At 36.9% G+C, this 72,089-nt stretch overlaps 2 protein-coding genes across 3 annotated transcripts in view; one reads left to right on the top strand and one right to left on the bottom strand.

Moving 5' to 3' along the window:
- Nucleotides 1–12,996: 12,996 nt before the first annotated feature.
- LOC107090241 lies at nucleotides 12,997–36,426 on the bottom strand. 2 transcript variants are annotated; one of them, XM_015383513.1, is made up of 7 exons: nucleotides 36,235–36,426; nucleotides 34,773–34,902; nucleotides 34,243–34,343; nucleotides 31,752–31,900; nucleotides 28,647–28,875; nucleotides 28,234–28,454; nucleotides 12,997–14,721 (listed from the first exon to the last, which is right to left on the bottom strand). In XM_015383513.1, the coding sequence occupies exons 2-7, from the start codon at nucleotides 34,889–34,891 to the stop codon at nucleotides 14,554–14,556; spliced, it is 987 nt and encodes a 328-aa protein (XP_015238999.1). In that variant the 5' UTR covers nucleotides 34,892–34,902; nucleotides 36,235–36,426; the 3' UTR covers nucleotides 12,997–14,553. The 2 variants fall into 2 exon arrangements, with proteins under 2 accessions (XP_015238999.1, XP_015239000.1); XM_015383514.1 differs by lacking the exon at nucleotides 34,773–34,902 and having other exon boundaries at nucleotides 36,235–36,393.
- Nucleotides 36,427–63,681: 27,255 nt separating this feature from the next.
- The window catches only part of LOC107090242 (G-protein coupled receptor 26-like), a 15,747-nt gene continuing 7,339 nt past the window's right edge, over nucleotides 63,682–72,089 (top strand). Inside the window, exons 1-2 of the mRNA XM_015383515.1 lie at nucleotides 63,682–64,546; nucleotides 65,706–65,819. Coding sequence (XP_015239001.1) covers nucleotides 63,879–64,546; nucleotides 65,706–65,819 — 782 coding nt within the window. The 5' untranslated portion in view covers nucleotides 63,682–63,878. The remainder of the gene's footprint in view (nucleotides 64,547–65,705; nucleotides 65,820–72,089) is intronic.

Below are 72,089 nucleotides of genomic sequence, written 5' to 3'. Positions count from 1 at the left end.
GCTTCAGACAGTTGAGAAAAAGCTAACAATTTACTGATTCATAGCGGGGGGGGGGGGAGATGAGTAATGTATTTCACACCATAAAATAATAGTTGCATTTTATGGTTTTCTGCAGAAAAAAAATGGAGAGACTCTAACTGTATATAAAACCATTAATTGATGCAATAAAGATTTCTAAATAGATATTATTAGAAATTTTGTAGATGGATAAAAAATGTTTTACAATATCAAACCAGTTTTGATATTAAAGGTATGTTTTCAGATTAAGCTTTCTTGTATGTAGTGAAAATCAGGTTAACCAGCAATTGATGCTTTTCACATATATGAAGGTTTTATTTAGCATGTTTTAAAATCAGCATCAGAATTGGATCAAATTTTTCGACTCTGACCAGATCACTGCAGCATAATTCCGGTGTGTTAATATGTGTCACAAACTGATGAATTTGTGCCACAACTTCCTGGTCCTGAAGCAGAAAATCAGCCTCCAATCATCCCACCCTGTTTGTTATAAGGTTTTTCTTCTGAAATGCTGTTAGTTTTTCCTTTTTTAGATCAAGGGTATGGTGGAGGATTTTCTAGATTTTTCTTTTTTAAAACACCCGCCCTCTTCAGCACTTGCACAACCCTGTACCCGCTCCCTAGAGGGAACGCCTATTAAACCCTTACGAGAGCATGCAGGAGCCCATTTCTCCTCGTGCACGCTCTATCTAAAAGTTGCTGTTTGCATCCCTCATACAAGTTTACTTCCCAAGAGAAGATTGCAATTTTTCCACTCTTTCAGAAATACCAGTACAGTAAGTAAAAATGGAGACAAGCATGTAGGACAGCCTTACTTAATCATATCACCACAAAGATTGATAATTAGGAGGACCACTTATTTAGATGATCCATCTGGAAAAAACATCCTTCACTATACCTTTAAGGCAGGATGTGCTTTTAGATTTTTTTTAACCAACCTCATCTTCTTTTAAGGGGTTTCTGTAACGGGTCTGGCATCAAACAGGCCTCGTGAAATAAACAGTAGAAATTACATTTACAAGTAATTTTGAATTTAACAAATGAAGCTTAAGGGTAAATTCAATCTGGACGACTTATCAGATTCACCTGAACCACCTGCGATGTCCCTTGTTCAGCTCCAGCCAATCAACTTTGGGGGGGTGCATCTTCTCTGAAGCCAATCATCTTGCAAGATCTCCTTCATTTAGCTCCTGGCCTACCTTCTCTATCTCGCATGGAAGTGAATTTTCACCCACCTCCACCCCATCTCCTCCTTCATTCTCAGCCTCACTCATCCTCTGGATTATTCCACCACCAGTGTCCGGGCCTCAGGGAAAGACTAATCCTTTTCTAGGTCTTCCCAGCATCGAATTTTTCTGCCGAGGTCCAAGCGCCAAAGAACTTATTTCATTTATGTCTTCATCTGCTTCTGTCTCGTTAAATCCCAGTCGGCCTCAGCAGATGGCCGCTCTTACTGAGCCTGGTTCTGCTGGAGGTTTCTTCCTGTTATAAGGGAGTTTTCCTCTCCACTGTCGCTACATGCTCAGTGCGAGGGATTGCAGAGGGTCAATGAGTTCTCACAATCAGCTGGTCTTCCTTAGATAGAAATATTTTTAAAAAATATGATTGTGTTGCCTGTATACATGTGTACATTTAATATTTTCTAAATACAACTTTTTTGTGTGAGTCCCTCCAGTTTGAAAGGAGATGATTACATTTTCAGAGCAAAATGGTTCAGATTTTTACCCTAATAAAATAAATTGCCATTTAAAGTATATACAGCCTCGTTTTTTAAATCTAAACTTTTCTAGATGTTCTAAGATATGTCAAAAATAAAATTAGGGGTAATTTTTTTTAAATGGAAAAAGGAAATGACTGGAATTAAATTTATCTAAACCTTTTGTGATTTGTCGCTTGTATTTATAATTGAAGGCAGATTTTGGTATATAAGTTAACTTAAAAATCACTGCATTATGTCACTTTTCCTTTCTCATTCAAAAGATGGGAAATGTGATCTATTCTTAGTTGTCTTTAGCTCCAGGTGTGAAATATCACATTCAAAATTGCCCATTTGCTCCTAAGTTAGCTCTGTTTATTACAGACCTGAGGTTTTAGGCATTGTCAATTTTATTTCCAAGCTTAGATAAGCTGTTTTGTTATTGAAGTAATAACAGAACTAAGCAATGTCCTATATTACTATAATAAACTACTTTGTTGAAATTTGTGTTGCTTTTTTCCTTCCTGACTGTAAGGACCAGAAATGAAAAAATTAACATGTTTCTCTTTGTGTCACAGATTTAATTTGGGTAAAATTGGAAATCTATTTTTTTTTCTTAACCAACAGCTTAGTGTTTCCAGTACATTGAAGCAGAGGACCAGGAAACCTGACCCTTTCATTTGGACATGGCTGTGGTCTGCCACAGGACCTCACTCCAAGCTGTCTCCTGCCCCAGGGAGGCTTTTAAAGAGGCTTGGTGGGCAAGACAACATCTTCTCAAGAGCATTGTAGTTACATTAGAGCCTAATTAGATGATAAAGCTCAAGGCCATGTAACCCACTGCTAGGTGTCACACTAACAGCCATCCATCTCTGTCCTGGCCCGTCAGACGGGCAGCACGGGTTGACTAGTGAAGGGTTTGCTCACCCGGCAGCTGGACTGCAGTAAATCACAAATCTCTCAGGCAAGAAAGTTGGATATATATTTAGTATTTGAGGGTTCATTTTAGCTCGGAGGCGGTTAGAAGGAAAGGAATCAGGTGATAAATGAGATGTATGGAATGAGTAGTTCTCCAAACCTTTGCAGAATTTTAAAACCCAGATTTTAGCTCGTTCTAAGCCGCATGCACTCATTTATTCTATTCAAAAAATGTGTTTTATGCTGAAACAGCACTGCGGGCATTAGTGGCATAGATAAATTATCAAACATATCAGTTCTAGTAAAACAACACACAAAGAAAACTCATTTAGAAAGGAATCTAAATAAGTCAGCATTTCATTGAAAGGTTGATGTATTTCAGTTTAAAGAGTCAGTTTTCATCCAGTTATTTTTGTATTCTTTATTAATGCCACACAGAAGATGAAAACCTAAAATTAACATAGACAAATGAAAGGACTTTTAAAATATAAAATGTTATGATTGTGTCAGCATACATTATACTAGCAAGACCGCTAACTTGGCAGCTTTCCCACATGGAGGGAAAACTACGAAGGCTTAAAAGCGTCAGAAGGACATATTCAATTGTGTGGCGGAAAATTGAGTGGAAGGAAAAAAAATCAGTTTTTTGGAAGATCAACAAAATGTCAGCTGTGGCTGGAATCAATATTTAGATGACAATATTCAAAAATACAGGAAATTGACTCTATCTGTGACATTCCTTGTGTTAAGTGGCTCCTAAACCAGATATAAAGGTCAGAAGTGTCCTTTCTGGACTAAGGAAAAAAAGGGACTAGGCTGCTGTTTAGTAGTTTAAATTGTTCTTCTCGTATAACATATTGAGATTTTTTTTCTGGGTCTCTGTTTTTTCTAGACAAAGTGACTTTGATTTCTAGATTGAATAAAAGCAACTTTAGCTGAATTTCACTTCATGAAAATCTTCTCTAAACCTCTGATTAGGCCAGGGGCGGATCTAGAGGGGGAGGCCGGGTGCCAATCATTGGCCACCCCTACCAGGTGATTTGTTGACCCTCCTTGGACTTTACTTTGACATTTCAATGGTATATTAACCAAAAACTGAAAATACTAAATGCAGCAAAAATTAATTTACAACAATATGCTACAAATAAAAGAGTACTAATACAGAAGCTTTGTTCTTTTATGAATTTGTTTTTAGGTTTTATAGGGGAGAATTTGTTTCTGCAGTCACCTAGGAGTCTTGTCTAAGAACCATTAATTCATTTAAACTGCACTAATGTATAAATATCCACATAGCTTTATCAGCAAGGACCCTAATGAAAATTTGGTCTGTCTTCAGTGAATTATCTGAACAATACAGAGCTCTATTTTGATCAGTATAGATTGTCTTGGGCTGCTCAGTGGCGTAGTGGGTAGCCCTGCTGCCTTGGAACAATAAGGTCCGGGGTCCTTCTGCATGGACTTTGCATGTTCTCTCTGAGCAAGTGTGGGTTCTCTCTGGGTACTCCTGCAGTCCAGAAACATGACTGTTAGGTTAATCCCACATGGGATTTAAGCATGTAAGAAAATGGATGGCTAGATTGTCTTTAAGATGGTTTCAGTTTTCTGCCACCACTCGATGACTCCTGTTGCTTCTCCCTTTTTTCATCCCACTTAACTTTCCATCTCTATTTTAAAATCTTTATGATATTGTTGTTATTTTTTATACAAAGAAAAAAATGCACGTAAAGAGAGACTGAAGCACAGAGGTCATCTTTCGAAATATATGTCTAATAGCATCAAGGACAATTTAATCTGAAGGTGAAAATGTGCAGAAAATATTCTTAGATATCTTAAAGCAAAGAATATTAATGCATATTTATCTTATAAGTAGTTTTTGTTTAATGTGTGGCAAAACAAGTTTACACTTTCCATAACAAGGTGCTAACATTCCTAGGTATTCACCATCGACCTCCCGCCAAATGGCATAGTAAAATATATATTTCTACAGAAACCAATGAACCTTCTACAATTATAAGAGGTACACAGCAAAAAATTGGAACCTTAATTAGTTCTTTTTTTTTTAAGATAACTGCATTTTTTCTTGAATTAAGGAGTTAATTGAGACGCTTTGACAATAGTACAAGACAATTTTGATTTAAAATAAGAAAAACCAATCAGATTTTCTTAATTCAAGTGCATATTATCTAATTATATCACTTTAAGAGTAAAAATACTCATTCTATTGCCAAATCATCATCATTATTTACATACTCAGATTAAGGGGAAAAAATACAATTATTTTAGGAAATTTTAACTTATTTCTAGATTATTTTTGCAGTGTATAGATTTGTTTTTTATTCTCTTGGTTTGTGAAGCTGTTAAAGAATATAGACATCACATCCTGAAAAAAACACCTTTTCTCTCCATTCAAACAGAAATCAGATTGTACCTCTCTTTGTAGACTGTCTGTTTCTATGAAGCTCCCTGTCTTTTAATGGCCTCACCGCCACAGGGCAAGGGTTACAGCTTGTCCTGTCCTGCAATTAGCATTCACGGTTAGCTTAGCAGAACTAATGCACTGCAGTCTTTGAGGCTCAGGTTTCCTCTGCGCCCCTGAGTGACTGCGGGCAAGATTTAACTGACTGCTTGTATCCATTTCAAGCTGCTTTAATAGATCATCCCTGCAAAATCCCCACAAGAATACAATGTCAAGTTGGCTGGAATCAGTGTCATTTTTACTCTTCTGGAAAATATAGGGGATTATGAGTTTTATTTTTTTTGCCAGTGATGCTTATTTAGCTGTTGACACAAGTGTCTCAAAGGATGTCAGACAGAGCTGCATATCCAGATCAATAACACACAATTATCTCTGCATTTATCTCTCATTCATGTCTCATAACATCATTAATTGATTAGTTTTGGGCTTTGTCCACTGACATTTAAGCAATTAGGTCGAACCCAAGTGATAATATGGATGCCAATTTAATAGAATCTCCTTTTTTATTCTATAGGTGACATATCAACTAAAAGTAAGGAAAGAATTGTTTATTTTTTAAGATTTTGTTTCTTATCTTTGATTAATATTAAATTATTGGTGTAAATTGATAAGTTATGTTCCAGATTCTGATTTGAGCCATTTAAGGTTAGACATTTAACAACCTAAAATCTATAAAATCAGTACTATGTGAGGGAAGTTACTGTAATCTGACAGATCTTTTTCTTTGCTTTTGTCAGATTTAAATTGTTAATAATGTCCACAGCTGTTTATTAATTACTTATTGTAATATTGTAAAAGAAAACACTGTAAAGTACAGTACTTTATTTGTATATTTTCTTATCTGTTATTTTTATAAACTTTTTCGTGTGACCGTTTCTGCTATAACATTTTGCTGCTGTAACACCAAAATTTCCCCATTGTGGGACAATAAAGGGATTTTCTATTCTATTCTATGCTAAACTAACTCGAATATCAGACCAAAATTGTCGAGGTGAACCTAATCTGTAAAGCTGGTTTCAAAATTTGTTTTCATTTAAGTAAAAATAATTACAAATTCGACTCCTTTGGAAAATCATAATTGGCCCCATCCACCAATAAACTTCTGGTGCCACCTTTATCACAACCTTTAACTGAATTACTGTCAGATTTCCTTCAGATGTAACAGAATTCACACCAACCAAAAAAGTTCTCCTTTTGTCTCATCAATTCAAAGAGTATCTTTCCAAAAAGTCTTGTGGTCCATCCGGATGCTTTTTTTTATTCAAATGTGTGACACCTCTCCAGAGGATCATTTTCTTAGCCAATTAAATACTTTAGAGATATTGATTTTCTTCTTTTCTACATTTATTGCTATCTTAATTCATATCTTCATTCTTTCATTGGTTCCTGAGACACCTCACTTTCCCCAGCAATGAATAATAGAGTATCTATATTCTATTCTTTTCTATTCTACTCTATTCTATGCTCTACATATGTTTGGTGGCTTCTAAAAGTTAAAAATCAGATTATCTTATAACTAAGATATTAACATATTGCTACAACACAGCAGCAGCATGTTTATAGTTTTCCTTTCCCGGGTTTAGTGTCCTTTATTATAGAAGTGAAAAAATGCGTTTAGACCTCCTAAAATCTATGTTATTGAATATGAAGTACATTTGTCATTTACTAAGTGCATTCTGTCTGAGTGATTAGGGTTTGTCTTGCATTATGGAGACAAATCAATGGCACAAAAGTAGGTGTTTTCATAAATAGCTTTTGATTATTGGACATTATTAACGTTTCTGAATTCGGTAAAGTAAAACAGTGTTATGCCCCATCGACTCAAACGCAGATTAGACCAAGTAATGTGAATACAGGAGATCAATCCACTCATAATGTTTCTGTGCGCTCTGCAGCGGGGCATTGAGAAGTCCGGTCCTAATTCATCATCGTACACACACATTATTTTATTATTGATGGCTGTTGCCTCGGGCAGGTCCATTTGTTTTTTTTGTTTTTTTTTTGTTTTGTGCCAGGCGGCAGAAACGCTGGATGGAGGTTTAGGGCTGCTCCGCCATCAGCATCACACGCAACACTCTCCCATTTAGATATTGATCATCATTTCTCCCGATAATCCAGCACCTGACACATTTTTCAACATTATGTGGAACAGGTCAAAGGACAGTGTTAATGAAATAGCATGATGGATGTTGTTATCCACAACATCAGGAGCTGGATTTATAAGCTGAAACACTGCAGAGCCTGTGAAGACTAAAGCATGGAGGTGGTCCAAAAATCGCACTGAAGGGGAATTCACTTTTCAACCAAACAGTTTCAACCACAAATCTTAATTTATTTTATAGAGTTTCCTTGATAGAAAAACAGAGTGCTTTAAGATCAAATGGAAATACAAAAAATATTGTTAATTTTTAAGCCCTTTTTTTATTTGATTGACTTAAATGAAAAAGCATATACAGTGATAGCCCTAAAATTATTCAATCTTTGCTACACATACTCTATTTATATGTAATTATTATTTAAAAACTGACTGTAACTCTGGCTGTTGAGGGTTGTTTTCCTTTTGTAGAATTAATCTCCACATTCTTAAGTCTTTAAAGTAGCCCACAGTATGATGCTGCCATCACCTCAATGAGGGACAGTTATTTTTATGTTTACCGTGGAGTCTGCAGCGCAGCAGACTGGAAGAAGGTGAGGAGAGTAGTGAGAACTGCAGAGAAGATCATCTGGACTCCTCTCCATAAAAGACATTTCATCCCAGCGTTGATTGACCATATCAAAGCGTTTATTCACACCATGTTTTTTTCTTCCACAATGTTTACATATGATCACTGCTGTGGTAAGAAAATGGAAATATCATGAGAGCTGTATAAAATTAAATTTCGTTATGTATACACTCTGCGTATACAAAATCACAATAAAGTTTGCCTAAGTCTAAGTTTATGGCGTGTAGAGCTTTAGATTCAGGCCAAAATAAATAAATGTTTTGTCTTATCTGATCTGTACATCTTTATGGTTTCTACTTCCCCTAAATGGTAAGTGGCCGGCTGAAAGCAGGGTCTCTTGTGGTTTTATTTCTAACAAGAAAAGGTTAAAGAATGATGCACAATTAATATTTGTCCTGTTGCAGAATTTCTAATGTGAGTTCCAGAGGTATGGAGCGTCTCTAGAGTTCCTGCAGACCTGGCTGTTTCTCTGATTCATTTTCTCATTGCTCAGCCTGTCAGTGCAGGTCAGGCATCTCCATTTCTGGTTCTCTAGACCCTCTGTCCAACAAACTTTAGGCCTTTTTAGTCAGAAAATAGCTTTCAGTTAAAACAGAACATTTTGTTGCGTGTTTTCTCTGAAATTGGTACCATTAAAAATGCAGCCACAGCGAAAGGTTTCAAGACATCCCCTTTCTTTTGCATTACTCCTGGGTTATGTAGATGGAGATCTACATGGAGATTTACATAAACAAAAATTCAATTTTTAATTGACTGCAGACGGCCTTAGATTAAACGGTTGTATTGATTCCAAAACCTGCTATAAAGCTGCAGAAACCAGACGGATCTACCTTAAGAACAACAGCTGTGTTTCCATTACACATGTGCGTAAAACTGTCAATATTATAATTTCTCTAGCATACCTGATTGTTTTACAATTGCCTGATCCTGACCTGTTCTGCCTTTAGACCTCTGAGCCTCCCTGTCCCCCATTCTGATCTGTTTGCCTGACCTGTCTTTGGTCTCCTTCTGGATTCTCTGTGAGCTGACCTGGGAACTGATTCCTGAATCCGTCCTGGATTTCCCATTGGTACCTCTTCGTATATCTGATCTCTTGGCTCTGACTTCTGAGCACGTCCTCAAGACTGGCTTTGGATTCATCATCTGAATTATCCTGCCTTCATTCGTCTGCTTGGTTCGGATTTCCTGCCTATCCTCCAACCTCAGGGTCATCATCGTCTGGACTCTCTGGACAGCTGAATGGTTGGTTCTGAACTTTAAGACCAGGTTAGTGACTCACATTTATTTTCATCCTCTGCCAGATAGAGGTGTTCACTTACATGTGGTCTTCTCCTGCTGAAGATCCTGCCTTAGGCACTGATGCTGTTCTCAGCAGTTCCATCTGAAATAAATATTTTGTGAAATCTGTCTCTCCGCCACGAAAACTGGGACCTGTCGTTTCTGAGCCTGACAATACGTTCACCCTCTTTACACTTTTAGAAGATAGGTTGAACGTTTTTACGCTGGGGTGTTTTTTTTTTTTTTTTTGGTCACATTGAAATTCTTATATTTCACAAGATTGCAATGGAATTTTTTTTTTTTTGCATCACATGGGCCCCATGATCTGCAACTGGTCCTTACTGCTTTGAAAAAAAAACAAAGAAGTCTGGAAGAAGTTGGAGGATGATGAAGCAGCATATTCAGATTCATGAGGAGTATTTTTTACATTTAGATCACAATGATGAGCACTAGAGCTGTGGCTGAAATGGAAGTGTTTACATTCACTGCCATGTTCTTTTCAATATCCTGAGAACAAACATATTCATGTGCAATTTTAGTTGTATTACAATTGCGAAAGGTTGCATTTTAAAAAGGATAATACCCACATAGGGCTGCGCACATTTTAATAGAAAAACAAACTACTGTTGCATAAAAGAAGAGTGCTTAAATCATCTGTAAACTTTGCCCTTTTTTGTTTTTCTTCACTCTCCAATGACCACCTAAAGCCTTTACTTCAACGACTATGTTAAGCTGTTAGATGAGATCCAAAAGGTTATTAGATGCACCTCATTTCATTTAGGCGTACCAGAGTGAAAGAGGGTAATAAAAACTGCAATTTCAGTTGATTTTTATTTTTAAAAATATACATTTTTTATTCAACTTACTTTAGGTCTTTCAAATAAAATTGAATGTTTGACGTTTTAAGATGACTAAATGTGGAAAGGTTCAACAGTTGCTGATATTTTTGCTACCTATTGTAGATTAATTGGAGGCTGCTCAATGGGAAGCTAACAATGAAACAAAGACTTAAGCTTTTTCTTGTGTATTTTCTCTGATTGTAGGGTAACAGCAAGCAACGTGGTAAAAACCAGGCGGTGTGAGAGCACTGGGAGTGAAATCATAAGAGAGGGCTAAAACACCAGGCGTGAAGTGAGCTGTATGACTGCAAACTCTCTGTTTCATTCCCTCTCCAACATACATCTATCCCTCCTGGCTAATGTATCCCCTCTCAATAGCCCAGGGACAGAGGAGAAAAGACATTGGTTTGTGTGAAGCACAGAAAGCCCCATCATTTGCTGCACTAATTGGCAAGAAAGCTTTCCTTCATTCACTCCTGCACATCCTTTGTTGTTCTGTATGGAGCAGTGCTTTTGAGGGGTTGTTTCAAAACCTGGCTAATTTCTGCATACCTCTTACCTGTAGTGTCCTTAATGTGGTCATATTTACTTTTCTAGAAACACAATGGCATAATACTTTTGTTAGTTTTCCGATATAAAATCATGGAATTCAATAGAATTTTTATGATATTTATCGTTAAACATCTGCAAGAATAAAAAAAAAAATTCTGATAGATTCTCCTGCTTTCCAAACTTGGAGAGCTCTGCAGAGACAGAACAGAGGTCGGTGAGCATGAAAAGGGATGGCTTGTCCTTCCTTTCATCATCACGCTCGAGTGGTTGCATAAAAGCCTGCAAAATGTAGCTTGCAGTTGTATTTTTTGCCACAATTACACTTTTATCCTGTTGTAAAATGCATTCAGAGGTTTTTGACTGTGTTTCATTGTACCATTATTCTCGCAGGCTCTCTTAACCCTCTCACACATGAGTTTTATATTAACCCATTAAGAGTTGAGACATCCTCTGAAAATGGAAACAGCTATAGCCATATGTATCAGCGGGTCTTAATGGGTTAAATGCAGCTGCTTAACAGCTATTTTATTTTGCCTGTTCAGCTGCTATATGCTCCATATTGCTTTCAGAGCTGGACCAGGATGGAGCTTCAAGCAGAAATTCATTTGGGGGATTTTAAATATCATTAAGCATATTCAATCATTTGTGCTTTATGGAGTGAAAAGTGATCAAACATCCCATCTCTTTTTCCACAGGTCAAAAAGCTGATATTAAAATGATGTTTAAAATCAACCAGTTGGTGCATAAGTTTGCCCTACAAAGCACTGGCGATACATTAGTAGCATAAGATGGATGGTGCATAAGTTTGAATTTGTCAAGAAGCGCAGTGTTTTGATCTCTATTGGCTTTTTCAGATATGAAAAATGTAAATGCTGAAACTTTAAATAGTAATAACTACTGCATAATGTAGCACTTAATTCTGCATTGTCATATTCGTTTTAAACAACACCTGGATATCTGCATCTTATATCCAAGATGGAGGAAAGTGCTCTTTCTTAGGTGCTGAATGATGCAGTGTACAGTGCAGCAGTCCAGGAATTTACCACCAGGTGTTATTCTGAATCATTTTACTCTACTTGTCCAGGGGGAGGGTCAAACAGAGCACCTGACCTGGAGTACCTCCCAGTACAGAAATAAACACCTGTTCTGCATTTTCAGCTTGATTCAATAAGGTGTAGTTCCCCTTAAGAAGGGTCAGAGGCTCTAAAGCAATAGAACGAAAGTTTAGTGGAAAACATTTCCTCTTATTTACTGTTTATTTACTCTAACCAGAAATTTCACACAAGCTTGGTATCCAAATAGGGCTTCTGTTTTAATAGAGACTCTCATTGATTCATTTTCTGTTGGATCGTTTTACCTTGTTCCCTTGTCACGCTCACTTCCAGCCTGGTCTCCATGTCCATTTCCTCCTAGCTTCTCCTCCCAGTCTCTGCTACAGGGCTTCCTTTGTCCCCGTGGCCAGTCATCCATCCTTAATCCCACATTTTTAACCACGCTGGAGACATGCCGCATGCTTTCAGAGAGTGAGCTGTTGATTGATACCCTTAGTCTCTCTAATACGGTTTTGAGAAAACATTCTGGCCTGGTTGTGACACATGATTGTATATGAGGGTCCTTTTACTAATACGTATCTGTCAAATATCTTAGCGAATTAGAGTACTTTTAAATGCAATTAGGTTAAGTGTTGTATCATGTTACATCCACAATTTTTAATCTTATATATTAGTGTTAATAGTTTTCCATGTTTATTCAATCATTTTTTAAAACCATATTTTGCTTCGCTCATAGCTTCAAGTCACCAGTTTTACACTGAGACTGACATTTTGGCTGTAAAACTATTTAATTGCATCCATCTCTAGATGATTTTTATTGTATACAGTCATTGGTCTTTTGCAGATTATTTCATTTATTATTCAAGGTTTGTCCTGTTTTGGCTCCATTCATTTCCAGTAACGTTTGCTTGAATCAGTCAACATCATGTTTCAATGTGGAGACAAAACTATAATTATTGCCCCATTTGATCAGAGTACCTCCTTTACATGGCTGGTGGAAAACTTTAAGCAAGACTTCTGATGACTTCTCTCGTTAGTCACTCTTGAATAAAGGTCACCTCATCTGTGGACCTCTGCTTACTCATCCAGAGAGACGGCTGGCCCCAAATTGTTTTGAGATCATGGAAGGTTGGGATATTATCTTAGACACAAGTAAATGATCTAAAGAAATTATCTAACTTTGACTTATTAAAGCTTTCAAAATATTTCATGGTTCATTTTTTCCACGTAGCCACTATGCCAACACTACTCCTATGTAAGTCCTACATCCAGCATTATATCTGAAGATGATCGGCTAAATGCGCTACTTTTTTGTTACATGAAAAGAGCCCAAAGGGAAATGAAGATTTTAAAACTCCAGTGCATCAGAGAGAAGCTAGGTGGCAGCCACATGGAGAAAAAGATTAGAGCAGACTGCCATTGCTAAATAACCAAAATCCTTTATTACACTACAAACTGAACATGTAAATTCCTTAAAAACACATAATACAGCGTAAACCAACCTGCATAACAAGATAATTACAACCCATGCATCCTGTGATTACTTTATCATGAAGGTATGTCAAATCTGAAGAGAAAGACTGAAAAGAACTCGTATTTAAAAAAGTATAATTCAATTAAAAGACATCATTCTTCAAGTGATCTTATTATTTTTTAATTGTTCACTATTTGAGCCATCTCTAAATATTTTTAACTTTTGCTTCTGGATTCTACTTGGGTTTATTTTTTGAATACAAGACATTCATCAAACTGCTTATTCAGAGCAATCACACTGATATCTCTTGAAAAAACAAAACACACAAAAAAAAAAAATACCACAATCTAACCACTTTATATTTTGCATGTACAGTTACACAGTGCATAATAAATTCAGTTAAAACTGAAGCATGTAAACAATGTGGTTATTGCAGGGTCCTATTGTATGTCTGATTATTCATCTTATGCCAAGAGGTTGGAGGATCTCTCAGCCATCACACTAATTTTTTAGCTCCATCCACAAACTCATTATTAGATTAAGGTTAGGCGCTAGGCTGAACTGGTCTGAAAAACTGAATTCCATCAAAGGGAACTTGAGTAATTTGGTGGCAAATTGTACAAATATATTAACAGGGTTGCCTAGTAATATTAATGGCTGGCTTCATCTTGGTTTTTATTCTCTCTCCATCTAGTCATTCTCCAAACAGCTGGTAACACCCTTGGTCACTTCTTTACTTTCTCTAGCAGCACATTAAAATAACTTTAACAATAGAAATGACATGAGGGAATATTTGAATATTTTTAAAGTAAGTATTTAAAATATTGTCTTGAATTTCAACACTTTCAACTGACCCAGACCTAGTCTAAACCAATGAAGACAAGTGGTTTTGCTTTCCAAACAGTCTCTCAGATAAAACACCGTATCCACATATAACGATGCTTCATGTAAAGATGCCAATTAAAGGGATTCCTAATTATACTGTTTCACCGAATTCCCTCCATATTTTAAAATCATTGCATCATTTTGCCCACTTCCACACCTCAATAACACAAAGTGAGCTTGTGCGCCTCTAACTATATATGAATCTCTCCTCAGCACATTAATACATCAAAAACATTTACAGTCTGTCAATAATGTCCTGTAAGCTCACTGAAACCCTTGTCAAGCCACACGCTGCCTGTTTTAACAGCTACGATTAGAGCATTAAACACTCGTGGCTCAGACTGATGTGACCCAGTCAGCAAGCATAATGATTAATTAACAACTCATGCAAAGTGGAGGCCGGCCCTGGAAATATAAAAGATGACAAAGTTAATCAGGCTAATTGTCAAAAGAATCTCATTAACATCAAGCTCAATTTTAGAATGAAGCAGGAAAAAAAGGCAAATGGGATTTTTTTTTTAACCACGTTCACACAAAGACAATCCAGTTAGATTCATTCATAAAAAAAACAAATGTTTTTTTGCATTTGCTCACGATTCATTCCGAATGCTTCCATTTTATTTCCTTTGTCTCTTCACTTTGTCATATGCTAAGTGTGATGCTGTGAATAATGCTTGCAGGGATTTGGGCATCTGCTTCCTCGCCGCTGACTCTGAAAATCACTAAGGTGTTGGAGGGAATGGTGGCGGTGGCGTTGAGGGATTTACCCAGCCAGCCATGAGCTCCTCGTTTGTACATTTTAACTGTTACCTGAAGAAAGCAGAAAAACAAACCTTTCTTTGAGAAAACAAAAGTTAACAAATAAAAAGAAAACATGATTTCTATGAGGATGGTCATGAAATGTGTTACAATGGGTACCCTTATGGTATTTTCAGCTACTGGCACTCAGTCTTCACATTCACAAACTAAACTTGCAAGAAAGAGCTTGATGACACTGTTCCTATTATTTCCTTTTGTTCCCCATCCCTAAAAATATTTTAATATTAATCTATTTTTCATTTTTTTTTTACAATAGGTTTAATATTTAGTATTGTTTAGCAACTCTCCAAAACAGGAAGTACAACAGAACAAACTGAAGTAAGGTAGATGGTTGGTGATTTAATTCAAAGTGATGAAATAGAAAGAAAATATCTTTTTGATTAAATTAAACTCTAATGGAATCAATCATTTAACAGCCGTCTTACAATCGGAATCATAAAAAAATGGGACTTGAACTAAAGTGGAAGTTTGGTGATTTGGTCAAATAAAACCAACAAACAATATCGTGAAGATGTGCAATAGGAACTGAAATTCAACTAGGGCTGCAACTAACGATTATTTTGCAAATGGATTAATCTGTCAACTTATTTTTTGATTAATCTATTAATAATCGAATAGAAAAAGATTCTTTAAAGAAGACTTTACAACATTAAACCAGGTAAAACTAAAACTTTTCCACTTGAGGAGTTTTGCAAAGAGCATATTGACAGGCAAATAAAAAAAAAAATCTTAAATGCAAAATATTTTAATTCTGTTTTTTTAAATCTTACTATAAGTAAGTGGATCACTCTATCAGCTAAGGCGTGTTTTAGAGTTTATACTCCAGTTAACGATTAATCAATTACTAAATTGGTTGACGATTATTTCAATAACCAATTAATCACAATTAATCTGACTGATTGTTTCAGCCTTAAATTCTACCCTAAAATTCGGACATTTTTAAAGTGCAAAATGCAACTGAATTCTGAGTTATAAATATTAAATATCATGGACTCTGTCAGCCAAACAAAAAGGTGTCACTGGTGATTTGCAGCAGGATAATGACTTGAAACATATGTTCTCTTTGCAAAGCCTAAATCCTTTAGAAATCCAGGGAATGGGTTGAAGCAAAAGAGAGCATAATACAGGAACTAGAAGTCTGGACTACCTTGCGAGACCATGAAGCATTGTCAAAAATCAATCTCTCTATACCCTACAATCTTTTTAAAAGATATAGGGGCTGAATGAGTGGCATCCTAATTGCAAAAGGGGGGATTTCTAAGAAGTATGAACAGCAGGAGTGGCAGCAATCAAATCACTGGTGATAGTGTTCAAAATATTTCTAAACACAACATTAAATTACTCAAACTATAGTTGGATTAAGCTTCTGTGCTAAAAGAGTCATTCATTTTACACATCTTTTCTAGAAATGTCACTGCATTTAACAATTTATACAGCTCATGTTTTAAATGCAAAAAGAATTACATCACAAGAATGAAACCTTGATGCTCATGTAGAACTATTAAACGGTAACCTCTCCCATCAGCTGGTTTAAACACAGAGCTTCTCAGTCTGAACAGAGATCCAAACAGAAGTCCGGAACAGAATAAATATTAAATTAACCTTGTTCTCGGTAGGAGCTTTAATTCCCTTCGCATCATGAATGGAGTCATCCCTCCCGTGATTTTCTGTAGGTTGTAGGGCATAATACGCTTTAACACTACATCAAAACTGCCTGTTATGTTTCAAGCCTGACAATGGAGGCTTTAACTAGATTTAGACATGCAGGTAATTGAACCACATCCATTTCAAAAAGAATGCCAAGCCGCATCTCTTGTTTGGCTGCATTTACCGGGGATAACAGAATATTACAGTGCCTTTTCACAGTTCCATTTTCTTTCACTTTAGCATTAGGCAATTTTTCAATTATTTTTTTCACTCTATGTACTTTCATCCCCAGCTCTCCATAATGTCTAGGCCTTTTAGTTAATGCTAGCGACAGTCAGAACCTAGTATATCGGCCCCCTTGTCCATTTTGCAGGTCATTGTGGAAGCCCAATGGGCCTTTTATTACGGCAACATCAAAAGGCAGATAAGCATTAGAGGTGGGGAAAATACCCTGCACTAGATATGTTCCCTCTTTCCTTTGTCTGCTATTGAAAGTGATCATTTTAATAGTGAAGAGGTTGCTGAGCTTCAGGGCTGATGGGAAGTGCGACACCCCTGACAGCCTATGAGCAAGTCGATAACACACCACAAGCACACAGCACAGCCTCAGCACCTGCACGCTCTTGCCGCTAACCTAATTATCCGCAACAAAGGCCACCACGATTTCACACACATATCCTTCCCCCATTTACTTGCTTATTAGTGTGCATTAAAAAAAATAGGGAGAAAGATGGAGAAAAAAGAAAAAAAGACTAAACAATTGTGTCTTCTATTGCAGCCTTGGCTGGATGCCACATGGCTTGTGTTACAATAGCAACAGGCCACTTCAGAGTCAGTGAGTGTCTATTAATTTGGGATGCATGAAAAAGTAGCTTTGTGACAGCTGGTGGCTTAGAGGTTTACAAACCAAGGCAAGAATGTTGGAGTAGAATTATTCTAACAAATTACAGCCAAGTGTAATCATCGCTAATCAGCAATTAACCAATTTAAGGCAAAGAAAGCTTGTTGCATCTATTCTCTGTGGCGCTGCAGCAGGTCAGACAATGTAAAATCTACATTTTCAACCTGAAAAAGAGAGGAAAGCAAATACATATATATTCAATTACCCAATCAGCTAATAATAATGATAAAAACAAGGACATCAAGCATAAGACAACAGGTAGGATTCCTGTTTGGTCCAGGTAAACTGTGTGCCAGATGTTTCTCCATTAAAAAGGGGTTAACAATTTTAAAAGCTTTGCTTTATGCTAAGATTCAAAATAGTTTATGGACAATAGACCTGTTTTATTATGGAAATTAATTTTGTTATATGGCTGACCAATTTCTCTATTTGTAAGTTTCCCGGCTGTATAGAATAAATACAATGTAAAAGCTGTTTAATTAAAAAATCAGAACAGGTGACATGTTCTGTTCCCAGTGCAGGAGCTCCCCAGCCTACATAACTGATGTACCAAAATAATGTTAATTAATCTTTGCAGAGCTTCTGTCTGCACCAGTAAAGCTTCACTCACCTCAGCATGCCAAATGCTTGAGGTTACTGAAATGGCACAGCACTGGATATAAAATAAATAAATAAAATCAGCTAATAATATCATAAGTCAGTCATTAAAATCCCCCCAAAATTGTTCTTTTTCAACAACAGCATTTTTTTACTAGACAAAACGTCTCAAAGATGGATTATAGTTTGTCACAGTTAGTTATAATCTTCAATAAGCCAGCATGACCATATCAATAACTAATTAAATTATATTTAAGTTTTCCTTGAACAAGGTGATAACTACTAATTTAAGCACAAACAGTGTGTTTGTGTGACTGTGACCAACAGCAGGGGCTGAAAGCTTACCTATTACTGTCTTCCCTGAGCAGCTACTCGTTTTTTTGTTTTTTTCTTCTCTCTCAGAGATCTTGGAGTCCTTTGAATGACATCACTCCTCGTGTTTCAGACAACCTCCTTCTTATTTACTATCTGCCAAAAGTCTTCACAAAACAAGGTTAATCTGCATATACTGATCCCACTGGTTTCTTATGTTTTACCTTTTATCGGGTGTAGTTTACATTATCAAAGCTTTCTTGGTGTAAATATGGTTTGATAACAAAAGTTCTATTTTTTGGGTTGTAAATCCTTTTGTTTATGAGGAAATGTGGTTTGATGATTGTGATTATTGAGAGGAACTGTGTAACTAGGTAAGGATGTGTCGTGGCCTGTGTGTATTGCCATTCACAAAGTTCAGATTCTTCATCTGATAAAGTCAAAGAATCCAAGCAGGGCATCAGTCAGAAGGGCCCGTTACCTGGAGGCCACGGGTGCACTGTTTCAGGTGAACTCTCAGTGAGCGTAACGCCACACCGGCTTCAGACGACGGGCTCTTTGTTCTGAGCCGTGTCTCACCAGATGCAAAAGGAGAGGCAACAGAGTGACACACCTCTGACAAGCCAAATCTCTTTGTCAAGGCCTCAAAATATCATGCAAAGGGACAGAAACTGTCTTGGAGATCGATATAATCCAAAGCAAACGCCTGAGTACTAATGTGATTGCCACCTTTTCAATCAAAGATTAACAGTAAATAAAACATTTTGCTTTCACAGCCAGACTAATATAGAGAGGATTTTGTTTCAAAAAGATTAGAGTCTGTAACGCCAGATATGTAATGTTTTGTAATTTGTAAATAACATTTTTGCATAACTTCAGTTCTTATAAATGTGTGCTCAAAAACAAATACAAATTATGAAATTATGAATACAAAATAAAAATACACACACAATTCTTATAGTTACAGATTCAAAAATGTTCCTAAATCTACAGACCATTAAATTCATTTACATTTCACTCTTTTAGAGAGCTTCCAGATTCGTTATTACATGATGCGTTTAAATGTTGGTGGAAAGCTTGGTCATCTGAGTTTTGCTTTTCCACTAAACTTATTTCACTTTATACTTGTGCTAAATTGGCAAAGACAATTTCCTTTGGAAAATGGGGTCATGGCACCACAGCCCCCCTTAGTTTTTTTTCCAACTAGGCAGCTGTACATATCTAAATATTGGGTTACAACAAATGGCGTTAGGTGGCTGGAAAAACAAGCAGATCACCATAGAATTATAAAAAGTAGATGTAGGCCTATGACTTGCACTGAGGGAATAAAAAAAAACACATGCAAAGCTGATCGGGGGGTATCAACTGGGTTTATTTTCTGTGAGAGATTGGAATTCAAATCTACTTCTAATTAAAAAGACTTTAATATTTACTAAAAGTACAATCAGTGTTATATTTTTTCACCAACCCCCACCCAAAAAAAAAATGGAGGTGGACTGAATAACCACTACACTGCATAGTCTCCACCACCTGCATTAAATATATATCATATAATAACTAAATTTAAGCCTGATCCTGATGTAGTTCATCCATTTAACTAAACTATGATTTGATAACAAGTGACTTCAATAATAATAATATCAATAATGATATTTATCTTAAGTCATAAATGTGCCCCCCCCCAAAAAAAAATAAAAAAATGCACATTTAATTCTGAATGGCTGTTTTCAAACAGACTGCCTCAGCTAACAGGAAGCCATTAGACTCTCTCCAATAACCATTTGCATCCAGTCACCCTGCTATGACTTTATTTCCATCCACATAAGTGCATTTTCTAAGAGGTTAAAATATGAATCCCCTCCTTTTCTGCTCAATGGGTCTGGTTGTCTGGCTGACTTGAGAGGGCCCAATCTATGACTGATTTAATTTGGTCTTTATGAACATCTCTAACAAAATTAGCCCCAGCGCACACACCGACTGTCCCCATCTGACTCCATTAACTCTCAAATCGGGTTTAAAGACCATATTGATGCCGACCGGTATTAAGGGTGATTATCAAAACAACAGACAATGGGCCAAAGTGTCTGTTAACTAGTTTATCTATAATTTCACATAACCGTAACAGATGGCAGGGCTGTCAATTAAATATTGTATCTACAGTCCACAGTGGCTGTTTGAACATGTAGTGTTCTGCCATTTACATTAAAAGTAAAAAACAATGCTCACAGGTGGTCAGGATAAATAAATTAGCCTCCAGATTTAACTTTTTCATTTAATGGCAAAGACAAAAATGCTTGTCTGAGAAAACCGTGACCTCAGCTGGTCTTTTCTTGCTGCAAGTAAGTTTTCTTTTCTTTTTTTCTTTTGCTGTAATTACAAAAAGAAAGAATAAAAACCCTCTAATGGCTCTACGCAGTCCACTTCACCACCTTTATTCACCTCAATTAACGAGAATGGCTTTTGAAGCTGTAATTAAGTGCCTCTGCTCCACTCAGTCCTCTTCATTATTTATGAATCCCTATTGATCATATCTAAGAGCCCTGTTCTCTGGGAGATCACTGTAATATCCGGGATCCACAAAACAAATAACTCAGCTCAGGGAGATAAAATTAAGATCTTAGACCATGACCAAGAAAAATTTCCAGTAAGAACCCCCCCATTTAGTACCAAATTTAAATAAAGCGGGGAATCTTTAGTGTAAAATATCCTGAATGAAGCCTTAGAATAAAACTGCGCCACAATTTTAATTGACTCTTCTTTGACTACTTAACAATGGATTTCTTTCAGGCGCATGGAAAGATAACAATTCTGGGGCTCTAATGTAACATCGAAAAAATATTTATGGCAGCATTTACATCTTTCTGGGGAGATACTATTGTTTTAGCTCATTATAGTTGTTCGATGCTATTAATACTTTTAGCATGATTGTAAAAGTTAAGCCAAAGTAAAAATGCATTTCATGTGATTATAAAAAGTAAGTGTTATAAGCTGAGGAGCTAATGTATACATTTTGTTGTTTCCCAAACAGGAATTGACATGAATCCGACAGATTATGTAAAGAAGAGCTAAAGATTAGGGGGAATAAAAGGTTTTCAAATCCTCAGAACATGCAAAAAGGTTCTAAACCATTATAAGAAGAGTTTGATTGCTGTAATGGCAACAAATATAGGCATTTGATTATTAAAAAAGGTATACATTTTTTTTTTTATCTAAATGAAAGTTATTTTTTCTTTTAAAAAACTGCTAAAAACAAGTTGTAATTACTTTTCTTTTTGAGAAATGAATGACTTATTTCCTACTGGTGTGAAAATTGTGAGCCCAACTTTATTTGATCATTGAATTACTTATTGGGTTATTTGAGAAAAGAACTGTTTCAAAAGGGTTTTGGCATTTTTAAAACCTGACTGTCTTTTAAACAGACTGTGTTTCCAATAATTAACAGTACTAAAACTAGCTTGGACTAAAAATTAGTGTTGCACCAAAACCGATACCAGTATCGAGCAGAGCTCCGATAATGCACTAAAATGGTGGTATCGGCGAGTACCAAAAAATAGGGCACCAATGCCATTTTGAGAGCCAAAAGTTTATTTAACTTTTGTCACCCATTCCAGGTAGGCAATAAAAATTTCTACCGGATTCACTTTGTATTAGTCTTTTTCCCGCTTCACTAAGGTACCGTAGGCAGCAGCTTGACAAACCCATGATGACAATTATTTTACATCCAAGTAGTATGCAGTTCTTCATATATACACAAACACATAAATTTCCAACAGATGGTATTGGTATGGTATCGGTATCTGCCAATACCGCACAGCCAGGCATTGGGTATCGGGGCCAAAAAAATGGCATCGGCGCAACACTACTAAAATGAAAACCTTGTTTAAACTTTTAATACTTAACTTTTTCCTAAATGTTACAGTTAAGATTTTCCTATTAATCTTTATTCATGTTACTTACAGCTGCTTACATGAAGCCACTCTTATACTAAGGTCTTTAGCCTTTTAATGATTTTCTGATAATTTGGACTGGAGGAAAAGTTTCAGACAATTTCACACTAAAGCTTGATTCAGATTATTTAAAATTACTTGGCTGAGCTTTAACTTGTTCAAAATATTTTGCCGTTTCTGGAGTAAATGAACGGCAGCTGTTCTTTTACAAAACTGAATCCTTGTAAATATTAATTGAGGCTTAAAACTGAATTAAATTCTCTGTGCGACTGGAGGGATGTTTTCCTTTAAATACATGTAAACAAACTCGCCTTTTAATAATGTATTTTTTTATTTTTATTTTAGATTTATTCTGGATTTAAAATTGATGTCTTTAACTTTATTTGAACAAATATATTTAAATCTAAAGGCAACTCAGTGAGATAAGTAGGAATGTGTAAAATATGAAGCAAAGCAGCTGATGTTTAAATTAACAAATGAGTGCTTGAGGAGCTCTCGTACATGACAGCTATATCACAGAGGACGACACATTTAGAGGAAACACATTGAGTCATATTTAAATTGACAGAGGCAGATGCTCTCCATGGGACTCTTCACTACTTCTCAGTACTCGAGTGAGGAAAAAAAAAAGATTTCTAACAAGTTTAATCACATGGTAGCTTTTATCATTACCTTCCCCTATATAAGTGCTCCACGTCTTTACTAGTTAATCACAGACACTTGTAAAACGGCAGTACACTTCTCTTGCACAAGTACGTTTTCCTCAGCAGCTTTACACACACACACACACACCCACACACACAATACATACACTATTGAGAAACTGATTTCCAATTCCAGTTTCTTTTTGAGTGGGATTCTGAAATTATAGAAATTTGAGCATACTGGTGCTTTTCAAAATAAAAAAATAATAATTTAAGTCTTGATAGCTGTTCAGCAAATTATACATAAAACTTTTAAGTAAAACTTTAAATAAATCAGAGAATAAAATAACTAAATATAATGATAAGGATGCCTGTTTTGAGCCATAGCCTGACGGTTTTTAATGGTACATTCACACCTGCAGAAGTCTCAGGTCTTCTGCAGATTCCAACCGGTTTTCTTCCAGAATGGTCTTGTATTTTCCATCTTCCCAGCAATTTGAACCATCTTTCCAGTCTCTACTGAAGAACAGGAGGCCCAAACAATGATGCTGCCCCAACCGTGTAAGACAGTGGGGATGGTGTGTTCAGGATGATGGGCTGTGTTGCTTTTACGCCAAACACAATGTTTGCCAAAAAGTTTGATTTTGGTTTTATCAGACCAGAGCACCTTCTTCTACATGTTTGCTTTGTCTCCCAGGTGGCTTGTGGGAAACTTTAAACAAGACTTTTTTATGGATATCTTTAAATTCTGCCATGGCTTGTTTTTTTTTTTTTTTTTTGTGTGTTTGTTGTGCAATAAAGAAGCGGCAACAAGATAGCACCCTCCACAAAGCATGATTTTGGTCTGCCTCAGGTACTGACTACTGCTACCATTATCCTGCCCTACCATCATCACTTGCTATCATGATCTCTCCATTCCTCCAAAAGAGGGAATTCCAACAATCAAATAATCACCTGCAGGAAGTAATTAAGTGTTGCTGCTTGTGTTACTTTCAACCTGTTTTGTAATAGACCAGGTACAGATGGTAAACCGAATTTGCTCTATTCAATTTGTTTTATTGCATAAGTGAAAAAACAGGTTGACTCTTTTAAAAAAAGTGTTAAAACATATCAGAAAAAGTAGTCATACTATTTCCAGTTTGTTGCATTTTGTCACAAAAGAAGGGAAAAACCATTTACTCTCCTATTTTCCAAGTTTCATGTTGGAATAAAACATTTCAAAATCTGCTTCTAAAGTCAGTATTCCAAGAGGAAAAGTTGGAGTTAAGGTTTTGGATCAAGCTAGACCTTACAATAAAATTATTGAATTTGTTAAATATGGCATTAAAGTACTATGGCTGCCATAGATTTGAAATGTAATGTAATAACTGCAACAGTAAAATGTTGTTTGCACTTTCAGCACTTTAAAATCCAACAAACTATTAGTGTACATTAAAAAATTAAAAGAATCAATAGCTTACATTCCTATGATTTTCCGAGCCTTAAATAGAGAGACATTGTTAATTCTTAGCTTATCTCATGGTATGTTGCTGGTGTCGCTTACTGACTCTGCTAAGATGTGTATTGGATCCACGGTCTAGCCACAGCCATAATGTAAGCTGGTCAGTCAGTCATTTTTTCTTGATTACTTTAACACAAAAAGTTGATCTAGGATGATTTTAAGTGAGAAAATACACCTAAAAACTTCCTGTTTTGCCAGAAAGCTTTTACATTTTAAGTTAACGTAGGTACTACTTAGAAACCATTTCAGTAGTTTAATGGAAATAATGGGGCAGTGATCAGAAGGAGATTTTACTTTTAGTTTTTACTTTTCCATGACGTAATTTAGCATTGTGTTAGCCATTGAAATATATACAATGCTACAAGGGCAAAGCTCACGAGTTGGATGCTGTCTGTCAGCTTGTTTTAAAGTCCTTTCATCATCCAATAAATTTGACTATTATTATAAAGTTAGGGTTAATGGTAGATTTACGCCTGTTTTGTCCTATTCACTTTAAATTTTAGCTCATTTGCTTTATTAACTGTCTAATTATTTGAGGTTTTACTTAGGCACACAACAAGGAGAATTCCAATGCTATAGACTAGTCCACCCTAGACTGAAAGATACAGAAACTATTCCTTTAATATTGTGAAAACCTTTGTAAAAATACAGCACTTTTTATTTTTTTTATTTCTTAAGATATATCGCTTAAATCTGATTTGTCCTTGCTTTGTGAACTCTATATTGTGACACAATTATTAAAATTCAACTAAAACAATGCATGTATACGCACCTTTATCAACAATTTGATCTCAACATAAAAGGCTGAATGTCCACAGTCATTGGCGATAAGATCTATTTAGGAAGCAGAATAGTCGGGCTTTGTAAATGACCTGCTCCGGGCCTTTTTACTGTTCGCCATCGTTCATTACCAACACAAAGCAGCTGATGTCCCCCTCCTCACGGCCTTTTCATTTGCCAAGCTCGACATGCACCACACTGTCCATTACAAGGCTGTGACACGTGCAGCCCGGGAGACAGCCAAACGGAGAGGAATGCAGGGTGGAGTTAAATTAACAAGCTGCAATTGTGTGGAACCTGTGGACCGTCTGGGAGACGAGATGTAGCTCCAGCAACCGAGATACGCTCATTTGTAGTCTTTATGTAAGCTGAGATGTTTACTGTGACTTTACAAGCCTTTGACAATGCCACATGCAATTAAATAAACCTTAAGAAGCTCCTTGTGAAGAAACTGTCAGAAATACCAGACTTTAAAAATACAAGAAAATAACCAAACAGCAGGTAATACAGAGAGGAGGAACAAAAATAAACCTGCACTTTAGATCTAGTCGTAAGCAGACTTTCACCTCCTACTCTCCCTCCTTAAGACACAGACACACACACTGTAATTACTCCTCTATCCATACAAATTGAATGAAGCCAGAACCGTGGTCTAAGAATATGGGCCGTAATTAATAAATTACAGTTACTCTACTCTATCATTCTCCACTTTGGAGCATAGACCTCCCATTCACCGCAGAGCAATTACCCCAGCTCACGGGTAAAACACGCGCGACCTGATGCTGCTTTTAACAGAGCAAACAGATGCAGGAGTAAAACCGTAAGGTCATACCACAGGTTTTTCAGCCTGTGTTTACAAGTAACAAATCAAAAGCATGCATTATTTCTGAGTCTTGAAAATATACCCAGGGGAGATATTAAGTTTCCCTGTAACCCCTCAAGCATCCCCCCTTTGCAGCTGCTGCAGGAGTAAAGTGGACGTCTTCCTGCAGACAGAGGACGACACGGGCTTCGAGCTGAAAACACCCTACGCACAATTGAATTCACATACTTCAGTTTTTATGATTAAAACTCATACAGTATGCAGCATATGTCAGGCTTCGTGACACTTTTGCAATTTAAAAAAAAATGTCTTTCAAAAACAATACATTTTCTTACACCGTGTGTGTCCCCTTTGGCTAGAAAGGAGACTGCTGGAGACTGTCTAATGACTGCTAGGTCGTGTATCAAATACACAGCAGCTGGAGGCAAATGGGGAGACTCTGGGTTTGGGTTTTAGATGTTGTGGGGGCTGGGTGCAAAGTGAAGCCCAGACTTGCACAGGAGGTCTAGGCTCAGTGTTTGGGTGCAGAGGGGTTATGATTCAATAATGGAAGGGGAGTACAGGTCATGGTGTTTAAGAAGTTATGTCAACATTCTCAACACATCAACTGACAAGTGAAAGTGATGTATGTGATGCAAATCATTTTTTGTGTGAGAGGAAAAAAATACTTTTTTTAGAAATTAAAACATAAATTAAACTCTGACTCGCTTACTGTAAACAAATGGTGATTTCATATGGTGTTCCTCAGGGGCCAGTGCTGGGACCAGTGTTATTTCTCTAATTATTAATACTTGTGAAGTTTCTAAACTGCGTCAGTCTTTAAAAAATACATCTATATATTATATATATATATATATTACCTCAGGAGGTACTATATATTCTGCTCTTTTTTTAATAGTTCCTTATCAGTCTTTCTGTTTTGAAGTGTGAGGAATCATTGTTATATCAACTAATGTAACTGAACATAAAGGTAAGAGAGATACAAAAACACCTTTTTAAGCAGGCTAAATGGTTATGACTTTGTGAAAAACAGATTCAGTCACTTATCATTGACTGTATGACTGCATTGACTATGTATAGTGACTGTACTAATATGACTGTATTAGTTAAAAGAGTAAATTACGAAACAGTTCTATTAATGAACTAAGATAAAGGGAAATATCAAAAAGGTTTTAATATATCCTCTAAAGTAATTATATCAATAATTGAAAACATAAGTAATATGAACCCGAGTGTGATATCTGAAAAATAAAACAAAAGAAAGTCCACAACTGTGTCTGACTTGTAAATGATTATTTAGTTTTTTTTGTGTGTATTTTTCTTTTAATTAGAAAAGGAATGATGCATAGTGCAATATTGAAGAATTTCTCTAAATTTTTAAATTTCTCTAAATTACACTAGTAATGTCCTGTTTAATAAATAGGTTGTTGCAGGCAGTAAACATTATTATTTACCACCCTAAAAAAACATGAAATACGAAAAATGACATTCAGTTATTTAGAATGTTGTCACTATTAAATTGACAAAAGTTGATACAATCCCATCCAGGCATGCAGTCATATATGATTATACAAGGTTATTTTGAGTCTATTTCTGATAAAACATGCTAAAATTAATTTAAGCATTTAGAGCCTGTTGGTACATTACTATTAATATCCAACAATAAATGATTTTTCTAATAAGGATCAGCATTCAAAATCTGAATTAAACTATGAAAATTTAAAACTCAAACCGTTACAAATCAGGTTCCACAGTAATATTACTTCTAAGGCTGCAAATGACCAAGTTACAATACTGGAAAATATGCTACCAGATTTGCTTCAATTAGGATTACTTTTATTTATAAAAGCACCTCATGGGATCATCACTATAGAGAGATAAAGTAATGCTGGCTTTGATTTAGTCTGGCTACTCATAAAATTATTAATATTGTCATCAATCAGTAATTCTACTCTAAATGTGTCTTTTTCTGTTATAGTGAGTGTAATGAGATAGCAAAGAGTTTTTTTCTAATATTTGATATTTTACTTCAAGGAGAAATCTTAAAAGAGTAGTTATTTTCTTTATAGCATATAAAGCCATCATTTTCAGTGTCGCTTATTAATATTATAATTTGCTTAAACTTTGAAATAAACATTAATTGTAACTCAAATTTGGTTAAATAACCTTTTTATCTGGTGTCATCTCCATCACTGATAGGGACATAATATTAGTTTTTTTTCACATCACAACAAGGCTGATGAGTTGTGAGCTGACAGGGTAATACTGCCCCCTGCTGGGTCAGGTCCAGCCTTACATTTGATGTCATTACATGGCATATGGACTTGTTAGTATCAGGTTAGTGTACTCACCTGAGGAACGTGACCCAGCAGAGCCCACAGTGATTCAGCAGAAAAGGTCTTGATTCTGGAGAACTCCAATGTTTCAGTATCCTGGCGGTCAAGAGCGATATACTGGCAGCCCAAGTAGTCTCCTTTCAGCTGCTCCCCACCATGCAGAAGCAACAGATCCCATGTTCCCATCTTCCTGAGGACTCCACGCACCGACTCTATCTGCCTGTATGACAGATGCCCTGCAGAGAGATAAAAAGCAACAACAAATAAAACTGGTTGTATATTGAAAATGTATTAAATGACTAGAGTTTGAAACCAAAATATATATATATATAAAAAAAAAAGGTTGTTTACTCGGTCAGCAAGTTTTCTAAAACTCATTATGGCATTAACTACACTCTGTGCCAAATTTCTAAGGCCTACCCATTTACCTGAAATCCAGGAAGGAGTCAAAGCATCAGATATCCAGCCCACATAACCTTCTTTGAAAGTTCTCAGGAACTCATCTATCTCTCCATAAGGAACCAGCTCCCTCCTCTTCCTCAACTCATCATCCAGCTTGCAGTCAGGCGACAGAAATATGACCCTGGGGAGGAAGAGACTGTTGCGTATTGGCACTCCACTCCTCTTCAAATGACTGCATAACTGGGCTGTTTTGCTCTAAAAGAGAGTAAAACATCAGGGAGAAGCAAATAAATATGCATCTGTATCATTATGCCATTAATTCAACATCATCATCATGACAAACTGGATGGTATGTTTACTTCTTTCATCATATAATCCTTTTATTGACGTGATATTTTGTTAAAAGACATCATCTTGTTCGTTCTAAAAATATTTTCTTGGTACCTTTAGCGTAATGGGAAATTTTAAACAATATAATGGAAAAAAATTAAAGATTAATCAAATTCCAGCCATCTCATTAAGACTCATCCTATTACCACAAACAATTTACTGTTGGTGCAGATAGACATAGAACAGGGAGAATATTCTGCAGCTTCTTCTACTCAAATACTTGCAATACAAATAGGTAAGGAAAGGGGCAAAAAAAAAGGACCCAAGTTGAATGGTAGAATACATAACAGCCCCACACAGGATGCCTATGTAAGTTTGATAGAGGAAGATCTCGCTAAGCAGTTTTATCCAGAGTGGCTTTCTAATGAGGATAAGACACTGCATTTAATATCAAATTGACAAGTAAAGAATGTTTTTCTTTGCAATACAAACAGCTTTTGCAATGACATACATGGTCAGTTAATATCAAGTTACAGATAATTCAATAAGGCCCAATTATGGTGTTGCATTCTGATCCAACTGCTTACAGCCTGGCTTAATTCAGAGTCAAATTTAGTTGATTATTTTCTACCTATTTGGTAAAAAGTTACTCATGCAAAGAAACCAATGTGATTGCACTATGTGACTGATTTAGAAGCGATAGTTTTGCTTTTTACCTAACGTGCTGATAATGGAGAGGAATAACCCTCATCTGATAGGTAAAAACCTCCAGCAGAGAAAAGGAATGAAAGAGCAAAAAAAAAAAAAAAAAGTAAAACAACCAAAATAAGAAAATCACAGAAGGTCTGAGCTGAGAGTCCTTTCAATTGGAAAGAACAGACTAAAAGGTAATGGAAGCTGTCAATAGATCTTTCTATTAAAGACATGCAGGTAAACACGGATAAACTGGCAAAGGCTGCTTTCTATGGAATAAAAAACAAAAATGGTCCACAGTGACATCCACAATGGTTTCGCTATGAAAGAGACATGGCTAAACATAGAGGTAAAAGATATTTTTCTATGGAATGAGGAGTACAAAAAGTTAACAGCACACAAAGTTTAGACAGTAGTTCAGAAAGGGCACAAAAGCACAAGAAATAAATATAAAAGCAAAAAATGAGAAGTGTTTTTCTTACACTAACATTAAAATAGAACATAAAGATCAGGCAATAGTCTTTTAAATGGCTCAAAGTAAGAAAGAGACACAGCTAAATAGAGAAGCACTGAACCAAGGGGGTTAACCACTATGGGAAGAAAAAAAAAATGACCATTACTTTTTGGTCCCCATTGCTCACATAACTCCAGTTCCTGACATGGTGCCTGCGCCATCTTTGTTAGCTCTTGCCCCCAAAACGAATCCCATAATGCTTTTTCAAGGAGAGCTCTTGCAAAGCATTCTGGGATATATCTGCTCATTTAGTGACCATGGATGCACACTACTTTTCAAGGTGCATTGTGGTAGATTTTGAATCCACTACTTTTTTCTTCCACTAGATATTTGGACACTCTTTTAAATGGTGTGACGTCTATTTAGTGCTAATATAGGTGTGAGGGCGGACATTTTGACACAGCCATAGTTTAGTCAATGGCCCCATCAAAAAAGGAGACACGGCTAAACAAAGAAGGACTTAGACAAAAAGTTGATGAGAGAGTACTTAAAAGGAGACACAGCTAAATATTGAGGTTGAAAAGAACAGCAAAACTGATGATAGACATACACTAGATCACCAAACGTATTGTGTCACACCAACAAATTAGTACATTTAAATGTTCAATAAAAGATGAGTTTTGGAAACTAAAAAATGTGTTGAATTGTAAAATGTCTGAATTAAAGCAGAGGCTGCAAACCCTGGTTTTCTCACCAGTGAACAAGTTTCTATCATGTGGGACAGTGACGCCATCAACAAACTGGACCATATAGATTAAGAATAAGAGAGAAAGTAAAGTGGATACACAAATAGTTTTGGCAATCGTGTAGTTCTGTCAATGAGCACAATGAGGGAAGAGACAATGAAAGGGAAATATAATCAGGTGTACTTTCTATGGAAAAAGAAATAAAAAAACAAAGGGTAGAACACCTAATAGAAGAGTGAATTTAAAAATATCTCATCTATGAAGCTGAGATAAAGTTGCTAAGTATAAAATGTATTCAGTCACAGAAAAACAATGCCAGGAGTTAGTAGACAATCAGGTATAACAACATCTTTAAGTACCGTAAAACTTGTAAAACGATTAATTTTAGGAACTAATTGATTTGAGCATCTATGCACATTGTTCCACATTGGAGGCTTTCAGGGAAAAATAAAAAAGGCTGGGAACCAGTGATCTTAAATCGAATGGAAGTGATGTAACCTCAGGTGTATCTGCAGACTGAAAAATTTAAACAGAACAGCTTGTTTGCCGTCTAATCAAGCTTCCCGTCATACTGAAGCATCTATAGAAATGGAAATGAGTGACTCCTAACAGAAAAAGGTCACAGCTGTGTTTAGGCACCTGCCTGCTTTCAACCCCCAGTCCCACCCCCTCAGTCTGTGAACGCAATTATAAGAGTGCCCACTTGTGAAGTTTAGGTAGCCCTGCTGCCGTGTTTGAAATTTCCATATAAATTGTTACAGTGACACAGAGTCTCTTAACCCGACAGCAGTTTGTATGAATTCAGTGATTTGGATAATTAATTGGACCTTGAGCTTAAGTAAGACACACAGTTAAGCTCTTCTATTATATTTTTGTTAGGCAACATTCTGCTAATTGAGTGTGTTTACCATGACAGCTTTGAGGGGATCATCAACCTGCTCAATGCGAGTATTAGTGAAGTTTTGGTATTCTTCTTTTACTTGCACATGCCAGTTTTTGTTGTGAGCATACACTGTCCCACTCCAGGGCTTTAGATCCATGCAGAATATCCCATGACCTAAAACAAAAAAAAGGAGATAAAAATACATAAATACCTACACATCTCTAAATTGTTTTTTTTTTTTTGTGGTTTGTTTGATTTTTTTTTTTCCCTTTTTTGAGTTCTTTAATGGCAGTAATTAGAAAGAAAAGTAGCACATAGAGGAAGACATCCAAGAAAGTAAACTAGAATAAGCATAATTTATCTGTGTAGTATAACTTGAATTCTACACAGAATCCATCTGGAAAGGCTCCTGTGGAAATTGTTCGCAAAAGGGAGGGACATTCGGTACAATTCTTCGAGTTGATGGGTAAATCACCAAGTGGCACCTGCCTACCGTGTCGAGTTTTTAGCTAATTGCAGCAGCAGTAGTAGGTCTGTCATATCATGTTCTTGATTTTTATTCACAACTAGCAAAGTTAACTGGTAAATGAAACTATTGCCAAATCCGTAGGGTGAAACGTGCAAACATCTTTCCCATCCAAATCAGCACAAATCATGTAGTAGCGTTGATGCAGCCCTGTTTGTTTTGCCTCAGCCTGGCGTTTCTGGTTGATGTCACTGCATTTCAATGGTTCGAAAAATATCTGTTGTGAATTCGCAGCAAAGGTTGTTCGCATTTCCAAATATATATACAACTTTTATGTGATCTCCTGTGTGACCTGTATTTACACAACTTAAAGGTATACAGGATGATCTTTTATTTCCGGGTGGATCATCTAAATAAGTGGTCCTCCTTATTGTCAATCATTCTGGTGATATGTTTATGTAAGGCCGACCTACATGCTCGTCCCCAGTTAGCTATCTTTTTCTGCATGTGCGCACTTTCTGACATATATCTGTGGTGAGCTATAGTTTCAGACAGTCATTGAAGTTCACATTTTTCATTGTGGTTTTTAAATATGGCCAGGGGTTGTGAAAGACCTCAGAAGAGGCAGCTATATCCCAGAATGCTTTGTACAGAGAGCTCTTCTCACAAAGCATTATGGGATTTGCTGTCACAGCGGCCCGCTGTCGCTACNCAGTGAAATCAGGACATTTCCTCACTTTCTAAAAAAAACCCGGGACGCCCGGGACAGGATGTGAAATACGGATATGTCCCGGGAAATACGGACGTTTGGTCACCCTATGTAAGGCCGACCTACATGCTCGTCCCCAGTTAGCTATCTTTTTCTGCACGTGCTCACTTTCTGACATATATCTGTGGTGAGCTATGGTTTCAGACAGTCATTGAAGTTCACATTTTTCATTGTGGTTTTTAAATATGGCCAGGGGTTGTAAGAAAAGTGTATAAGAAGAAATGAAAGACCTCAGAAGAGGCAGCTATATCCCAGAATGCTTTGTACGGAGAGCTCTTCTCACAAAGCATTATGGGATTTGCTGTCACAGCGGCCCGCTGTCGCTACCTGACAGTGGCGACTAATAACAAAGATAACACGGGCACCGCGCAGTGGAGGAGGAGCTACGTGACCAAAGGAGCAAAAAGTAGTGATCATCTGTCCAAACGGTCAGGTAACTGAGTTTGCTATAAAGGCCACTATAAAGTCCCCGCTCTATATAGTGATTGAGGTATTTAGGGGTTAGCAGAAATTCAGACACAGTAAGCTTGTATGAGCTATGAGAACAGTATCTTTTGTGCACTAGGAGAAATGGGGTCGTGCATGCTCTAGCACACGTTTAATAAGTGTTCCCTCTCGGGAGCGGGTACAGGGTTGTGCATGTGCATGTTTTTTTTTAAATTGGAGAGGGTGGTTCTTTTAATAAAATTTGTGAAAATCCCCCACAATACCTTTAAATGTCCCGCATGCGCATTAGAGGACACAATGATATCACAAGCAATCGTGCTCTGTGTTTACGGAAGTAAACATGGATGATAGAGCACATCTGTGCTAGAGCACATCTTGCAATCTTTAATTTCTTTGCCGACCTTAGCCAACGCATTAACAACACAATCTTTACAAGAAGGTTGAAAATAAAGACTGCTCTCCACATTGTCATCCGCCGTAATTGTTTTTCTTCTCACTTCTGCGTAGCAAAACACAGAATAGTGGCCTTTGTTGCGTTTTAATGGGGTACAGTTTGAATTAATTTTAAAAAGATCAGATAGGTATGGCATTCAGAACCACATAGCCAAGTGGCCTGGGTCACACTGTAAAAAAAATAAAATCTGATCTTTGTTGTTAAAACTTTCATGAAAAGATTACATCCAAGCAAAATATGGGCAAAAAAAAAAAAAAAGAAAATCAGATTTGGGTGAATTCAGGCTGCAGTGTGAACGTATGGCCTTCGTAGCTCAAAATAGGGTAAAGTTGGTATCAGCGGGTCAAAGGGGCAGAAATCCTGAATTAATGCTTTCAAACCTGTCAAGATAACCATGTTGATGTCGTCTTTGGCTGTTAGAAGCTGGTCGGAAACACGAAGATTGCAATACACATCTTCCTTCCTCAGTCCAGTGACTTTTCTGCAGAAGAGAAGCACAAAGGAATACAATTTGTCCCTTGTTTCAGGTCATTATTTCTTGCCTTATATACAGCAGAATAATAAGATGGCAATGTGAATCACCTTGTCCCAATACATTATGAGATTTTGCATTATTCTGCCCTCAGTTTTTGGGCACAAACATTGAAGTGTCTCTCAAGCTACAGGTTGTTACTGTGATGATGCAACTTTTGCTGCAAATAAGGCTTTAAATAACATGCACAAAGCTCTTGATTTATACAGTCATCTAATATAAGGAATTTCTAAAGACAATCTCAGAAAAGTGTGAAAGACCTCATTGGTATGTACAATTTATCTTAGTGATAAAGAGAATCATTTTAGTTTAAAACAAATCTTAGCAACAATTCATCTCACTTTCTAGGGTTAATTTTTCATAACACGGCATACTTACATGACATGTTGTAAAAAGTCAGGCTGGGTTGGAAGCTGCTTTAAAGTTTGTTTTTGAGTGCTTTCTGAAGTTTTATGGGGAAAATGGAAATGGGTGAGGAGGTTTCCAAACTGAAGCATTCTATTTATATCTAAAATAAAAAAAAATAAAAAGACTTGGTTAGATCACATGCTGTAAGAAAACATTAAATATATATGCTAATATATATATATATTTAGATGGCCTTGCAAAAGGGGTCCTACCTGTTTACCCTTATCTTGAGAAGTTACAACATTCCAACACAAACAAATGTTGGGGTTTTATGTGGTATACCAACACAAGCGAGAACATTATTGTGAAAGTGGAATTAAAAATTATTTATTTCAATTTAAAATACAAATCTAGAAAGTGTGAGGCGAATCTGAACTTAGCCTCTCTTAGTGAACAGTTAATATAACTATCTTTAAGTGCTATTTAAGGAAACCTATAGGGTTAATGGGGAGGTATGTCTCTAGCACCTTTGCTTTAAACTCAACTTTGATCAGACTTGCTGTATAGAAAGTGTGAACATCAGTTTACAGTTTTTGCAACATTTGACAGTCTTGGACCAATTTAACATTCTAAATGTCTTTGCTCTAAATATTAAATATTTGTCATGTAGTTTTGCCTCTAAGAAGGCAAAGTCAAGTCCCTGTTTAAAAAAAAAAAAAGTATCCAATTACCAACTTAATCTCAGTTGATCATGGTACCGTCTTCCATACATGCTGTAAAACATATTTTTCCCGTGCAACTCTCTGTCTTTGCAGCTCCTCCAGCCATCAACCTCTGGCTGTTACTCCTTTTGATTTTCAAAGCTTTTTTGCTAGTTAAGGTACACTTTTATAGTTTTGGATGTTTGCAGTTGTGACATGGTTTTCATTTTTATAAGATGAACTGAGGAGTGATGTTTTGGATACTGTTTTAGTACCTAAACCTGTTTAAACCCCCCACATTTCCCCAGCCTCTCTTTAGTGTGTGTGTTTTTTTGTTTTTTTCTAGTATGCTTATGTTCCTTGATGTTTTCCAACAAATCTCTGAGGCTTAAACATAAGAGCTAAATTCATATAGATTTGACAACAGATTCATGTCTCAAAACAATTCCCAGGAAATATTTGGGGGTAAAGTAGTATGAATACATAGAGACAGACCTTTTGAGAGTTTCATGTTAAATTATGGGGGGGAATAAAAAACCCTTTGCATTTAATTGCAGTTGTCATGACAGATTTAAACTTCGTTTTCATACTTTCAGCGAGATATTTACACAAAGAGGAGAGTTTATCTCAGGCAAATAACATTCACAGCTTAAGAAAAATTTTGCATAAAACGTTTTCAGCGGCGTTGACGGAAGTTGGATGTTTAAAATAAAATAAACAAACTAAGAAGAATAGAACAAAGAAGGCCTGGGTGTCTGACACAAGCTTCCTTGCAAGCAAACTGTACTCACTTTTTTGTTGTTGTTGCTCTTTTTAGTGTTTGTAAAGCTTCGGAAGAGGAAAGGTTTTCACTCTGTCATCTTTCAGGTCTCTGTGTTCAATCTATTTTCATCTAAATGCGAAGTAACTCTATCCAGGAAAACTGTTTCACAACTTCAGCGTCCCTCGCTCCCCTCCAGCTGGGGCCAAGCGTTGCTGGAAGAAGTAAACAACAGACCACGTGCGCCACCTGCAGCGTCACATTTCGCCCTAATAGACGTGACATCAGAGAGGACGTCAGTCAGTCCAGCACTGATGCATCCATTCAGAACATTTCTTTTCTACATTCTAAGAAATTTTTCTAATCTAATCAGAAAATGCTTGCAGTTATTTTGTGCAATGGGGTTATTTTAAATTCAGAAAGAGTTGCATGAGAAAACAAAACAAATGGTTTCATTAGTGAAAGCCATAAAGCCCATTTCAAATGATACAAACTTTAGCATGCATGATAAATAGTAAGGTAGAGCTATCTTTATTTAGATAAAAATAAAAAAATAAAATATTCATGATCAAAACAAGCAGAATTTCAGTTTTTTTAATGCTGTCATAAAACCTCCAGGAAATACCCCAAATTTAATGTTTTTCACTTTTCAAATAGCCATTAAAGGTGTCCAATCCAGCCAAAGGATCATGTTTTTTACTGTATAAAAAAAAACCAGAAAATGTTTATCATATAAATACAGCAACAATGAAACAAACCACATTCCCTGCAGATAAGTTATCCGCATAATCTGTATTTCAGAGATCTTAGACGCTCTTCTTGGAAAGAGTATTTAAATCTTTAGAGATTCTTTTAATACTTCAAGTTGATATTTCTCGAAAGCATTTGATGAAGTGGTACGAGAAGGATCAATGGTTTCCTTTTTTTTTTAGATACATCCCTTTAAGTATGGAGCTAATTGATCTTTATTATTAGGGGAACATGGTGGTGGCAGCATCATGCTTTGGACCATTTTTAACGGAGAGCGTTTTAGTATACGACGGAAGTAAGGCTCGTTAAGAGGAACAAAATGAGGCTATTATGCAATCTTCTAATATCTATGGATTGAATTTAAATTTTAGAACGACATTTAATGTGAAATAAAGTAAGCAAGAAACACATTTTTTGGTTTGTGCAACAGCATGAATCAAATTTTCAGTGTCCAAAATTGTAATGAGTTCAACTCTAAATCTGCATCTGAAACAAATAACTTAGTAGTGCCAAAGTAATCATATTTGCACAAATAAGAGCAAGAATGAAAGGCTGTAGAGAGCAACACAAATGATATGATTTAGATAAGCAGAAGGATGAGATGCTCAGGGAAAATACATAAGACTTGGAGTTGAGAAATTTTAATAAGTTGCAACAAATACAAATATTGTACTTGCTCTCACTTGTGCAAGGACAGAGAAGAAACACTGCTTTGGTTTGTTTTAAATCTCATTCTTATGGATCGTCTGTACAAACACATGCTGGCAAATCAAACATGAGCCTGCAAAGAGGATATTACAAAAACGATGAGGAATACTTAACTCAGTAGTAAATACAGTGCAAAAATCTCAGTGTGATGACAAACAATATCCGGAGAGCAGAAAATGCTGTGAAAGAGCTTAATATCAAAACCAGATAGCCAAATCAACTCATATGGGCTCAATGGAAGGCAATAAATGGAGGCACTCCGCCTCTCCTGACCTTCACTTCTGGTTTAGATAGAATCGATAAAAACAGGCACAACCTCAATAAAACCAATACAATGAAGTGAAATAAATAGATATTAAATTAAAGCAGAGGCGATAGGGCCTGAAATGCTGCAGGAATTCAAGTAGAAAAGGCCCTTTGTCCTTTTTAATACTGTGTAGAATCAGCGCCTCATGATATAGCTCCAATAATCTTCATCTCTTTCCTTCATGTATCAACACGTATAATCATCTTTTGTTTGAACTTGCAAATGACACATATATGAGATGCGGGCCATGCTCCAACAGTTCAGCTCTTCTGTTGGCATTGATATCAGATTCATCATCCCTCTTATCGCTGACCGCCTGCAGGGTGAATTTAGGATGTTGTTTGTTTATTTCAACCTTTTCTTCATATTTTCTTGGTGCACTTTAATAGGTTTATAAAGTTTATTTGGATATAAATGAATTTTTTTTTTAGAGATAACGTGCAAATAATTTTAATTTTCAGACTGATTAAAAAGCTGGCTCTTGGCCACTGCATTCTCAAAGTGGCACCTGAAGCAATTCATCCGTTTCCTGAGATAATTCAGTTTTCATCTAATGCGCCTGAAGAGCTTACAGAGTGCCTGAGGGCCAGCATCAAGGGAAATTGGAACTAATGTGAAAATATATGGGAGATATACAGTGAAGAACAAAGAAGCAAAATAATATGGAGAAAAACAATGATATACATGATCATTTCTTATTTATTTATATGTATACAACTTTTCACTTGTGTTGCATATAATTTGACAGGTGGGACAATTACGAGAAACACTAACAGTTCCTGACATAAATGTAATAAAGCATATTTTTCGATCAATTATTTCAACTTGATCAGAGTTTATAGAACATTTTAATTAGTAAATCATAAAATGAATAGAGCTGATTTTCTTAGCCAATTATCAAAATGGTAAGGACAAGAACAGTCTGTCAAGTAAGTCAGGTTTGTAATGAGCTTTATAAAGCATGGACAGAGAAGTCTGTTTTTTCCCATTGAATTTAACCCCTTTATACACATTTATAGTCATATTTTGATTAGGCTAAAATGTTTCCAACATGTTGTTTAACTAACACCTCACTCTGCTGCAGTGTCAGGTCCACTATGGTCTGGATCATTAGTCAAGGAATTAAGAGAGTGACTTTCTTCCAAAAGTAAAAAGCCATAAACTGAAATAACAGACTTTTTGGTGTCATTTTCTAGAAAAGAAAATAGATAAGTAAAGAAATCCTTGCAGCAGCTCATTTCTTAAAAATATGTTGAGAACTTGTACATCATAACACATGCTGCAAACTGTATACAAACCTAAAATATTTCTTTGATTTGAGGGTTTACACATTTATTCCTACTGGCAACTTTATACAGATGTTGATGATTAAAAAACTAACAGTTAAACACAGTTAAAATACAAAGAAAATCTTAACTGTAGAGAAATACTGATTTAAACCCACATTACTGACATAATGTTGTAAGATTTCAGCCAATTCAGACCTGCCTGTTACCAGGGGTAACAGTTGAGGGGGATGATATGAATTAATGACAGTGGAAAAGAAAAGGAAGATTTTTTCCTCCAAAGATGATATTTCCTATCATCTGTCTCATTTGCAGAAGAAATGTCTGCATGACATTTTTTCTTCCAATGCTAGCCTCACTTATTTCTGCTCATTTCCATTGAATTATTAACATAAGAGATTCTGAAGAAGCTTCCACATGGGGCTATTTATTTTTGAGCAAATCAGCACATTTACTCTGACTGATATCAGTAGTCTAACTTCCTCAACCAAACAGGTCGATTTCCTACCTGTCTGATTGCAAAGAATAAGTTTGCAGCAGGATGAGCTTAAGTGAACTGTATACACATAATTAGGGTGTTGATGATTTGGGACCAATGCAGCAAAAAGACAAACAGGCTATAAAGTGTTCTCTACATGCGGAATTACAAAACAGATAAGTGGCATTTCCTGTCACACTATAAATGTGAGATAGTATTACTTCCAGAGAAACTGTTATGAATTTGACCTCAGAGCGCTGTTTTTGTGTCCAGCTTGCGTCCATAATGAGTTCTGCCAAATGAAGAGCTAATTAGTATGCTAAAGTTTAATTGTTCAATTACAGCTGGATGTAAGTGGAGACCTTAGTGCCCTTTCCTCGTGTTTGAAAACAGTGTGGAGCATCCCGTGCAGCACATTGTAATTGCCGGCAATTACACAGAGGGCCCTCAATGTAAGCAAGGCCCTGCTGAAAAGCCTTTTCCACCTGCTTCATGCAGCTGTGTGCACCAAGGACAGGTCCCAATCAGTTTCAAACAGCGGCCAGGCTCTCGATGAGGAAGAAGGAGCGCAACTAGCTGAGAAAAACAAGCAGCACAAGTACTGCAGAGTACTATGTGTTAAAACAATATTATCACAAAGTAAACAAGAAAGCAGGAACAGAAAACTGTGTACACTCTATTTTTAAGCGACGAGACACAGATTTTTCTTCGATCTTTATGAGACTAAATTCAACAAATAAGAAGTATGGAGTGTCTGCAAGCTCCCAGTTTAACCATTGAACTTATAATTCAACTAATACGAAGTATTGACTAATGCCATTGTTTGGAAGAACTTTTAAAGATAACAACACATAATATGCCGCTCTCTATTTCGCAAGACCTTTATTGACTACCATTCATTTCTAAGGCATTTTTGGAGCCTAACTGTGACCATTTCACACCTTATTACCAAATATGATCCCTGGAACTAAAACAGCAATTCCCCTTGTGGGGTCCAGGCATCAAACCACACAAGGCGCAGTAAGTCAAAAAGAGACATCGATCTTAATGACTTGATTTTTGCTGGTTGAATATAAAATAAATAATAAAATAATGTATTTAATTTGAAGTGTTCAATATGGCCCAATACACATGAATGGGAAAAAGTGATGTAATTTGTATTAGTAAGAAATACATTTCAGATATCTGAAATGTTCATTTTAGAGAGGATCAATACTATTAAAGATATCTGAAATACATATCAGGTCAAGCAAATATATATATTAAAACGGCCACTTAAAGTGAGTAAAGAGTGGTAGATATCTGAAATAGTTCTTCATAGTACAAATTTGATTCAAAAGTACTTAAAATATAATTTCTACGGGTAGGAATATAATTAATGTTGTCTAAAATACAATCCTAATTGTGACTAGGTACAATACTTTGGTGCTATCTCTAATACAAATGTGACATTTAGTCGATTAACCTTTAAAAAAAAAGAAGAAAAAAAAAACTTTTTTTTAGTTTAACAACGTATTTTACAATTAAGAGTAGGGATATTTTATCATACTTTTACTAAAGTAAGATAAAATATCCCTACTCTTACTTGAGTAAAATTTCTGGCCACATCTATTGACTGTGTGTAACTTCATTTAATGAAAACAAGCTTGTTCTAAACAAATATGCAACATTGAGAGACAGCTTTCTTATTTTTTGTACTCAAAAGCTTATTAGTTTTTTTTTTTTTTATATGCTGAGTCTGTGGTAAACAGTATATAGTATCCATCCATCCATCTATCCATCCATCCATCGACCCATCCATCCATCTTCCTCTTCCTTCCGGATCACGGAAGCAGCAGTCTAAGTAAAGATTCCTAGACTTCCCGATCCACGCACACTCCCTCCAGCTCCTCTGGGTGGACCCTGAGGTGACACCAGACCAACTCCGAGACATAGTCCCTCCAGTGTGTCCTGGGCCTTTCTACAAGGCCTCCTCCCAATGGGACATGCCTACCTATTCAGTATATGGTAACTTAACTTATTCTTACATACATAACAATTGATTTTGTAATGGTCCAAGCATTATTTTATTGTACCATTTCCTTTAGTTGACTAATCTCTGCAACAAATCTTGTTCTAGACATGTAGCAGTAACAGAGCACCTCCTTGCTGAATGATTTGTAAAAGTTATGACATCTTTCATTTCTCCAAGCAGCAAATGTCTCTTTCATATTCCCCCAACCTGCTCTCACCATCTGCAACACAACTATAACTGTGGATGTTACCAAACAATGACATCTTCTTCTTTCTTTTATTCCTAGAATTCCTCATATCATCTCCAGAGAGACGAGCAATTTGTCTGTCATGACGTCTCAGAGGATTGGCCGACTCTGGGCCTATTTTACTGACAACACTGTCATTAGAGGTAAGCCGAGCCTGCGGTGAATGAATCTCCTTCTGTTCAGGAGGCTGGGGCTCTTTTCAACGATTAATTCGATAAATATATTAATTATGAATCTGGATGACAGTACAATCAGATTGTCAGGCTTCCAGACGTGGCCTTTTGTGATAATACAGCTTTGAGATCAGGGTCTCCTCAGGTTTCAGGAGCTATCATTGCCTGGGCTCAACCTCTTATCAGCACCTGACCCATTCACTCAGTAATTTCCTGTGTGTTGTAATTAAATGGAGGCTTTCTGATTGTAAGTGAGTCCCTTTAAGAGGTACTTCTCCTGTTTCAGGCAGAAGGAACGGTCAGTGGTCTAGCTGTCTCCACTCGTCCTCTGCTGGAAAAAAAGGGAACAAGATTATCAGACATGTAACATACCTTACAAAAGGATTTATCCCTCTTGAACTTCAATGAATTTTACTGGGATTTTATAGGTCAGTACAAAAATTCATTTTTGTCAAATCAAATAATGTATGTTACCGCTAAATATCTAAAAATCATGCATTTACATTCAGTGAAGGTACACTGCAGCTGCAACTCATGTGGGGTATGTTTCCTGCATGCTACCTGTTTTTACCCAAAAATTAAAGTGTTCACCTGTTTCTTCTCTTCCAAACAGCTCAATCTTAGCCAGAGCAGAAAGAGAGCACCTATGATGTTTGATTTTCACTGTTCTTATCTTAGTTCTTTCTAAACACTCAAATTCTTCTTTAGAGGCCAATTGAAAGCCAGGATTAACAGAGCTCACATGTCACAGAACAGCTGTTTGTAATATCAAGGTTAAATTACACACTTGTAGTCTTTTGTAGCTTGGGGAAGTGATAAAATCAAATACAAAGAAGAAACGTTTGTGGTGGTAAAATGGCAAAAAGTTAATAAACTCAGGGAAAAATCAGATAAGGAATAGTTGGCTGGGTTTTATTGAATGCATTGGTTTTATTCCATTTGATTAGGTTATGAATAAGTTGGGCCATATTGGGCCACATACAGAGGGTCATTCTTTTGACCTGAAAATCTGTTTAAATTTCATTTACTTCTTTCTAAGACAAAAAAATCTATGGAGCTAGTCTTCTATTCCGTTAGAAAACATAAAAAAACATAAACATAGAAATACCATACCTATAGAAAACATTACCAGATTATGTTCCTGTGTTTCTTTTGTTTCTCTTCAGTGACTGCCAAAATCCCTGCTCATTCGTGGCAGAGGGCTGTTTAGTCTAAGCTTGGTTTTACTGAAGTTTTTTTGTTTTGTTCCCATTACATGGGGGATTTTGTCTCCACTCTCATGCTTAGTATGAAATATAGCTGCAAAGTTAGCAGCACAATGGGAGCAACTGTCCACTGTTGCCATATACTCATCCAGGAGCAGTGAATTATGTAAAGTGACTATGAAATAAACTGGGTTACTGTTTAACTGATCTGTCTGGATGTTTTGATAATGCTGAATAAATTAACTAATAAAGCTGACAAGATGTTGACGGACACCTGTTGCTGGTTGCAGGAAAAAAACAGCTGGCTCCAAATGATGGATGTAGTTTTTGTAATACATTTCTGACATTTGAGTAGTTTGAAATATGGACTTAAAGCCAGACAGGAAAGTGTGTATTACAGCCTAAAGTGTGTTTAAAACAATTAAGTCATTGCATGTCCTCAAATGGTATATGTAAGAAGAAAGGATAAATCATTATAGTAAGGCACAAATTATTAATCATGTTGAGATTTTTACACAAAGCTGGTAAAGTTCAAATATTTATTTCTGAAGTGTTTTATGATTATGACTTTAATATGATAAAATAAGATTAATTAAATCTTCTTAAGTTGTGGCATTTGTCCAGTAATTGCTGTAGACAGACATTGACACAAGGGTAAGTCAGAAAAGCCCACATAGCTGCTCAGGCAGCACACTTTTTTTATTAAATAGTTTTTCCTTTGACTAAACTTTCCATTTATACGCCTTTATGCTCTCTGGGGAAGTTTTTTCATTTCACCTTCTTTTTGAATTATTACAATACAGTAAGTGTCTGTTTAATGAGCCATAAGGTTAATTTTTTACATTATTCTTTATTTTATTTGGCAATTTTGGGACAAAATAAATGTATTTCTCTAAATTAGGTTTAAGTCTTAATCATCTGTGATAAGTTTAAATAAAGTTTCAACTACATATTAAGCTATCGATATACACATCTGCCTCTTCATTTACTTTTTTTTTTAAACAGCCCTGAGGTGAAGTCCAGCAGCAGAAATTAGCTCTGATGAGCAGCCCATGATGACACTCAGAGTTTCCCTGCTGCTCTCTTTCGCCACTCGTCCTTATAATTAAACTCCCTTCTTTTCCATGCGACCCAAGAGACTCATTAATTCAGAGAATAGAGCCATTATGGAGGTTGCGACTCCCAGGGTAGCATTGAGAAAGAGGTGGGGCAGTGGCTCTTTAACATTAATGGCCCCCCAATGTGTGCTGGCTATTAATCTCAACAAGCAGTAAAGTGGCTTCATCACAGCTGCAGGAGCAGGGCCATGTTCCCAAAACACTGAAAAAATGAAATGTTGAGTCTTAAGTCCTTTATCATGACCTCTGACATTAAATCAGCTTCCATGTGCTTTTATTTTATTACAGATTTAAACAGATGCTTTGAAATAAGCTGCTTGTTTTAATGATTTTGTGTCATTTTATCAACTTGTTCCGATTACAGCACTGCTATAATATTTCAGCTAATCAAGCCACCCCTTGACTGATCTCTAAGATTACCCTTTATTCAAAGCTTAAAATGATTCATGCATTTATAGAATGCTTGAAGGGAAATTTACAAAAATAATTCATTAAACAAACAGTAAATTACATGAAACTGAGGAAATTTAGCATTGGTTTGTTTTTACACAAGGTGGAGCTGCAGATTAGGATTTTAGTGAATTCATTGGAGCTGGGATTTGAGGTTTATGTGTAATACTTTGATGTAACGCTAGAGGGCATAGCTGAACTAAAACAGAATTGAAAGGATCACCTTCTTTTTTAAATAAACTGCCCACAAAAAAGGAAAATCTCTAACTATGACAAATTTTCTTCATATACAAAGAAGATCTTACCCTTCAGGGAATGGGTCAGGTTGCATCTGTAAGCTGTCACATGTGTCACAAACCATCATATCTAAATCAAACAGCCGCAGTTTCATAGGAGACACTGAAACCCAAGGGGCCTCTAAAGAGGCTTTAAATTGTACAAGGGGAATAGACCTCAATTACCTCTCTTTTATGTGTAATCATAATAAATTAATTCCCTGACATGAAAGTCTGCTGTCATCTTCCATCCGAATATGTCTGTGCTGCCTGAGTCAGACAGGTCACGAAAGAATACTGAGGAATACTGATTAAATGTTTTTATTTTTATTTTCTTAGAGGTGAAAGGAGGTAGTTACAATTCTAAAGGATCTATCAAAGTAAGTAAATTCAAACTAAATTGGTGTATTAATCCTTTTGGCAAATTAGACCAGAGAACAGTTTTACAGAAAGAATAAGGATTATAAGGGAAAACAAGACACAATTCAAGAGTTATGAGTTTAGACCATCAGTTTTGCATGTAAAAGGATGTGGACATCCATCCATCTGGAATTGAACCCAGAAACTTCTTGCTGCAAGGCAGCAGTGCTACCCACTGTTCCACTGTGCAGCCCAGAACTAGACATATGTAGGACAAATATATAAAACATATAAGATGTGGGGGATTTTAAAACTTTTCTTTTCTTCACTTTTGTTGAACAGGGACAGTGAACATCTACAAAAACAGTCAATAAATACTATTTTACTAAAAATACAATAAAAAAATTGATTTTGAAAAAAAATTTCAAGATCGAAATATGAAACTCAATCAAAAAAAAAAAAAAAAAATAGATCAGATCAAAAGCTAAAAGCTCCCAGTTGTTTAAAATTTCCTTTGCAATTATAATTAGTCGAAGACATTGCATTTAAAAGCAATGCCAAAAAACTAGAAAAGCATACGGAGACAGCAAATTTCTGCCAAGTAGCAAAGGTTTACCCCAAATTGTGAATTATTCCTATTGCTAAAACTGACCAATGATATGGATATTTACCAAATTCTAACAAAATGTTCCTTGGCATGATGCAAACTACAATATTTTATATTGTACAATATTCTATATTGTATATATAAAATATAAAAAAAAAAAAAAACTCTTACAGGTATAGTTGCTCATGGTATAATGTTTTGCTTGATATTTCAGGTACTTCACGTTGATGTATTGGTGAAATAATGTTAAAACCCAACATTGGATGACCATTAGATTATGATGCGAAAATGAAAGTCGTCTTTTTCTTAAAATCCTTTCTTAATTGTTGCGCAGACATTTGATATTGGTTACTAGCCAGCACAACTTTAAACCAAGGAAAATGGCAATGTCCGATTGATGTTAAAATCTTCACATTTAACTGACGTTACCTTATGATGTTGCATCAACACCGGCTTATCCAATGTGGCGACCCTTATCCAACCAAGAACCAACATAAATATAACGCCCAAAATTTTTGATTTTATATGAATAGATAATTTGCTGTACAGTCCATTCTAACCTATTGATTTTGTTTTTCATTTTTCTTGTTTGTTGCTTTATGCTCCCATTTGGCGACTTTCTTTGCTGAGGAAATCCCACAGTGGAACAATGAAATATATAATCCTATTCTATCTAAGGATTTAGGGCTTAAATGTGATTGGGCCATTTTCATATGTGGATGAGCTCACTCTATCATAGTTAAAATGTATATTCAAAATTTTTGTGCTAATAAAAGATTAAACTCTTCCCCAGTTTGTAATCTTTTGCAGCCTCTAATATGTATTCTTTTAGTATCTCCCTGTATTTAGGTCCATCCATCCTTACAACAGATCTAACCAGCTTCTCTATTCAAGCAGGACTGCTCACAGCATGATGGAATCACCATTATGATTCTCCATGGACAAAAATTCAGGGTGATGTGCTGCTCTATATATGCTTTTCTATGTGGTTTCCATCTCTTTTACTCAGCTTAGCTTTTTACCCATGTTATTTATTCTAGTTTGTATGTACTGTATGGCTTCTGTCTGTGTTTGACACTGCCATTCCCCAATTTCCCCAAAATAAAGATATATATTTCTATTCTATTCTATTCTATTCTATTCTATTCTATTCTATTCTATTCTATTCTATTCTATTCTATTCTATATTACACAAAACAGCACCCAGCTGATTGCAACTACCAATAGAGCTAAAACAAAATTTTACAAAAACATGCACACAAAACAGGGCCTATCAATATATAGATAAAATTATATCTTGAAAAACTGTTAAAGGGGGGAAACTAGATGCCTACATCTCACACAGAGAAACACTTTGGGATTTATCTTATAAAAGGTTTGCATGTATAAAAACACATGGAAACTTTGATCGTTGAAGATCGGGCCCGAAGAGTGTCATCTCTGGAATAAAGTGAAATAAAGCTGTGAAAGGGGTTTGATTCTGAGTTTTTTAAAGAGCTAGAAAACACTGAATATGTGTTATAGTTTGAAAAGGGTGGAAGGCCCATCCTAAATAAAACAGCAAACTACAACTCATCCCACCTTTTTTGTTCTGTTTTGTCCTGCAGTTGTACATGTGGCTATAAATATTAGACAATTTTTAAAATCTGGACAGCAAATTCTGTGACAAAGCTTTCATCCAAACTCTGTGACAACAGCTCAACAGATGTTTTTCAAACAAACAAAGCAGCTTGAGGTGATATCTCCCCACCCCCAATAAAATATCCTGCAAACGCTAAGCTCTTGTAAAATTCACCATTTTGTAGCTAACAGCACGTACTGCCAGCACTCTGCAGAGCAAATGAAACTGAATGCGTGTCTGGTCAGTGCCGACTATGAACTGTTGATGATGAGCTTAGATTGGGTGCTGGGTTTCTTCAACTTTGCCTTGGAATACAGATTAAAAGCAGGGGTAAAGCCTTTTATCAGAAAGGATTTTTGTAAATGCATTATTTGGGTTTTATTTGATGGTAGGATATTTAATGTTGCAAATGAAGCAGAAGCAAAGATTTGGCAAAATATACAAAAGTCTGTTTGGTCCTTACTGCAGCAGCCATTTATAATTCTAATTGTGAGTCTCAAATGTACCTTACTTTTAGTAACTTTATACATTTCCTAATACATTATTGTTACATCGGTAATATTCCAATCTTTGCTGTAGAGGGTAATTAAAATGTAAGATTTATTAGCATATGGTTTCTAATTGCAGGTAGAGGAAAAACAACAGTAACATGTTGCATTTCAAAAAAAAAAAAAATGTGCAAAGAATCCTAGGTCCTCCATCATACATCAAAGTGAGTGAAATGTGCATTTCTATACATTTGTTTTACTTTTTTTTTTTTTTCAAGCAGCTAAATGTTTCTCCAACTGACTGGAGCATAGGGTTCAGTTTAGAGCCAAACAGAGTTTGTTACAAGTCATAGATTTACATTTATAATGAGGAGACAAAAATGGAAAATGTGTCTAACCGCCGACATGGAGACTTTGTGACCGGACGATACCTCGTTTGCTCCTTTCCTCTGACATTAAGCTTTGAGACCTGTGTTGGATATTATGACAGATTTGCTTTACCTCCCCTATCCTCTTTCAGGGTTAAACAGTGGCCAAACGGCAAGAGCCTCTGCATCAGATCCTTATACATCAGAGAAACAGAAAGTCATATTATGCAAACTAAAAGCTCCTAGACACTTTTATTATGCCTAAAACAGCAACAACATAAACCTTTGGCATGCATGCCAATGTTTTAACAGCAAATTATGCAGCTTTTTTTGCTTGTTTTTTCTAAATGGGAGTTTTTCCTTCCACCTTTGCTGCATGCATTCTTAGTAGGAGAAATTGATGCAAAATAAATGACAGAATGTGCAAATTGTTGCTAAATGTTCTTTCAGAGAGACTGAAAGCTGCAAGTCAATAATTTGATGTGATCTCTCAGAAATGTCAAAGGAAATTTGGCAATATGAGCGACACAACCCTGAGAAAACATATATAAAGCACAATTGATCCACTGGATTTAGAATTTACAAAACATTTTTAAAATGTTGCTGAGTGATTGAATTATTATATCTCATGCTGAATTATGCAGACACTTTGATTCACTCATCTTTGCATACTAAGGGCTTGGAAGGGTTCCAACCCATAGCAACCTGACCTACCTTCTAAATAATTCAGGTAACTCACTAAGCAATGCAATTTATTCCCCAGATGGTCAGTAGATCTTTAGATCTAGAGAAAAAAAAACAAAAAAAACAACAACAACACGGTGATCTCACCAGCCTGGCTTGCCAGATTGACTTACGCCAGTCTGGGCAGAGCCCATTTTCAAAAGTGGGACCAAGGGGGACCTAACATAGTCTGGGCAAAAAATGTTAGAACCAAACTGATAAAAACTTGAAAATGTAAAAAAAACAAAAAACAAAAAAAAGAAATACTCTTTAAGCATTATATATATTATATCAAGCTCAACCTGGACATAATGGGTTCTCCTCCTATGCTGTGATTGGTCGGAACTGTTTTAGACCAGAGAGTCTGAGCCTTATGCAACATGTAAGTCAGTTCACCTGGTCAGGCTTTGATGTCAACACAATAATGATGTATTTATGCTGTAAAACACCCTGAATGCTCCTCTTTAGTCAAAGAAGGACAAATAGATTTCAAATAAATTTCAAAATGGACGTGATTTTCTGGGAAAATTTGCTTAATCTCCTCATCTTATGCTTATCTTATTGTTATTGGTGATGTTAGTATTGCAATAACAGATAAATTAAATTAAGGTATATTACTGTCGAATAAGGGATGCTAATAGGTGTAACGGCTGTAAATAATCCCAATACAGACCTTCTAATCATTTATTTTATTTCAACATGATTTCATTTCTTTGTGATTTGCAAGAAGAAAATAGAACCTACACCTTTAAATCGGGTGTATGCTGGAAGTGAGATTATATTTTTGTTTAGTAGCTGAATTGTAAAAGATTAAAAGGGGAAACAGCATAGCTGTGCCGACATTCAATCATAGGAAACACTGCTCTGTGTGTCTAAGATAACATATTTATCAACAGGAAGAAAGCCACATTATACAAGTGATAATAGGGTTGATCTTCAAAGCATAACGCTGTTGTGGAAAAGCAACCGTGTTTTGTTCAAACAAGCAGACAGTGTCGATCACAGGATGTAATCAAACACAAAGACACATCTAAAGGTGGCGTTTCAAGCCTTTCATCTTCAAATGGATTCTAAAAGCTTCATCAAGCCAGAAGCTGTCCTGATCTTTTATTGACTCAGTCCATCTCTAATCAAGGCATCTAGAGCAGCTAGTGGGAGATGCCACAGAAACTCCACCAACAGTCCTTCCAAACTCTACCACATGTTTGACCTTTATTTTTTTTTTTATTGCTGGGAAATGTATTCATTTGATGCCAATTAGTGAAATATACTGATCGATTTGAATGAACTATAGCTGCTTAGGAAATTAAACAGTTTATAAGAGCTATAACATATAGGCTCAGGCACTTGCATCCCCATTTGGATGGCTAAGCCAGGAGGAGCAGGAAGCTGACCTCTCAGCATCATCGTTAGCTGTGTCCACACCTTCACTTCTGCTTACTTACAGGCTGATATTCCATTCATTTTATATAAAGCTTCTTGTCTGATTGAGCATCTCTCCTGTCTTCACCACTGAAACCTTTACATGGTGCATGAATGTTCTGCTAACAGCGCAGGAAATTGGCAATTCATGCTTTATAAAACATACAACATATTTTGCTAGTATTTTTTACAAATCTAAAGTATGATTTAGAAAGCTTTCTAGAATGACCTTCATTTTATAACATGTTGCAAAGGTTTTCTTACCTCTTGAAATTTTTCATGTTTTGTCACATTACAGACAATCAATAATACTGGTATTTAAAGGGATTTACTGATCCCAGTAGCAAGGAAGCACAGCAAAGTGACAATAAATGAATGTGTGCTTTTTATTTTATTTATTGTTTACTAAATGCATTTTTTTTTACATTTTGTTTTTAGAGCCACCTTTTTGTTGCAGTTAAAGCTTTGAGTCCTTTGTGGTATGTGTCTTCCACACTTAAACCTATTCTGAGCCTATAAGTTCCATACGAAAATCAAATTTCAAGTTCTGCAACAAATTCTTTAAAACATTAACATATGGTCTTAATATAGGCTTTTAAACACATGATTTTAATCAGCTTTAAAATTTTCCATCAGCTCTAACAAGATTCACCTGCTGAGCTTGAAAAAAACATTGCACAGCATGGTGCCACCATCACCATGTTTCACCGTGCAACTGCTATATTCTTGGTGATGTGAAGTTAGTTTACTGCCACAGTATTTGGATTGTCGGACAAAATTTTCTGCGTGGATCCCATCTAACTAGAGCACTATTTTTCACATGGTTGTCATTTACCATGCATGGATTGTTGGATACTTTGAGGACTTCTTAAGACCCTTCTTACAAAAACCACGTCCTTATTTTCATTCTCGAGTGAAAGCAAGTTTTTTGCAGTAAAAGGCCAAAAGTAGCTCTTTCCACATATTCCTCTTCCTAGGCTGTGGATCTCTGCAGCTCCTCCAAGGTTACCATTAACATCTTGGCTGCTTCTAAGATTAACAATCTTTGCTCAGCCTGTGGATTAATGGGAACTGAGATGCTTTTGCAGATTTGAAATAAAGATACCTATCTAATGTTTTCACTTCTGATAGGATTTGTTTAAATTGGATATCTATTATATCATCATTACAATTTCTTTTAAGAGGCTGTCATAAAGTATATTATGTATAAATGTAAACATGTTAATCTAAAAAGGCAGCATAAGATCAGTATAATGTCAGATAAAGAAAGTCATAAAAACAGTAAATCATGTTATTAGGAATAACCTTTGTTATTATTTTAACAGGAAAAGATGCATCCTGAAAAAAAGTACGCAAACTGCAGAGGTTAAAGTTGACTGCATTTATCAAATGAAAGACAGATACTCATAAACTGCTATTTAATATTTTTTTTTTAACCTAAATATATTTTAGCAATAGACTAAATACATTTGCACCAAAGTGTCATGATCTTGGCGCTAATGTCTGGTCTGATTTTTTATTTTTAATCACCTTATTATTTCCACCCAGTTCTCATTACCTTTTATCTGATCCTGCAGCTTCAGCATGTATTTAACCAGCCTTCAAACCAGTCATCAGTGCCAGATTATTCTTGCTTTTGGTGTAAGTTCTGTACCTGAGTGTTTCTGATTGGCTGATCCTGATCTGTTCTGCCTTTGGACTACTGAGCCTGTCCCCGCTCTGATCTGTTTGCCTGACCTGTCTTTGGATTCCTGATGGAGTTTTGTCTATCTGTGGACCAAACCTGTAACTGTTTCCCGACAGCGTCCTGGATTTAGCTTTGGTACCTCTTTGGCCATCTGATCTCCTGGCCTTGGCTTCACCCCCTGGATTACCCTGCCTTCCTTCATTTGCTTGGTTCTGATCTCTTGCCTGTTCTCCGACCTCCGGGATTTTAGCATCTGGGACTCTCTGGGTTGGCAGCCGACCAGCTGGAACCAACCTCATCTTCTGGACACGGACTAAACTATAAGACCAGGTCGGTGCCTCACATGTTCATTTTCATCCTCCGCCTTATTGATGTGGTCCCTAACCTGTTGTCTCTTCCTGCAGAGGTTCCTGCCCTAGACACCGAGTCTGTTCTCTATCGCTCAGTTTCTAATAAACATTTTGGCTGTCTGTCCGCCTCTAATACTGGATTCTATTGTAAGGAGATTGACATAAAGGATCACGCACATATTTTACCAATACCTGATCGAGAATTTCCTTAAATATCAGCACCAAAACTGATATTAATATTGCATAAGTAAATCTCTAACTTAAACTCTACAGTTGCATTTTAGTTTTTTTCATTTTTTTGATAACCGGACAATGCTTTTTATATTGTGTAACTGTGTTTTAAACCTGTTAACAACTTTCTAACTGACCTGTCTACTTTCTTCCTTGCTTTTTATTATACTTATCAGATTTAATGCTTTGTAGCAAACCTTTAGACCTTTACAGGTCGCAGAAGTTTGCATTTACGCTAAAACTGGATCACAGACCAGTGTGCTCTTTTATAAATTAGGTGACTTTTAGAAAGATTTTGTAAAAAAGAATTTTATGAAGGGAGAATCTGATATAAAGAAGGTACAAATAAAGCAACAGAGAATTTTTTAAAGAAAATCAAGACTGGAAAACTACGTGCTATTACGCTATTTTTCTTCTACCACTTTGTTCTGGTTTATTATGTAAAACATTTTAATCCTCCATTATATTAAAATACAAGTAAGTTTATGTAAGAGTGAGAATGACCTAGAAGTGGAATTGTACAGCTATAAGTTTAGATTTTTTTAAAGTTTGCCCATCTGAGGGAAGTCGAGTGTGGAATGAGAACTGGCAGGAAATGTAAATCTACACTGATGCAGCCTGAAGGAGGAGCCCCACAGGCACTCTGTCGTTCCACAGTCAGTAACGGTCAAATCCAGCGTTTAGTAAATACTCTGACAGGAGTCATTATCCTCAAAGATCGACAGATGCTGCATCTTCTTATCAAAAAAATAAATAAAGCTTTTCATTGTATTTAATGTCTCTAGGTAATAGAGACAAGATGTTTTACATAAAATATTTTGGACAACATTTCCTTACTTAAGAAAACTAAAGGTGAGGGCTTTAAGAAAGAGACAACTATATATATATATATATATATATATGTGTATGTATGTACAGTATGCATCTCTCTAAAGTATAGAAACTAACACCTTTAAAAACATTTTCAAAGATTTTAAATTTCACTACCTTTCAGTTTTTAAAGATATCATTTGGCATATTTAGACGTTTGTGCAATATATGCAGAAATGATAAAGCAGCATGCTTTAAGATAACACCTCCACATGTCTTAACAAAAGGCAAGGCGGTGCAGGATCCAATGAATAGCAGCTTTTGATCAAGGAAATTTGGTGTGGAGGTCAAGAGGCTTTGGAAGACAGGGATACCCCTCTGAAGAAGTTCTGATGAAGGGCTCCCTGCAGCACAGGTTAGAGAAGGTCTAAAAAATAACCATGGGCCAGATGATTGACACCAACCGTTTACAGGATGAATAATGTGCAGAGACAGCTTGTTAAAGGCTCCTAAGAGATTTCTGGTACTGTCACTGTGAGAGGCAGGTTGACCCTGATACTTTGGGTGTTAGGAATCCAGTTTGTGTGGATTGTTTGTGTGTTTTTCTCTCTCCACCACCAGGTGGTGCCCCGTCCTCGTTGGGCCTCCCTGCACACCTGCGGCCTGTTGGATCATTATCTGGAGGAGTATTTGAGCAGTTGGCTGTCACTACCTCGACGCCAGAGTGTTTGCCAGTTTTGGGTACTCTAACCAAGCTGAGATTAGCTGAGTCTGACCTGAGTCTTGGTTTCTCTGAGTCTTACATTGTTTTTGTCTTTGCTCTTCGGCAGGAAGCCTTCCTGTGCAACTGGATGCCTGACCTTCTCCCCCTGGAAGGATTAACTGAGTTCACACTGAGCAGGGGAAAACATCCACATGAGCCATTCAAGTCCCTTTCGGGAATCCAAGTGACAGTCCACTCCATTGCTCCTCCGGGTCCAACGAATGTCTACCTGTCCGCTCTCCATTGAGTTCCCTCTTCTCTGGATAAACACCCACACAGACTGGATTCAAGGATAAACAAGAACCCCCTCAAATGTGAGTCCCACTCCAACAGTATTCAAGCTTCAGTCAACTTTCCTACTGTCCCTGAACTGATCACTGTGATCTCCCCTCCAGACTTTCCAGTTCCGGTTCACCAGTCCATTGAGTTCCAGATCCAACTCCTGTACTCATTCCCTCAATAAACCTGTTTAACATTTCCCCTGGTTCTCTGAGTGGTTCTCTGTATGTGGGTCAGATCTCTTAAAACTATCATGACATTGGGAAATTACAGAAGCTCTGTGAGGTTGGTCTCCCTAGGTTCCTTCTGAACACTTAAGAGTTTAAGTAGGTGGGTTAGTCGTGAATGCTTTCTTAGCTCAGAAACCTAACCTGTGACATGACGAGCCTTTAGGAGAAGTTAGGGCTCTGAGCAGTTCAAGTAAAGAGAGGGGTCTGAGAAGGAGGAAAACATTATACTGATAGTGATGATGGCAGCTCTGAGGGGTTGAGAAGCCAATTAGGAAGGATGCTCCATTGGTCAGGAGGGTCTGGAAACACTGATTATGGCCACTCTGATGATCATAATAATGATAGTGATGCTTGCAGCTCTGGATATTTTTTAGATCCAGGCTGGGGGAATAGAGGTACATCAAGCTCCAGTGATGCCATACTTCAAAATACACTAAATGCAATATTGATCAAAACGTGTCTTCGAATGAGTAGGATGGTGATTTGGGACGCTTTAAAAAGGTTGATATAAAGAGAGCAGCTCTGAGGTTAATTAAGTTTAAGAATGAATGTCTAGAAATTCGGGAAAAATGGTACTGCTCCCTATAAAAAGTGTTCCCTTTACTGTAATAATAATAGGTGGACTGCATCAAGGAGTGTTGGATATTCTGTGCTGAATGACAGGAGAAGTTAAGAACAAGTAAAAAGCTTGGAGCACTGCTGGATAGTGAAATGAGGCAAGTTGCCAAGTTTATAAGGATCACAGGTGACAAGCAGAAACATATGAAAATCTATCCATCAATCAATATTTATTTATAGAGCTCTTTACATACCTACAAGTGACCAAAGTGCTGAACAGGTCCATGACTTATGATATAACCAAAAGAATTAAACGATTATTAATAGACAAACAACTAAAATGAATCAACATAAAAATAAGTAGCTCAAATCAGTACATAAGGAACAATATTAGTAAAGCAATCATAACTGAAAACACACATTAAAAACAGAGAGCATGAGAGGATAGACTCTCTGTAGAGAAAAGGGTAATCTGGCCAATAGAGAACAGGGTAATCTGAGAGACACCGAAAACAGAATAACTCCAAAGTAAAAGGGAATTAAAATGAGAACAAATCCGTTGAAAGATACAATCGAAAACCTGAGAAGCCAAACCGACTCAAGAATTAGAATCATATTGCAAAAATAAAAATAGGTGATCAAAACCATGGCTGGCATGGCAGTGGACATCAAGGGAAATAAAGTTATTTAACTGCAAGGTTTTACACCCCTCCACAGAATTACAATCTTTATCTTTTATAAACTGACAATTGTTTTGATATTACTTTATGCCCTTCTTGTTAAATATCCTCATAGAATTGTTTAAATGAATGTTTTTTAATTTATGTTTTTGCAAATGCACCAACACAAGGCTATTTATATCATAAGTTATACAATAGAAAGAGCATAGGACAGAGCTGAACCATCTGCTCACTAAAAGAGTGGATTTGATGATGCACCGAGTAAAACATTATTATTTGAACTGTTCTAAGCCTAGCAGATTACGTCATGATCTTGGCACTGATGACTGGATTATTGATTCATTTCTTTCATCTCCCTAGCTCTGGCCAGTTTTCATTTTCACTCATCTTATTCACCTGTTGTGGTTCCTATATAAGGTGCTTGTTTCCAGCCATCAGTGCCAGATTGTGTGTAGGAGTTCTCTAGCGTTCCCAGGGTGAGTTTACTGATTACCTGAGTTTTGCTTGCCCTTGCTCTGGTCTGTTTTGCCTGATCTGTCTTCAGACTGTTATCTAACGACCTGGGATTTGTCTCCTGACCCTGGCTTTGATTTGCTTCGGTACCTCTTCGGTTCTCGGATCTTCTAGCCTGGAAATGTGCTCCTGCATTGACATCGACTCTGGAATTTCCTTGCAGATACTTCTGTTCTTCCTTGTCTGCTGGCTTCTGGTTGTCAGTCTGCTTTTCTTCACTCCTGGAACTCTCTGGGATGCTGTGGAGAGATCATCTGGCTGGATTCACTCCTTCCTCTGGGCTCAGACTGAACTTAAAAACAAGAGATTCTAGTAATCCGGTCCAAGTTGACGGGCCGCAGATTACAGAGTAATCAATAGAATGTTTAGTTTGAAATCACTTCTGTTCTGTCTGCCAAAATTCTGGGTCCTTCATTCTGAGTCCTTAGAGATTATTAGCTTCTAAGCTAAAACAAGCTCAGGTCATATAGTCACCAATTTGAATGGAATAACGTATAGTTTTGCAGGGTTTAATAGTAATTTTTAGTCCTCTGAAACACATTTTAATGAACAATTGACTTCTCCTTTTTAAATTCATTGAATCTAACCTTTCTTAGAGCAAGGCTCTAAACTACCGGTATGATAATCTGTAATCTTGTATTGCATTAAGAGAAAGCCCTCCAATCATAGAGGATGCAGAAATCACCCAGTTTAGACGGTTTACAACCAGAATTTTATATAACATTTCTGTCACACTCAGGTCCACTTTTGCTGGATATGATAGGGTGGTTTGGTAAAAAATTGTTCTTTTTCTCAGCATACCAACATCACTCTCATCTCCTTGAAAATGGCAAGGACCCAACAAAAGAAAACTAAGAGTCAAATGCTTTAATGAGGTCTAAATTTATTGTTATTATTTTTTTACCTTTATTTTTTGCTGTTGCAATCCAGTTTGCGCTACAGCTATGTGTTGTGTTTTGTTCCTGGTGATTTGAATTATTATCACATTATTCCTACTAAAATTTCCACACAAAAAAAAAAAATATTACAAAAACAAAAGCATAAGATAGTGGTTACAATTGAACAAATCAACAAGTAAATTACATGATGGTACTATTGTTAAATGTTGTTACAGCGGTTGTTAATAGCTAAACTTTACTCAGCCCTGATTACTGAATTTCAGTAAATGTATCTACTTTTTGTTGCTAATTTCCAATACGTGTGAGTCCATTTTTCCTTTAAGTTTGCATATGAATCAGATAATGATCATGGGTCCAAAACAGTATTCTAAAAACATTACAATGTTTAGTTTTGCAAATATTAAACATTAGACTTTTAGCATTGATTTTGTGAACGAAAAAGGCTGATACTGCTTTCAGTTGTTAGATTCTCCAAATGCATTGTGTCACCACTTTCTGGAAAGATACAATATAAAGCTCCTTTCAACTTAGAAGAAAAACCTTGTGTGTTTATATGAATATATCTCTAAATCCATTTGTATACATGTGTGCGCCTCTTAGGCAAAAATCTTTATAGCAAGTCTAAAATCAATCCATTACAAGCCATGATTTCTCACACATGCACATTACATAATCCATCACTCATTATCCTCCGAGCTACAGAGACTAGTCACTGGTGCTAGTGTCTGTGGGGCTGACATTTAATCATGAAAAGAATAATTAACGAAACGCCTACAAATAGGTGCACTTGTGCCTAAGATCACCTGGTATCACCTGGCTCTGTGTTGATAAGGCCTGACAAGCATGACAGTGCCTTTTTTTTTTAGATTGATATACCCACTGCTTGTTGAATTTATGGTAAACTGTCACAGAGATCTTAATCTGGTGTTCTGCAGGGAAGAAATTAAGTAAAAACAACAAAAAAGGATTATAATATGGACACAAAAATTGAAATGCATATTGGATCCAACTCCTTTTTAAACAAACACATACATTAATTATAACTCTGTTATTCCACTTTGAAGAACAAGGTGTAGAGACCATAAAGGTTATTTCTGTTTCATTCTATGATCTCTTTTATTTTGAAAATCTAAATGTTTTGGTGCCTCCACCGTTGCACACATGTTGGGCTAAAAAAAAATTATTTTTTATTTTTCAATATGATACTGTCTTTAGTTTAGTATTGAAATAGTCATGTCATTTTCTTATTGGATTACTGGTGTGAGCATTTACCCCACAAACATAGCACTAGGCTGTTAAAGTAATGCTTGGATGGCATTTAGTCTGAAAGCTCAAGGCTTGCATCTGTGGAAAATCCTATTTTCTTCAAGGATTTGGATTGGTGCCACAAAAATAAACACTGATGTGCACAAGTTTCACATAACACTTATTTAAAAAAGCCAACAGGTATATATTTTTATGTTCAGAGGTAAGGAACAAATGCCATTGATTGTGAATGCATATTTACAGCACATGTAGGTCAAATGTAAATTGGTGTACATGCACTAGCTGTTCTGAGCTTGAATTTTCTTTAAGGTCATGTGTGCAGAACACAGTTTTGCACATGCAACCTTGAGGAAATTAGCAACAGGCTTCGTCTAAAGACAAATGTTTTATTTTTCTGCTGTTTCTAAACAGTTCTCAGCTAAAGGCAGACAGGAGTCACATACTAATGAAAAGTCACGTTTTTTGTATTTGTAGCAGTAACAAAACATTTTTTTCAATTTATTTTTTACCCGCATCACCCCAATTATCACAGCCTCAGCCATCACCTAATCTAGCTCCAGCGCCTTATAGCTCACGTGCCTGAGCGGCAGCAGCATATTACTCTGATGAATCCCATGCTTCAGAGGACAGATTCTCCACGCTTCCAGTCCAGAGCGGCAGCAGAGTGTGGGGGCGTCATCCAGCTTCTAAGGAAAAGGAAGATGCTGCTTCTTATCAGCCTGATGAGGCGGATTTAACAAGAAAAGAGAAAGTGATGGTAACGATGATGAGCAAGTGAAAGGGAATAAGACTAGTTTGAGCCACTCAAATATGAATACGAGAGGTATACAGCAATCAGTATGACTCAGTCTGATTAAATGATTAAAAGGATACTGTAAAAAAAACAAAAAAAAAACACTTTTTTTGTTTGGGATGTCTAACAAATTAGACACATTTCCTTGTAAAAATAACAAAATAATGCAGATTACACTGCAGAATATGGTAAAAATGAAAAAAAATACACATTATTATTTCATGGACAGGGTTCAGAATTTTAAGGTGAGTAACAAGGTTGTGAGCATTTAATATCTCATCTGCCATAAACACACTTCTGCACCAGTATACCTCTACTTACTGGTAGACTATACAGAGTATCAAATAAATGTAAATTGAAAGGAGAGAATTGCATGGTTTTAAAACCCCTTTGTAATAGCAAAGGTCGACAGTAACATTAACAGACAGCATCGAAAGGACCAAAAAACATCAAAGAGGAAATGTACAGTATAAGGCTGTGGAGAAGTTTTAAATAGGCTTCGGTGATAAAACAATGTCTCATACTTGGGAACTTTTAAGAGAGCTTTGCTCAGTCAATCTTTTGAATGCTCTAACTCCAAACTATACATCCAAAGAGTTTCCCTCTCCCAATACGTAAAGAAAACACTGACAGCTGTGATGATTTCAAAGTGTTGGTCAACAGCTCAAAAATCACATGGGGCTGAATAAACTGCATGGGATATTTTTGAGATTTTAAAGAGACGTAATATGGGTTTTTACAGAAAAATATATCTTTTACATAGCCTTTTTATTTGACCTTTCACAATTAAAACTTTGTTTGACGAGCAGACTGATACCCCAGTAGTTCACTGCCAATGCATCTATAAGGTTATATTCCCTGAATTTATTTCCGGTCAGAAGTTCCAAGTCTGTTTCTGTGGATGTGACCTTAAGAAAGTCCATGTTAAATTGGTCCAACCTAGCAAACTATGGAAGCATGATATTCAAGATGGATTTTGTGTAGAGGCCGGCATCCAGCTGAACTCTGACACTGGTGGCAACTAAGGAGAAAAAGTAAAAATTAAGACAACAGAAAAACATCTTAAGTAAGAGTGCATGCTAACAGGACAAGCAGAAGTGTACTGCAGTTCTGTGTTTTGGCCAAAAGTGGCAATATCATTAGAAAACTCTGTGATGCCTGTTTCATTTCTATAAAATGTGAAATTATAATGATAAGTTCCATTTAAAATGATACACTACTTTGAGTCGGTCTTACAGACAGACAGACCGATTTCATGGGACACATGTGCTTTTGCAAGGCACAATAGCTCACTCGTCATCATTGGAGTATTTTGTAAAAACAATGGGGGGGAAAAATGAGGGGAAACCAAAACAGACTTTTGACATCCTGTCTAAAAACAAAATCTGTGGTTTCTGAGAGAACAACTTCATGAACTTTTGAACTGTCTTTGTGTTTACACATATTATTTACATATACTGTAAAAAAGAGAGATGGAGCATCCACTTTATAGTTGGAATATCTGGCTATGAAATGAAGACTGCCTAAAAATCAAGTTAACATTTTTAAAAGAAAGTTACTTTAATGGTACAAACTGCACATATTCTGCCCCATGTAAGTGTAAGTTCTTGTACTAAGCCATAACACAAATTATATAATATGTTAATTTTTGAAATGTATTTTTATGTACTTTGTATAAAATTTGACATAAATCCCTTTCAATCTAAACTAAACCAGAATAAAGTTAGTGTTCCATATAGTTTAAGAATAAATAAATGATTTCTGTTTGTGATGTTCCTAAATAGTGATAACTTTTTTCAAAGATGGTTTTAAACACAGGTCTATTTTTTCAGTATCCCTGAAGTTTTGAGTACCTTGTACAAGCTTCAAACTGCTGTAATTTTGTCCCATTCCTGCCTACAGAAGATATATAACTAAGTCAGGTTTGTAGTACACACATCTTAACTTCTGTCAACAGTTTCTTTTATGGGATCATTTTGCATTACAAAGACCAATGATGTCAAAGGGGGGTGGAGTTTTGACAGGACTCAAATGCAAACAAAAAACTTAAGGTGGTGATTTGAATGTTTAATTAACCAAAAGTTCAACAAGCAAAAACTCAAAAACATAAATCCACAACAATCCTGAAAACCAAGAATACTCACAAGAAAAAGGGAAAAAAGTAATGAAGACAAATCAGCCAAGAGCGACTGAACAGGAGGCGGTTATGGGAGAGAGAAACAAAGACCAGACTAATTAGCAGATTGGGAGCAGGTGTGAACAGAAGCAAGAAGGGAGCTGGGGAAAAGCAGACTGACACAAGAGGGCAAACAGGAAATATCCAGGAACTCAAATATAATCAAAGTACGGAGCCCCTCTGATGACATGGTCAAAAAAAATGTTTAATTGTGGCCACGAAGTAGTATTTCGCGGCCACGCAATAAGTATAACGTGCACGCGAAATACTACTTCGTGGCCACGCAATAAGTTTAACGTGCGCACGAAATACTTATTAATATCAATAAATCCGCCCCTGTTTTCAGGCTTATGTTAACTGTAATGACTTATCTTGGACAGGCTGCTATGTAAACGGGCCTTTAGTCCTTCGTTTAGCATTGCTGCGGTTGTTTACACTACGCCTTTTCCACCTAAAATAGCGTCTTAGCAACGTGACTGGCGGAGACCGACTGGGTAAGCAAATCGAGCGCGCCTTAGACCTTAGAGAAGGCGCGCTCGATTTGCTTACCCAGTTGTCAAGGAATGATATTAATATTATTAATAAGTATTTCGTGCGCACGTTAAACTTATTGCGTGGCCACGAAATAGTATTTCGTGCGCATTTGCGTGGCCACGAAATACTAATTCGTGCGCACGAAATACTACTTCGTGGCCACAATTAAAAATTTTTTTTGACCATGTCATCAGAGGGGCTCCGTATCAAAGTACCTAGAACACAAGAATGAAAATAACAGCAATGAAAACTCAAAATAAAACTTGAACAAAACCAAAACCATGATAAATGCCGAACTCAATTTCTTCATGATGCCTTATATTTTTTGAGGTACATCATTCCCCCTTTCTTTTTTTAACCAAGACATCGCGGAAATGTAATACAGTCACCAAAATTTAATGCATGTTACAGCGGGAATGATTTTCAAATTCTTGCAGGCTTCCATTTTATCTTATCTTCTTTCTACGCCTGCTCTTCAGAAGGTCTGTCCAAGCCACTGCCAAACAGTTAAATTACAGTTTTATTTGACCAATGAACTTGTCTCCAAAAACATATCATCCATTGCTGTGGTTTTCGGGACATCTAAATAATTTAGCCAGTTTTAAGTCTCCTAAAAGGGTGAAGATGTGGTTTTGATGTCACATCTGAGAGTGAGAAAAAACTTTGTCTTTAGGAAAAAATCCGCATCTCGCTTTAGATGTGAACGCTGAACTGATTCCATGCGCATTCATCCATCCAGACTTGAAGGATTTCCATATTCAATTTGATTTAATGTGTTTATTAAATCAAAAGAAATGTAAAAATAATTAGACGTATGCATCAATCAAATGACTACTAAGATTTAAATGTATATCTATATATTTATATTGAATTTACTTTTATTTGGTATATCATGATCATTGGAAAAAAGCGCTCGACGCGCACAATGTGTGCATGGAGGGGTGATGCCTGGAGAGCGAGGCATCACAGGATAAACTCCCCACTGCAGGGCGCAGCAGCTGTAGAACAGAACAGCTCTGGCATGAGACGCTTCCCGCAGCTTACAAAGGACACCTATAATTTCCAATCCCAAGATTTCCTTGAAATATACCGGAATCCCTCCATCATCTGCGAATCCAATACAATGTAGGCTGGTTGAGAGGGAACAAATGACGCATCTCCAAGTCTGGAGATATTTGAGAATGCATCGACACATGGATGTTGTTCTTTTAATTATTATTACTGTTATAAAGCAGTTATTGAGCTGCGAATGGGATTTGGATATGCGCGCTAAAAGTGTGGAGAAGTGAGTTTTGGGGGCCCCAGGATGGACACTGCGGAGGTAATTCTCTCCGTGTTGGTAGTTGTGATCATTATAGTGTCGCTGCTTTCCAACATCCTGGTGCTGATCTGCTTTCTCTACAACCCGGAGATCCGCAGGCAGGTACCCGGACTGTTCAATCTTAATCTAACCTTCTGCAACCTGTTGCTGACTGTGGCGAACATGCCGCTCACTCTGGTGGGACTCGTCAGCCGGGCTCAGCCGGGGGGACACGGCTTCTGTCAGATCGCGGGGTTCCTGGAGACCTTCCTGTCCACCAACTCCATGCTGAGCATGGCCGCTCTGAGCATTGACAGGTGGATCGCGGTGGTTTTCCCCCTGAGGTACCATTCCAAGATGCGCCACAAGGACGCAGCTTTAGTGCTCGGTTACACGTGGGCGCACTCCATGTCCTTTTCCACGGTGGCCGCCTGCCTGTCCTGGGTGGGCTACCATCGGCTTTACGCGTCCTGCACCTTGTCCAACTCGAGATCTAACAACAGGACCCAGTTTATTGTCTTTACCGTGTTTTTCCACTCCTTCACCTTCCTTCTGTCCTTTATAGTTTTATGTTTCACATACCTCAAAGTTCTTAAAGTGGCTCGGTTTCACTGCAAGAGGATCGATATAATAACCATGCAAACTTTGGTGCTGCTTGTGGACATACACCCCAGGTGAGCTCCTGTCTTCCTTTGTAGTAATGAGCTGGTTAGAGTTTGTTGGTGTGGAGATGCATGTTCAAAGTGTTTAAATCTGCTTAGATTGTTTTTAAGGGTAGGCATCTGTCTAATTCTACAAAACAAACAAACAAAAACAAAAAACAAAAAAGCAGTTATATGTTGATGCACTATATAGACTGTATAGATCCCATGCACCTTTTTCTTCCTTTGGCACATTCTTCTTCTCCATTGACTTTTTGAGCCTATGTAACGGGTACATTTCTTCACATTAGATCAATAAAGCCAATCAATCAACCTAAGTCATGTAGGGGACTACTGTACCAATGGGAAAGAATGTTCTCTGATCAAATGAGTCAAGAGCACAAATAATTGTTTGGTGTAAGCCCATTAATGATATTTGCATAGAGAGAAAAACCAAAAACACCCTAAATACCACTGGAATTAATTCCTACAGGATTTAGCCACATTTTATGCTAAAACAAAACAAAGAAACATTTTACCACCTATTGGGGATTTTGAAACAAGATGGGGGTTCGCCTTGTAGCCTGACAGTTATCATAAACATAAAGCCAGAGTTGGGCTGAATAAAACATAAAAACATAAACTACATTGGAATGATAAAAGCTTGTGTGTTTGCAAGAATGGTCTAATCAAAGTGTAGATCTAAGTGTAAAGATGTGTGGATCTGTGAGAAGACTTCGCAGCTTAGAGACTCTCATTCCAGTCTGACTAAAGTGGAGCTGCTGAGCTGAGAAGAATTGAGAATATTGTCATTCTCTTAATGTTAAATGTTAATAAAGATATATCTGCTACTCTAGCTGCAGTGAAAAGTGCTTCTACAATATGTTTGATCAGGGAAGCTAAAAGCAAATGCAGGCTGCACTTTTCAGAGTTTTATTTGGAAAAGCAAAAAAAAAAAAACATTAAGCATTTAAAGCAGTTTGGTTTCACAATCCATTCAAATGCAAAGAAAGCATCAAAGCTTCACAAATTATTCCACTAAAAATGTCACCTTGTTTTGAATAAGCAGCTTAACTCATGTTGAGTCCTGATGTGTAATGTCCTTATGATACAGAAATTCAGAATCCCCTCCTACACACACTTAGCTAAGAATCTGCCCCACTGACAATAAACCAGCTGTCTTTCTTTCCAGTGTCCGTCAGCGTTGCCTTGAAGAGCAGAGGAGGCGGCGACAGAGAGCAACCAGGAAGATCAGCACCTTCATCGGCACCTTCATGCTTTGCTTTGCTCCCTATGTGATCACGAGGTGAGTGCTGTAACACAAACTAAACCTGACAGAGTTTTTTTGGTTACCACCCTCTTACACACCAGCTCTTCCACTTCCTGCTTGTTTCCTCTCCATATGAGCTGAGTTTGGAAGATGAGAGTGGCTGACCTTGTGATAAGTAATATGCCTCTGTCCGGCTGTTGTTGCTGCTGCATTGGCACTTTCCTCCTCAAGTTCGTCCGGTGCATCCCCACTTTGATGAATTTACTGGCATCAATCACTACTTCAAGAGGGGATGCCAAAGAAGGCCATAGGAGAGAGAAAGGAGGATCTAAATGATAGGTGAAAGGATGGGTGTCAAAAAGATACATTCGTATAATGGGAAGAACATTTTTATTTATTTCTTCTTTGAATAATTTAATGCGTAAAAAAAAAAAAAAGATATCAAGATAAAGACCAAATAAGTCAGTTAAGCCTCTGTGCCCAGTGAATAAACATTTCCTGTGGTTAGGTCTTGTCTGGAACATGACCAAATATAATTTATCTGTGGTTTTGTGTCTGGAAATAAATTTGATTTGTCTCCAAAGGTTGACTGTAATTTTCTGAAGGACAAACGGGAGTCATAGGGTCTGTTTTACAAGTGACCTCTTAGGACATTTAGATTCCTCAAAGATCCTTGTCAAAATACCAGTACCAAGGCAAACCAACATTTAAATGTAACAGAACTGCTAACATCTTACTCCATATTGTTGCTATGATTAAATGGAAATGCAGTTTACTAAGAGGCCATAGAGAGTGCTGGGATGACTGGAGTTATCTTCTTCAATATAGAGTCTAATGCTTGAGGGGATGGCCCCTATTCCACCTATTGCTCTGCAGTGCTTGTCAACTGTCTAAATAGAAGCTGCTATAATTTTCTCCTGCCAAAATGGACTGTTTTTTATGTATTTTATTTCAAACATATGCTGAATCAGCATATCGCCAAAGAAAAAGTCTCAGATAACATGTTATAAACAAATTTATCCTTATGCTTACCCTGTACACCACTGCAAAACTAACAATGACCAGACCAGGGGCTCATAATTTGATCACAGAGCAGTGCAGGGGCGATCCTAGCCCATTTGGGGCCCCGGGCAAACTACACCTTTAGCGTCCAATCCACCTTGCATCAGTTAACATACCAAAAAATTCTGAAACGGTTTACAGTACAGTACCTATTTCCTGTAAGGGTATTGTTACTTTAGGAAATTATCACTTATCTACAAGTAAAAATTATTTTGCATTACGACTACTCTTTAAAGTGCAATTTATCCCAAAAATTATTCATCACTGACTTGCATCTTTTTGTCTGTGTTCTTTGCCACTAATTAATATAATCAAAGAAGCATTATTTAATAGATTTTAATAAATTACACATCTTGCTAGTGTTTTCAGTATATTAAGGGGTCTCTTGGTATCAAATGGCTGTTCTTACATTTCCACCTAGAATTAGACCAACTTGTTGCCTTTCCCTGTTTATCACCCTTCTTCCCTTCTGTCTCTCCTTCTGCATCCTCACACCTGAACGACATGAGCTTTGTTAGATATAGCAGTCTTAATGCATTTTGGTCAGTAACAGAATTATGACATCAAACAGCCTTAGAAGACTTAAGCATACATTATGAAAGTGCAGTAGGGTCCCACCTGGAAATGATTTACACATTTCAGACACTTTTTTAGGTTTACATGTTTTAGTTAACATATATCATCACCCTTCCACAGAAAAACAACGTATAAAAACATTACATTTCTATTCAGATTATATTTTTAATGGATTGGACAATGCATCTATTTAGACTTATCCAATATATCACAACAGCACTGTAGTGTTATATCAGAATTAGGTTTAGCACATTTTGATTTCTAAAAAAAGAGCACACTTGACTCTACTTTGACATAATACTCAAAGTTTACTAAAAGATAAAATCTAATTTAAAAAATATAATTAAAATCTCCTCACTGTCATTATAAAGAACAAAATGAGATCTCTCTCTCTATAGTCTTCTCAGAAGTTAATAAACATGCTTTATTGTACCTAAAATAATATCTTTAACAAGTGTCAATGGTTCAAAAAAAGGAAATTAAAAAGAAGAATCTGAAATCAAATAATTATTCACTGCTCCAAAAATAAAGGCACAATATACAGCAGCAGTCCACCTGGACAGATGGAGGAGGGTGTAAGAGGGCAACAACCCAGCAGCAGGACCGCTACCTCTGCCTTTGTGCAAGGAGGAACAGGAGAAGCATTGCGAGAGCGCTGCAAAATGACCTCCGGCTGGCCACAAACGTGCATGTGTCTCCACATACTGTTAGAAAACAAATCCATGATAATGGTTTGAGGGCTTGATGTCCACAGATGGGGCTTGTGATCACAGCTAAACACCGTGCAGGACGCTTGGCATTTTCCAGAGAACACTAGGATCACCACTTTTGGCATGTGCTCTTCTCACATAAAATTTGGGTTTCGCTGAGAACATGTGACAGTCTTGAGACACTGTGGAGACTGATCTGCTGCCTGCAACATCCTTCAGCATGACCGGTTAGGGAGTGGGTCAGTAATGGTGTGAGGTGGCATTTCTTTGGAGGACCAATCAGCCCTCCATATGCTCACTATAGCCAGCATGACTGCCATAAGGTACCAAGAAGAGATCCTCAGACCCCTTGTAAGACTATATGCTGGTGTGGTTGACCCTAGGTTCCTCCTAATGCAGGACAATACTAGACCTCATGTAGCTGGAGTGTGTCAGCAGTTCCTGCGAGATCAAGGCATTGAAGCTAAGAACTGGCCCGCCCTTTCGCAAGATCTGAATTCCGATTGAGCATATCTGGGACATCATGTCTCCATCCATCCACCAACGTCATGTTGGACCAGCGACTGTCCAAGAGTTGCTGGATGCTTTACTTCAGGTCTGGGTGGAGATCCCTCAGGACACCACCTACTCAGCAAAAGCATTCCCATGCATTGTAGGGGGTTCATACAGGGATCTGGAGGCAACACATAATATCGAGCCTCATTTTGACCTGTTTAAAGGACATTACATCCAAGTTAACTTTGTTTGCGACTCCAAATCCAATCCAATGTCATGAATTCAGAAATAGGATGTTCCATTTAATTATTCCCTTTTTTTGAGCAGTGCATAAATTATGCTTTTCTTCTATCAGTATTTCTCTTTTGAACTCCTGATAACTTCCTTTTATACGAGTCCATCTTAAGCGCCATGTAAACACTCGCTCCAGCTCAAACAGTTGCAAGCGCTCGAAGGAGTGAACGTGGAACATCAGGAGGGAGGCACTATTTGGCAAAGGCGCCTTGGGCTGTTACTCATGTTGCCCACATCAGACACCGCCACTGGGTGGAAGGGCTGGTGTCCTGGACTGATGAATCATATTTTGAATGGCATTACGTTTACCTGTGGATCACAAGGCACCAGGATGCACTGTGGAATGTATGCAACAGGCAGCTTTAGAAAACTGGTCTACTGAGAAACCTGAAAAATGTGCCCTTGTTGCTTACTATGACTTGTACAATTTTACCATTGTTGTACAAACTTTCATAGAAGCATAGCAGCATGTTTAGGAAATGCTGGGAGAGTTCTCGCAAAGCAATCTGAGATAAATCTGCTCGTCTAGTGACCATGGATGATCACTACTTTTTAAGGTGCAAATTTGAAAATTTCAAGTCCACTACTTTTTCATCCACAAGATGTTCAGATACATTTAAAATGGCACAACTTATATAAATATTGCCCTATATAGTTATTAGGGCAGATGTTCTGACACAGCCTAGCTGGAATTTGGCAACGGGTGTAATGGCGGGCCACTATTATATTGGAAAAAAGACTTAAATGTAAGTTCAGCTGTTTTGCTGCATCTTCATCACACCGATACAAAATCAAAATTTAGGGACAACAAAAAAGACGTTAATTCCAAAAAGAAAATGTGCACTTGGAAATTGTTTTATTTGAATGTTTACATATATTTTTGATAAATGGTCAAATGTTTGATTTCAACCTGCACCACAGAGCTACAGCCGACCCACATGGGGCATCAGTGTCTAGCCAAAGCAATGGCCTCTTTCCATTTCCATTGGAGGGCATCCCAATTCCATTCATTTTCCCCCACTTTCAATCAAGATGCCCTCCACCGCTGCAAGTATGACTTCATTGGGAGTGACACTCCATAGTAAAGGGGTAGTGCATGAAGGGGGGGCTTATAGAATATTCTGGAATAATCATCCAACTGGGAGCAGATGTGCAGAGAATAGACTAGAAGGGAAATAAAGGGAAAGGGAGAATGGCAGCAGGGAGTGATGGAGAGCAAACTTGAAAATACAACAGGAGTGAATGTTACTAGAATAAACTGACACAATACAAACAGGAACAGAGTCTAAAGGGGCTGTCACACCTTGACGATTTAGCCAGCGTATGCCAACGTACAAAAAATCTGGCAAAAATGCTGCCATAGGTGGATAACTTATGGGTACTGTAGGAGACATAAATGGAAATGTGGTGTATGGTGTGCCTGGGTATGAATGTATGTTGTGGAGATGGAGACACAAATAGAGGTGGGTTTGTGCACCAAGGAAGTTTAGAACAGAATTTAACTGTGTTGTCATTCCACTGTCACAAGTACAGAGCAACAAAATGAATTCTCTGCATTTAACCTATGCCCTTGGGGAGCAGTGGGCTGCCATTGTGCAGTGCCCGGAGAGCAGTGTGGAGTTAAGGGTCTTGCTCAGGGACCCAGAGTGGCAGTCTGTGGGAGTGGGGGATCAAACTAACAACCTCAGGATTTGAAGCCCTATGCCCTGACCACTAGGCCGCTACTCCCCCATGGATGTGTACATAATTTTCTTTGACCGCTTCAACTCACTATGCTTCGTTTCACTTTTTTTTTTTTTTTCAGTATTCATTCGTTTCCTATATTAATCTACTGATCTGACGTCATTGGCTTATTCATCCCTGCTGCGCTGTGCTGGTGCTAATTAATAAACCAAACAAATGTCTCCTGTAGGTACGTTTTATCTCAGTTCCGAGCACGCTGAAGCATGTCGGCTAGTATGTCAAGACATTTTGACGTAAAATAGACGTATGCCAGCGTATGCTTATACGTGGGCCATAAGTTACAGGGGTGTATGAGATCGTTGACACACATTAATTGTAAGTTAGTCATAAGTCGTGGTGTCTAGCTTATCCAAAAGCTGAGTAACTTTTGCATAACTGATGCATAACTTATCAAGAACTTATCTCCAACGCATATCAACGTATTTGATGTGTTCTAGATGACCACTGAATGTGTTTCTAACTTACAGATACTGTAGAATGGCGTATTGCCAGCGCTTTGTTAGGAGGAAACCGTTAGTACTCCTCCAGACTTCAGAAGTTCCACAAGAGATGTAGGATCCAGCAAGGTTCATTAATTTGACTCTGCTCCAGTTGTAGGGTTAGGTTGAAGGTGAGTGTGATGGATCTTCCCTGCGTTCATGCCCATGATCATGACCAACAAACTTCTTAGCAGACATGATGCTGAATCTGCTGCGACTGCTAACCTTCTTTCTTTTTTTTGCTAGGTTATACAGCGAAGTTTATAGAAATCCTTTTGTGCTTATTGTTCAGGCCGGGTGCCTTTGGGCGCATTGCTGCCCCTCTCAAAACAATGGCACGTGACATTTCATGGGCATAACTTTGCCGTGCATTATGCATATGTTAGGCTGTCGTTGGACTTAAGTTCTGAACTTGTTATGAATACTCCATGTATACACCCCAAATTGAAAAAATACATAGAAAATGTAGCATATGCCAGCATTTTATAAGGTTCTGGGATGTCAGGCAAATGCTCGCTAAATAGTCAAGGTGTGACAGTGCCATAAGATAATGCAAATAATGTAAAATAGGATGGCAAAAGGAAAACTAGTGGACAGGGAAAGAGACTGGAGAAAACGTGAGATAACTTATAAAACCATGCATAAACATCTAAAGATTAATCTAAGACACAAAGGAAAAGGTAAAATAAGAAATATTTCAAAACAAGTTCAATCATAACAACAAACAGAGAATAACCTAAATTACAAAGTAAGACCCTAAACAGAGAATATAGCCAAACAGAGCAACCATGACATAATATGACTCACAACAGGATTAATAAAAGACAAATTAAAAGCTTGAACAGAACCAAAGATCTAAAAGAGCACGCCTTAACAATCGGCTTTTTGTCTGAAAATCTCAAAGTTTAACAAGGACATTTTCAAGGTGTTTGACGGAAAGTAATTGA

The sequence above is a fragment of the Cyprinodon variegatus genome, unplaced genomic scaffold (assembly GCF_000732505.1).
Source record: "Cyprinodon variegatus isolate N-32 unplaced genomic scaffold, C_variegatus-1.0 Scaffold286, whole genome shotgun sequence".
Taxonomy (NCBI): Eukaryota; Metazoa; Chordata; class Actinopteri; order Cyprinodontiformes; family Cyprinodontidae; genus Cyprinodon; species Cyprinodon variegatus.
Note: the sequence above shows the minus strand (reverse complement) of the source record. Positions and strands in the feature narration are given on the sequence as shown.

What these genes read in the sequence shown, in the direction of transcription:
- LOC107090241 (XM_015383513.1), bottom strand. Translation starts at nt 34,891, where the DNA reads ATGCTTCAGTTTGGAAACCTCCTCACCCATTTCCATTTTCCCCATAAA. An exon ending in GACTTTTTACAACATGTCAT is followed by an intron (nt 34,344 to 34,772) that starts GTAAGTATGCCG and finishes TCTCTTCTGCAG; the next exon opens with AAAAGTCACTGGACTGAGGA. An exon ending in CAACATGGTTATCTTGACAG is followed by an intron (nt 31,901 to 34,242) that starts GTTTGAAAGCAT and finishes TTTTTGTTTTAG; the next exon opens with GTCATGGGATATTCTGCATG.